Below are 72,089 nucleotides of genomic sequence, written 5' to 3'. Positions count from 1 at the left end.
AATAAGAGGTTGGTCTTCCCAACAGGTGAAAAGTCACTCATTTTAATAGCTTGTTATTGATTCTAAATAGTCAGGTTTGACATTACAGATTATACTATTTGCATTCTCCCCATTTACTAATTTTACTTATATATTATTTTAAAAAGATCATTGAACATTCTGCACTTACATTTATCCTTCTACCTTATGATATTCTAAAAATAGCATAAACTCTATTTATTAGAAAATTAGATAAAACCCACAAATTGTTTGATAAAAATGTTGAATTTATAATTTTGAAATATTATTTTTATTACTTTAAATGTTTAATTTAGTTTTAACATTTTTACTGATTTTATAAGTAAATTTATTCCATCCCTTTCTGTATTGTGATTTCTTTCCAGCGAGCTGCCTAGTTTATGCCACTATCTCAGCCCCCAAATAATACAGAAGATGCTATATTAATTATAAAAGTGTTGGCCATTTGCTATGGTTTCTTATTGGCTAGCTGTGACTTAATTATTAACCCATAATTACCAATATATATTTTTATAATATCTTATCTTACTGAGGACACAACCTCATGGGTCTTTTGTTCCCAGGATCACATGGTGACTCCTCTCTTGACTACATTACCCAGAATCCTCCTCTACTTTTAGCCCCATCTATCTTACTTCCCTATTGGCCAACACTGCTTTATTTATCAACCAATAAGACAACATATATACAGAAGGACTTCCCTCATCACCTTTCTTTTTGTGACTATGGATAAAGTGATTATAAACTTATCCTTCAAATTTATATTACTTGTAGTAGAATGTATTAAATAAACTTGCTGTAACAATTGAAAAAAATTTAACATATGAATTCAAATACAGAGAGTTTAAAGTCAAGAACTTTATTATTTTACATCTTGCAAGCTTCTACAGTGCTTTTCTGTATTGATAAATACAGTCAAATGTTTACCCCATCATTTGGCAATATGAGCAACAAAAGAAGCCATAATAAACTTTCAAATCAGGGAAATTCTGTATCAAATTTTCAGTCATATATTTAATATGGTTAAATCAAAGAATAATTTGTTTTTAGAACTGATTAGATTCTTCAATAAGTAAAACTATTTGAAGTAAAATCTAATGACATCATTTCATTTCCTAGAACTGATTTAGGTCAGCAGGAGGGAAGAACTCAACCCACACACATAAATTGTGGCCCTCACACCCTTACAAGCACCATACCTTACAAAAACACACAGACACAGTAACACTTTATTTTTTAAACAAATTGTGTTAATTAGTCTAAGTATTATATTCATATAAGTGGTGACATGAAATGCTTCAAATTTTTCAGTAATGCATTCAATATTACAATATATATATATTTGACAGAATAAGACCTAAATTTGCATATCAACATTCTCAAAGCCTAAGTCCTAGGTTATTTATGAAAACACCTGTAAAAGTCCATGGATTCATTATTTCCTATTCTGTGACAGTAGCTTCAGAATTCAGCCTTTTCACCTGCCTGGCAATAGAATAAACAGAGACTTACATGATCACAAGAATTCTGTCATCCAAAACACACTACTCAAGCTTTCCGAACAGAATGGGAAATATATATTAGATTTGAAAGAGAATACATATACCTTAATAAGTAGAAATATGAAGGTAGTGAGGCAAGAGAGAGCCATATGGTGTGTGCACACAAGGAGAAACCAAGGAAACAGGGAAGGTTTGAAGAGGAAAGGGTAAAAAGAGGTCAGACCTAATACACACTAATTTTTTTACTCTTTTTGTGTACAGTTACACAGTTTATTTTCTCATGAATCATTCATGACACAATTCTAATACAAAAATAGGTTGTGAAATAGAGTGAAACAGACTATGAGGAATAATTAAAACCTAACTTTTAAAAAATATGAATATAATACTGTTTAAGAAGAATATTCCTATCTTTTTTCTCTTTGGAGGGGTTTTGGAAAGGCTGAGGTTGTTATTACAAACAATGAACAAATCTTTCTTAACCTCACATTTTATAGAGTTTTAGTAAATGGTCATTTAGGTCAATGGTTTTAATACTCTCAGATAAATTTAAAGATATTTCAGTTATCAATAGAAATGAACATAATTACATATTACCTGCAGTTTATACATAAGTTACATTTCTGTGCAAATGAAAGATTGTTGTAGCATTTTGAAATCTATGTACTTTTAAGAAGTTAGAGTACTGTCAGATACTTTCATCAAGTCTAATACTGGGTCTAATTTAAATGACTTCATTGTCCTCCTCCCCATGGGAGGGAAAAATAAATGAGTCACCTTGTTTTAAAATGTGAAGAAGTGTCAGCTCTGATATTATTAGTCTCCATATTGTGATAGGGAAGCTGATTTTATGTGCTGGAGCAAAACCCATGGCTCATAAACTCAACAGAGGTGAGTGAGTTATGATAGTCTGGAAACACATTAATGAAATTCTGCAAACATCAGTATGGTACATTAGTCTTCATCACATCTAGCTTTATTAAACACACAGATAGATGAGTGCCTGTCATGTATGTCAATTGTTTTCCATTTTCAAAATCACCTAAGGAATTGCAAAGGCATTGTGGCTTTTTAATCTATTTTAACATGATGTGTAAATGATAGTATTTAATATCTTGATGATATAAAGAATATTTAGGGTATGTCATCATGGAAATTTAACATTCAACAAGGACCAATAAAATACTAGGTACCAGAACTATAAAGAGACACAGCCAAACAACTTCTCTTCCCTTAATTTATGTTTGCTTACTTACCTTAAACTTGGAGAAATTACATGGCCTTTTCCTTGTATACATTTGTGCTTGTGTTAGTCATTTGTTTTGAGATGTGTTCTCATTATGTAGCACTGGCTATCCTGTATCTCACTTTGTAGACCAGGCTGGCCTCAAACTTACAAAGTTCCCACTGCCCATGTTTCCTATGTGTTGGAATTAATGGTAGGTGCCACCACAGCAAGATGAATATGTTGTGAGCACAGAATTGTCTATCAGATTCTGTGGTATGCTGCAAAGGTTCTTCCCCAGCCAGCTCATGCCAACCTTCTCAGCCCCAAAGAAACACACAGATGCTATATTCATTATAAATCTGTTGTCTGGTGGCTTGGGCTTCTTATTGGCTAACTGTGTCTTAATTATTAGCCCATTTTCTATTGATCTATGTATTTCCACATGGTATTGGTTTACCAGAGAAGGGTCTGGCCCTGCTACTCCATTAATAGGTTACCTGGTGACTTCATCTACTTACATTTCCCAGAATTCTCCTTTTCTCCTAGTACTACCTATCTCCCTGCTTCTATTGGCCATAGTGCTTTATTCATCAACCAATAAGAGAAACAAATATACAGAAGAACATCAGCCATCAGTGGTATTTATGACTTCTGGAATTAAAAAGTTGAGGTTTTTCTTGTATGACAAAATATGTGTCAAACCCTTGTGTATTGCAGGCATGTTCTTGTACTATTTCTTAGGAATATAAAAGTTTTTTGTGGATGAGGCACAGATGAAGAAAACTTTAAAAGTGATAGCTAGTTTTCTATAGCAATCTCCCTGTCTGGTTCCGGTCAAAACAATTCCTGTTATCAGGCTAGCCCATTCCCTCCCCATCATGAGGGTCCAATTCCTCTGAACTGTCACACTGTATCTTATATTTCCTTGTGGCCATTACATTGTGTGATATATATTGGGCTCACTTTCAAAATTATAGTAATAACTAATAGTTGGAGTTAATATTTTGTTAAAATTCTAAGCTCCTAGTCCCTTATGGGAGAGAAGTAATAACTGTGTAGATACATTATTTATGATTTAATAAATCCACTGGTGATGGAGAATGCTCTTCTTGTACATGTTTATCTTATTGATTTATGTATAAAACACTGATTAGCCAAGCAGGATGGTAGTTAGAAATAGGAGATAAAGAGGATTCTGGGAAATGTAGTCAGAGAGGAGTAGTCATGTAATCCCAGAAAGTGACTTATCTGGACAGAAACTGCCACTAGCTAACCATAGAGGTCTGGAGGACTGTACAGACAGGCAGGGACAAACATCAAATGTCTCTCTTCTCTGTGTAGACACTGAGCAGTTATCATGTAGCAGGCACAGGATTTGATGGTCTGGCATTCCCTGGTAAGATAAGACCACATGGAAATACACAGATTAGTAGCTATGGATTAAAAATTAAGACAGAGCTAGCCAATAGAAGATATAACAAGCAGTCAACAGTTCATAATTGAAATAGTGCCTGTGTGTTTGTTTGGGGCAGAGAAGAGTGCTGGAACCATTCCAGGCAATTTGCCTACTACACACTGGAGACCAGAACGCAAAGGGAAGGCAGTGATGGCATACACTTTTAATTCCAGGGCACAGGAGACAGAGGCAGATGGATCTCTGCGAGTTCAAGGCCAACTAGGATGACATGAGAGTGAATTAGTCTTGAAGAGAAACAGAGAAAATGCCTATAATCCCAGAACTAGAGAGGAATGTAAGAAATGATGCAGTATCTCACACAGGCAAATAGTCTCCAGCCATGCATAGTGAAACAGAAGAGTGCTCACAATGAGTTTGGAGAGCAGTACAGTTTGGAGGTGCAATCAAAAGACACCCTCACCCTTTTCTTCTGATCATTGCTACAATTGAGAACTCTCTAGTGACTGGCCACTTTGTTCTCTGGTCTTCAGGTTTAACCCCAATATCTGTCTCTGGATTTTTATTATTCATGCTACAACAGTGAAAGTATCTTCTTGAATGTTGTTGGAATATGAAGCCGATACTTGTCCACATCTCAGCAGAATAGATGCAGGGTGTTCAAAGTGTTAATACAGTCTGGACAATCTTCAGAAGCCTTCCCACTGAGACTCACTTTACCAGTCAGTCTCTGAATCCTAAGGACTCATAAAACTTCCAAAACAGCTCTACTAGGTAGAGCTAGGGGTTTAAAAATAAGAGCTAATAAGAGCTTTTTCACTTCCTGCTTGATTTCATTCATACAAGATTAGTTTCCTTTCCTGAGGCTGGCCAGTTCCATAGGTAATATTTCATTCTACCAAAGTGTTTTGTCAGTGACCTGGGCTAACAGACCATTTCAGAGGAATCATATTTCTAGAGTGGCTACCTCACACTACAATGAACTTAAATATTGCTATGAAGAGGTGAGGGCACATACTGAAAGAGCTAGCATGAGAATTACATATTAAGCATAAAGACTATTCCTGTTACTATATACAGAGAAGCTAAAACTCTTTATAAAATGCTTTCATGACTTCAGAGCACATAAAACATTATTTCTAGATAGTTAATGAAAAGTTAAAACTTACAATAAAAACTATGAAACATTTTGACAAGAAGTAAGGAAGATAATTTGATCAAAGAAGTTATTAGTTTAAAAATAAATTGAAAGTTAAAATGGGTAATAAAGGCATAAAACTAAAAGTTCAATAGAACTTCATCATCTTTTGACTGAAAGATTCAATAAAATGAGTGAGGCTCTCACATCCTAGAAAACAACCATGAGTCTTATGAATGTCATAAAGTCATAGCAATAAATGGTACATGGCAATGTGAAAAAGAATGAAACAAAGCACAGTAAAACATTAAGAAGCATGGGAAAAGCATCAATGAATTGAAAGCATGTATATGTATAATTATCATGGGGTAAATATGGAATTAGTTTAAATTATATCAAATTATATATATGTAAATTAACATTATAGAGTTGGTAATGAATAGAATCAAGAAAATACAAATAACTGGAAAGAAAACAAAATCCTTCAGTTATAACAAAAAGACAATGCTAGAGGGATTACAATTCTAGATATTAAGATATATTACCGACCTACAATATTAAAAACAATATAGTGTTACATACAACAAATATGCAGAGCAATGAAAGAAAATTGAAGTCCCAAACATGAGTATACCAAACTTCAGTCACTTAATAAAGATTCAAATTTTCTGGAAAAATGGGGCTGGGCAAACTTGCTGCCCATACACACAGGAACAAGATTAGACCTGTACCTACTACCTTGCATAAACAAACAAGTGTAGTGAGAAACCTTTTCCTTTGTATCTGTTTACTCAGACACAATACCCCAGTCTCAGCCTGAATACTGCAACAGAACACCAGTTGAATTTTTCTCTTACCCCTGCTGACTTTTTCTGTAGATCCCATAAAGAATCCCTTCCTAGCCTTCCTTACCCCATTTGTGACTATATTATAGACCCCAACCAAGGCAGACATTCCCTGCTAGCCTAAGGAATGCTCCTTCCAGGGGAATAAGTAGACTGACAGCAGACACAAACCTTTTCTACTGCTCCTGAGACAAGTAGGATATCATAAAACTAAGAAGATTCTGAACAACTAAAGAAGTGATCAGGTAAAGAGAAAGTACCCAGAAAAGGAATGAATGTTTGAAAGCTTATACCAAATAGATAAGTAATATCCAGTATATATAAAAACACATGAAAAGCCTACAGTAAAATGACCCCTTCTATGCATGGACCTGAGATCTGAATAAAAGTCTAAAGTTAAATAAAACTGGCAAAAGGATATTTCAAAAGCTGTTCATTGTCACCACTCGCTATGGGAATACAAATCAAAAGAAATTTGGGATCTCATTGCACTGCAGTCATAATGGCAAAGTTACACACAATAATAGTGACCATGTGAAGAGAATAAAATATCTTCAGTTTATGAAGAGGCCTAGGGAATCTATTGAGCCTTGGGCAGCAGATCAGTACCCATCCCAAGTATACACACGGACTTTGGACTCCAATAGAACAATGTGAGGAGCACTCTCACCCAGAACTCTTGGGAAAGGGTCTAGGCCCTGCCCTATATGAAATGACACACTATGGACACCCCCATGGAGGGCCTCACCCTCCCTGGAGAAATGAGAGGATAACGGGGGGGAGGGGAGGGCACGGGAGGAAGGGAGGGATTGGGAGAGGGACCTGGAACTGACTTGTGAAGCAACCTTGATTCTTATCTAAATTTAAACTGGAAAATAAAATTAAAAAAAAAAAGAATCCTCCAAAAGCTAAGAATGATTTAAGGGCATACGATCCAGCTATGCCATTTTACGTAGTATATACATACACCATAAAATGTAAGTGATATTTTCCAATCTAGACATATCTAATAGATTCCCTAAGAGACACAGACTAAGAAAAACTCTACCAACATGCATAAGAATCCCACTTATGAATTGTTTGTTGTCTAAGAGACCAAAATCTTTACAGGTTATTGTGAATCCCTTTGATGCCCCTATCACACAAGCCGAAAGATAAGTTCACATTATTGAACACACAATGCACTTCAGGACAGGATGTAGGTTGCCCATGTTTTTTTTGACCTGAGTGCCTCTTCCATGAGAACTTACTTTCATGGTATGAGAAGGCTCTGTTCAGGCTTCCAATAGATAAAACTTGCCAATAGTTCTTCTCTGTTATGATCCGTGTAATGCACCCCAAGAGCTATCATGTTATCATAACAATAATGATGCAATAGAACTTTTAATATGGTGGCAATCAAAGCCTTTCTAATTTAACTAAAAGCCCTCTGTTGTGTTTTGAATGACCTTGGCCTCATAGGCCCAAAAGAGAGGCACTACTTGTAGATGTGATTTTGTTGGAGTTTGTCCTTGAAGGATGTGTCTCTTGTGGTTGGATTTGAGGTTTCAGATGCTCAAGTGAGACTCAGTGTCATGCTTTGTTCCTGTTGACAACCAATCCACATATAGACTTCTCAGTTACTTCTCAAGCACTATGTCTTCCCACATGGCACCATTATAACCACTGTACTAATAATTAACTAAATTCTGAAGTGTAAGGCAGTCCCAATTAATTGTTTTCCTTTAAAAGAGTTGCATGGTCATGGTGTCCCAGTAACCCTACCTAAGAGAGAGGTTGATACTAGAGACTGAGGTATTACTGTGAGAGACCAAACCTTGCTTTTATTTGGAAGAATATGGAATACTTTGGGACTTTAGATAAGAAATACAGTTGATCATTAGAAGCCAAATATAATGGGCCATATCAGTAGGACTATTGATGATAATGATGCTGACTGTAAAGTGAACTGTGGTAGCCTAGCTCAAGAGGTTTCAGTGGAGAAGAATATTACTGTATTTTTATGTGACCTAGAGATAATTTTTGTGATATTTTGATAAAGAGTGTATTTGCATTTTGTCCTTGTCCAAAAGTCTATCTGAGGCTAAATTGAAGAATTTTGGACTAATTGTGTTGGCAAATGAGATTTAAAAGCAACCTAGTGTTGACTGTCTTGTGGTGAATAGTATCCATTCTGAAGTAGACCTATAATGAATAGAAGCCACCTGAACAAGGAAAAAGTATACATTGTACATTTTAAGAAAAAAGCAGCACAAGGAAGTATTAGAAGAAAAGTCTGATGCTTAGTGTAATAAAAGGAGTGGTAAACTCAGAGAAAGAACCTACCAAGCAAAGCTTCCAATTTGTGAACAAGAATTAAATAAAAATGGACAAAAAACAAGCTTAGTAATGGGCTTGGTGGCACACACCTTTTATCATAGAACTCTGGAGAAAAAGGCAGGATGATCTCTGAGTTTGAGGCCAGCCTGGTCTACAGAGAAATTTCCAGGACATCCATGCTTAGGAGGTAAAGGAAACTATTGAATATAAAAACCTGGTGAAAATGAATGTGAACATGGGAGCCATGATCCAATCCCAGTAAACAGCAGAACTTTGCAGTTTTGTTCATATGGTTCTGGTTTTAGAGTCAATGATTCATAAAAAGGTTTATAGAATCTCACTCCACAGCTAAGGGAAGCTGCCAAAGCCAGGAGATAGCAGGGGTGTACCTGAGTAGAAGCCAAGAGAGGTCATTGAATGAGGCTGTAAAGGTGAAGCCTAGATTGCCTTGGAGAACCCAAAATCTTGGAGATGACACAGCTCTGGGACAATGAGCAGTACTTATAGGCATGGACTCAACCTTAAGATCTGAACAACATTTTGAGAGCAGACATGGAGATGAAGAGTTCTAGAGTTTGTCCAGCTGATTTTCAGTTTTGCTTTGGTCTAGTATTTCCTCAGTATATTACATTTCATCCCTTTGGAATGGTTATGTATATCTTGTGCCATTATATGTGGGAAGAATGTGACCTTTTTATTTTTATCCTATAGGGGACTACAATTAGAAGTCAGAAGAGACTTTGAACTTTGGATATTCAAACAGTGCTGATGCTGTGATTGACTATGGGGAATTTTTGAAATTCTAACTGATACATCTTGAACATGACTTCTGCAGCCTAACCTCAGGGATCATTGCAAAAGAAGGGGTATGAAGATTTCATCTGCCATATGAACAGAGAGTTTACTGTGAGAATCGTGATTCTTAAAGTATAGGAGTGCTATAGCCATAAAGTTTTACCATCATGTATATACAAGGTATGGAATTGACGACAGGAAATAGGCGGTGGATTTTTGTGATTGAAGGAATGGTCAGTTCATTGGAGGAATGAAAGGAAGAAGAAAAATGGGAAAATTATGCAATGAATTATATGCAAAAATTTTAAGAAAACTATAAAATTATTCAACTATCTATAGCACTTCTTTTTTAAAGAATTTTTTATTTAAATTAGAAACATGCATGCTTTACTGTAAAAAATAATGATCATAAGCACACTTACAAAAATTTTTTTAAGTACTGAAGCAATTGTACCTAGATTATTTCAAACACAGATTCCAAAATTTGTTTACCGTTATCTCTCTTTCTAACAAAGGCCTTTCTTGTATGTTCTAGTAAGCTGTATATGCTGTTCAAGAAAAAAATAGATGTTAAGATTGAAATAAACACAAGGAAATTATCTCTATTTATATTCTATTTTAAACAATTTGATTACATACCAATGTAAAATTATGAATATGGTAAGGTCCTTAACGTCCTGATTATGAAAATTGATTCTCCCAAATAATTAGATTTGATTCCAAGAGTTATAGTCAACTAAAAAGTAAGTAATTTAAAATTTAATTTAAGCTGTCAACAAAAGCATAAATTATACAGGAAGATGTCTAATGTACATTTAGCTTCAAACCTCAAAGATGACGTTAAGAGTAAATGGAGACATTAAGCATATACTTAAGTAGTAAAAGCAATATTACACAGATAAGGACTAATTTAAAATAGTTTATAAATTATTTAATGTATATTCAAGTGTACTTAAATCATTTAAGAGTAGTTATGAGTGACTGTAAATGGCATTGGCATATATTCAATCATGGGTAAAAGGACAAATAAAAATGAAAAGAATGCTGTGATGTATGTCTGTTTTACATTTATTGTAATATGAATATGAGGAAACAAATCAGTGTATTAAGTAAGGTGGTCTCAACTCATGTAAAGGATAAGAAAACATGTGTAGCAAAGTTGGGCTGCTGGTTCAATTGCTTTAAACTTGAGCAAAATGTTAGGTTCATAGTCCATAGTTTAGGATTTAAGCAAGAATATTATACAACAGGCATGGAAAAAATTCATTGGAATACATATGTCCATTATATATAACCGTAAGTACATATTTAGGTATATAATGAGAGCAAAGAATTTACTAATCAAGCAATTTACTGCTGATGGCATATATTTCCTACTACTTGATATAAATTTTATTTTTCTATCTTTCACTAAAATGAACACATGTGGCAGAATCCTGAATCAGCCTTTAAATATTTCAAAGTCAGAACACTGAGACACAGTGTTTACTTTAGCATTAGATATAGACACATGAAAACCTTTAAATATTAGTTTGTTTCTTTATCGCCCCATTCAGAAATAACCTCATTTAAAAGCTTGCATTTGGTAAATGGAATTATTACAGTATATCTATACACATGCCATACAGCATATGTCTGTAAAAGTTTTGTGTGCTTCTGCTTATGAATTAGACCTTGAAATAGTTTTATATTCACATTTCTTTCTGAATCAGGTTCTGTGAAAGTCAAGTTGTTAAAAAGAGATTGAAGCTGTCTTTGAGAAAAATACATTAGTTTTCTTAGAGATTTTGATTTTTGGAAAAACAGAATGATGAATTACCAGCAAAGGAATCTGAATCCTGACTTGGACATGTACTGGGAATATTATGCATATATGTGTATATGTATTCTACCCCCCTTTCTTTTGTTCCATTTATCATGGAAACCATATTTAAATATTTCACATTCCTAGATTTGCTAAATTCATACAAATAATACATACAGACTCCATTCATTCAATAAATGTTGCTTTGAATACCTTTTCTGAGATAGATTCATATCTGCATGATAGAAGCACTGTTATACTGTGAGGGAAGAGAAATTGAGGGTTTGTGCAGGTAATATAGTTTTGCTTCATACCACCAAGAAAAAAACTTTCAGTAGATGCCACATAATAAGCTTTAAAAGTAGAATAGCAGTTAAAGTTGGTAAGGTTTGATAAAGTTAAGGAAGTTTCTGGTTGAAGAACTCAAAAGAGTGACTGAAAATGTTGTGAGTGAAATGAAAGATGGAGTGTATTATTGGCCAAGACAAAATTCAGTTTAACTTTACTTTACCACTTCTGTTCCTGCACTGATTTCAGTTCTACTTTTCCCACATCATCAGAAATCCATGTTTATGGTGATGGATGTTTATTCTTACAGGATAAAAACAGAATTACTAATAATATAGCTGTGCAAGATGAATTACTTTTTCCAGGAGAATAGGGAGCAATTTTTATCAGTTTCTGAGATATTTACCACTAGTATTTGGTAAGAAGGACAACAGAAACATAAAATTTTGAGTAAGGAAAGAAAAATATGTTATTTTCCTAACAAAAATGATTTGACAGGGGTAACATCAATTCTGAGGAAGCAGGGAATAAATAGTAATAGGAGTTTATTGAACTGGAAGAATGTAATTTTCACTGAATACTTCAAGTTTACAGTATCAATGTTGCCTATCAAATGTTTTAAATACTTGAACACTTGACCACATGTGTGGATTCTATATTCATATATTTGTCAATCTAATATGATTTGCTTTATTGCTTTCATTTGATGTCAAAAGTCACTATTGAGGGACAAGTCATATCTTTTATAAAGACCTCTGACCCTTAAAATTACCAGCACCTTAGCCATCAGAGAACACTTAAAACAAGAATACTCCTCTATGACTGTGACACAATAAAATATTATTAAGTCTAATAATCCAAAGTTCTTGATTGTAGTGACCAGCTTTTCAGCATTTGTATTGGTAACAGAGGTTAATGCAATACTAGAAACAACCACAAAACACTTAGATGCATGTTAAATATATTTAAGTAGTTTGACATGAAAGTCAAACAGACCAAATAGAAAACTGGTAATCCAACAAATAAGTTCAGAAAGGGTACTTCTTTCACTGTAGTGGGGTCAGGGAACATTATATTTGCAACTCGGGCATAGTCTTATGCCCGAATACAGAATACATTCATTCACTTTAGCTTAATTGAAGTTACTTTGCACTGTTCAACAAAACTCTTGAGAAAAAAATTGGTTAGTCCAAAAAACGAACAAGAAAAAAGCAAAATTGACCCTTTCACAATTATTTCTCTCAGAAAAATGAGTTAAATTCCACTCTGCTTTTGCATAATTAAGACATTATTATAAAATGGAATACTTGAATCAACTCATAATTTGAAAAATATATGTACTTAAATTGTGAACAGTTGGAATTTAGAAAAGACAAAATTGTCAGAAATCAGCATGGTTTAATTAGGAAATTTTTTACATTGATTCAATTAATTACCAATCATCTAGTCATTTGACTTACAGATGTTTATTCAAAAATTCTTTTCTTAATAGTAAAAATACTACTCAAATTAATTTTTATTTAATAAATAATAATACTGGTAAAATAATCCTATAAAACCATTTATTACAATAAGGGAAACAGAATAGCTATATTAGGAATTAAATAGCAATATCTTATTGGTATCCTAATATTTTTCACCAAAATATACCAGAACAGTAATTCTCTTAACTTGTAAAACTATATTTTACTTTTCACAGTAAAAGGTATTTAGGAAGCCAGATATAATATTCTGTGCCTGTAGTGCCAGCACTTTTGAGGCAGAGATAGAAGTACTATGAATACAGGAGAGTAGGTATATAGGATTACCAAATCTTCCAAAACAGAAATAAAATATTTTAATCCTTTGGAAATTATATAGTTACTCTAATTATTTGTAGACAGGTTTGAGGTTGTGGTCATAAAAGGAAAATGACAATGGAATAAATTTTAAATATTTCAGGTGGGAAGAATTATGGAATCCAAATTTAATAGTTTGGAAGGTAAAAATGAAATGAGTAAAATCTACATTAAGTAATTGGTGACCTGTTTCCTACAGATGAAACTCAAATCTCCCCAAAATCCAAGTGATCAAGAAAGTGTTCTTCCCAGGGAATGAAAAAAAATAAGGCAGCTCCCAGATACTTTCATCTTAGTCAAGTCCAGCTTATTTGCTGCTTGTGGCCTACACAACTACAGGGAAATTTTATGTGGCTTTACATCAGCAACCCTGTGACAAATTGTTAAGGCTGCAATAGAATCCTCAAACACACTGAAAAAACCAAATGAAACAAACTTTTTGAATAGAAAGTTCCGTGTTTTGGGAAAAACACAATTTTCAGTCAGCTAACAAAGGCATTTCTTATTGAAAACACTGATCTTAATCAAGTATCTTAAAATATAAGAAAACAACCCTCATAATTTGAAGAGACATGCCGATTAATGAGACAGACAAATGTGAAAACTCCTGGTACAGGGTAATTGGCATATTCGATGATTTGAAAGCAAATAAGAATGTGACAAAAGCCACAGGTGTAAAAATGAGGAAATATTTGGAAAATATATTTCAGATTAGAAAATTCAAACTAGATTATGGTTTTGTTTTTGTTGTTGTTGATCTATGGTGAACTGACACTTAATAAATATGTATTTCTTTTTTCCCCTCAATATATGTTTTTATTTAAATTAGAAACATGAATGTTTCACATACCAATCCCAGCTCCCTCTCCCACCCCTCCTCCCTCCACCAGCCTCCCCAGTCCCGCACCCCATCCCCACAACATTGCCCAGGGAGGGTGAGGCCCTCCATGGGGGGATCTCCAAAGTCTGTCATTTCATCCATGGCAGGACCTAGGCCCTTCCCCATGTGTCCAGGCTGAAAGAGCATCCCTCTATTTGGAATGGGCTCCCAAAGATCATTCATACACCATGGTAAACACTGATCTACTACCCAAGGCCCCAGTGATTTATGTGGCCTCCTCACTGGCACTACATTCATGGAGTCTGGATCAGTCCCCAGTTGGCCTCTCAGCCATCAGTCTGGGATTCGAGAGCTCTCACTTATCCGGTCAGCTGTCTTTGTGGGTTTCACCCTCATGGTCTTGACTCCTTTGCTCATCACTCCTCCATCTCTGTCACTAGGTTCCAGGAGTTCAGTTCAGTGTTTAGCTGTGTGTATTTGTCTTAGCTTCCATCAGTCACTGGATGAAAGTTCTAGTATAGCATATAGGGTAGTCATCAACCTTATCATTAAGCAGGGTTTATTAATGTAATCTCTCCACTATTGCTTAGTTTGCCAGTTGGTGTTATCCTTGTAGATCTCTGGATATCTCACTAGTGTCAGCTCTCTTCTCAAGCCTATAATGACTCCATTAATTATGGTAACTCTCATCCTGCTCTCCTCTATTCTTCCCCTGACTCATCCTCCCTGCTCCCCCATTCCTTCTTCTCCCTTACTCTTATCCTCCTCTGTTTTTCCTATTTCTCTCTCGCCTCCCCCGATATTCCCAATCTGCTAGGGAGATCTTGCCTCATTCCACTTCTGTGGAGTATCATTCATCTCTCTTGGGTCACTCCCTGTTTCCCAGACTCACTGGCATAGAAATTGAGGGCAGATCCATATCTAAAATCCATATATGAGTGAGCACATAACATGTTTGTCTTTTTGTGTCTGGGTTACCTTATTCAGGATGGTTTCCTCTAGTGCCTTCCATTTGCCTGCAAATTTCAAGATTCCATTGTTTTATTCCACTGAGTAGTAATACATTGTATAAATTTACCACATTTTCTGTATCCACTCTTCAGTTGTGGGGCATCTAGGTTGCTTTCAGTTTCTGGCTATTAGAAATAATGCTGGTATGAAAATACTGGAACAGACATCCTTGTTGTGTGAATGGACATCTATGGGTATATGCCTAAGAGTGGAATTGCTGGGTCTTGTGGTAGACTGAGTCCCATTTTCCTGAGGAATCTCCATACTGATTTCCATAGTGGTTGTACGAGTTGGCACTCCCATCAACAGTGGAGGAATGTTCCCCTTTCTCCACATCCTCTCCAACACAAACTGGCATTGGTGTTTTTGATTTTAGCCATTCTGACAGGAGCAAGATGATATCTCAGAGGTGTTTTGATTTGCATTTCCCAAAGGGCTAATGATGTTGGGCTAATGATGTTGGGCACTTTCTTAAGTGTCTCTCAGCCATTTTATACTCCTATATTGAGAAATGAATATGTATTTCCAAAGAAAAAGAAATATACTTCCTTTGTTCATATTATGTGTTTTACTTAATATGACATTCTAGGACTTGTTGATTTCCAGTAGAATTAGGCACTCAAAGCAAAAGGATAAAGCCTGGAGTTAGAATATGATTTGATACAGTATGTACAACTAATGGATTTGCTATATGTGTCTGAGAGTTGAGTCATCAGTTTAAACTGTGTTTAAAAGCCCAGAGCAACATACGGGACTTGTAGAGTGATGGCGAGTGGACTTGAAATGAAATGTAACCAATTTTGCTTCAAATAAAAATTACACAAGTAAAGGAAAAGGCAAAGTGACTATAATGCAATGACAACAGTAAGCTATAGGTTGGGAATCTACTGAGGGACGTAATCATAAGCAGGAAGTTATACCATTTCAAATACAGGACATATCAAGCACTGAACACTAATAAATATAATTTTCAATATAGATATTCAGATTGTTTGGAAGGAATTCTATGAAAAATCCTTATCAGAGTGGTTAAAATCAAAATGAGAAACACATTGGCACTTGCACTATAGCTCATGGAATTTATGTGTCTCCTACACCATATTGCTTTGTTCTATCGGTGTAGTAGGCACTCAATTGTTCTCATTGATAAGTAAACTTAATGCATACACAAACACTTGTCACATCTGTTAATCACAAAAAGGAGTAAAATAGGTCACTGCTCTCATTACTTAATGGTCACGTACCAAACAACTGAGGTCAGAGATCATTCAATAGAACTAGAAGGAAAAGTGTCATTTAAGTTACTTAATCCATACTGAAACATGAAGCCTAATTAAACACTATCTTGGAATATGTTAAGAGGGTGTTTCCTCAGTTTCAAGTTGTTTCTATGATACCCTTAGGAGAAAGATCATTTGTGGGCCTGAACAATATTTTTTCTGCTTTTGTACTTGCAAGTAACAAAGTTGTGTGTTTTATGGATCTGGGTATCATTAATATCACAGTATTGCATCCTGTCAAAAGAATCTTTAAATTTCATAAAGTACTTATCTTTTGAGAAACTTTGTTATTGAAAAAGGAACTGGGACGATAGAAAAATTTCATCAATACTAGTTTTCTTCACTGTTTATTAAATTTGGCAAAGACTGTACTATATCTAGCCTAATAGGCACAATTTAATGAAGGAAGCATTCCTTGTTGAGATAAAGCTGAGACGGATGCAGGGCCAATGTACATTTATAATCCATCCAAACTGCTTGATAGATGGGAGAGCAAAAGCTAGAAAAATCCAATAAAATTGTTACATCTAGAGTCAAAGCAAAAAATAAATCCTTGGTGGCAATAATATTAAGTTTATGCCACAATTTCAATGCATATATACTCCCAGGAGAACACACTTGACCAAAACAGAGTGAAAACTTCAAAACACTAATGTGTTACGCTATGGATCAAGGAGTTTCCTCTAGAGTGCAAAAACTTGGCTTCCTTTCAGTACCAAAAAAAAAAAAGCTGAGCTCTGCATTTCTCCATGGAAATTAACCAATTTAAACAAACAAAACCAATGGAATGTGATTCACTCACTGACAATTAAGGCTAGCTCAGTATGTTCAGCATCAGCACAACATTTTTCCGTTGGACTACCATTTTCCTGAGAGAATTCAGAAGCAGTATAAGGGTCAGGCGTATTCAATTATTAAATATCCTGCTGGGATCTTGCTGTAATTCCTGAGTAGAATTATAGCAATGAGGAATGTGTGAATGTTTGATATTGTGTATGTTTGCAGCTTACCCATTTTTAAAACACTTAAGTAATGCATCCTATATTCATTCATTGCAAATTTTTCTTTACTTCATTGCAGCAAGTTTAAATAACCAAACTCAAATTTTTATTATGCATACTGCTAATACATGTGTTATTTGGTGTTGATCTGATAAATTTTCTTTGAATTCTCTCAACTCCAAGCCATGAATGTCTTATTGCTTTCCTTAGTTAGTGTAGAAATTAATGAAAATTATTCATGATAAATATTTGCAACATTTAAAAGAGCCTCCCATAAAACATCAAATTGTCCCAATGCTCTACTTACATTGTAGGAGTCGTGAACAATAAAAGTGTGTTCCCAACTGCCGCTACCGGAGCTTTGGTCCCACACCCACGAGGAGAGGCCCTTGACCAGTACTTATCTCCCCACTTTGCCTGCTTCTCCCACGCCCCCAACTAAATCCCTAGGGATCTGGAGATAGCCCCAATCATCCAGCACTGCATCTGCCTCCATCCAATCCTTGGACTCAGAAGCAGAGATTCACAGCGGAGCACCGAACCGAACTCTTAGAATCCAGTTGTAGACAGAGAGGAGTGATGAGTAAAGTGGTCTTGCCCTTGATGGACTCATTGAGACTATGAATCCTCTATCACTCTCTTTTTGACTTCAGAGTTGAAATAAGAGAGTGTCTGTCCCAAATGTAGTTATGTGAGAGTATGCTTGCTTAATTATGTTTTCCATTGGGATACATTTTTCCCAGAAATCCTTACATAATAAGTAACGACTTCCAATCCATTTAATAATAGTTTAAGAAGTTTCACAAAGTTTTATATATTTCATTTTAACTTTTGTGAAAACAGTAAGGGATAAAACTACACAACCTACTAAAATACATATACATGTTTGTATTGCATTGTTATAGTAACTTTATCAGGGTTTTTATATATTACCATTGATGTCCCTGTTAGATTAAAATAACTGAATGTGAATCCCTCTTCTCCTGGAGTAGTTATTATTCCCAATAAACCTCTGAAATCATAATTCTTAAATGAAAACTAATTTGGACTCTCAAACTTGGAGAACTTATTTACGGTGGTGAATGATGCCTGTGATCCTATCTTTAGATCCTTAAAAGAGGCAAATAAGCAAACTTGTAATCAACTGATTATGATCAACATTTTACATAGGAAAGACATTATTTGCTGCATCATCTTTATTAGTATACAAAATATATTATACATATCTCATCATATAAATTTCTTAAACTTCTTTCATTTTTATATTACTTAGCTTCTTGACAAAATCTCATCATAGTGCTACTATATCTTTCATATGAAAAATTTTATGTTTGAATTCATATGCATCTAAGATCAAATTGGTGAAAACCTGACAAACAGTCCTTATATTTATGTGAACATGACAGAATTTAAATTTCCAGTAATGTGACATAAATATTCACAGGCAGGTTTAGACGTGTGTTGTAAACACTTATTTCTGTTGTTTTATTGTGAATCAAGAAAATGTTGTGAAAAATTGTATTTCTGCCAGGTATTAAGTGATGATCTGAAAACATGCATATATCAGTATACGGGTTATCTGAGGTGGACATGTAGATATGCAGATAGCAGTTGGATATCATCTGAGGTGTGGTTTATGAACACCAAAGTCTTTAAAGAGCCACTTATAAATAATGTATATATGTAAACAGTTGGAGTGGTTTTGTTTATGTGCAAGTGGAATGTGTTTAGACATATCCTGTTTCTGCAACCTAGTTAATTCACTTTGATTTACAACTCTTTGGCACATTTACTGTTACTAACCTGTCCAGGTCTACTTCCCCATAACCAGATTGAAATAGTTCTTTTCTTTATATAAAGAATATATATGAAGGTAAAGATCAGAATTTTTTTCCTAAGAAACTTTCACGAATGAACCCAAATTTTTATTCATCATTTTATTGTTTTATGACAGTGTTTTCTCACAATACATATCAATCCCAGTTCCCACTTCCTCCCCACTCCTGCTTTGCCCACCTCATCCCCATCCACTCCTCATAGAGGAGTTGATTTATAATTCTTACATCTTATTTGAGTATAAGAAAAGCTTTAATTCTCCCAGAATTCCTTATGTAAACATGGTTGTAGTCACAGTTTCAAACGAATGAGTTGTCAGGCAATGAAAAAATGTGAATGATAGAAAAGTTGACTAACAAGTGTCATAGACTATTTAGGGCTCATTTGCTTCCCAGAAGATATGACAAGTCCGTTCACCTGTGAGCTTTTGGTCAGAATTTGCAGTGATTTATTTCTAGAGCAGTGAGCTGGAGAAGAAAAGAACTAATAAGTCCCATAAATTTTGAGTCAAAATGGCAAATGCTGGGGCACAGTGTAACACATATTTTTGAATATAAAAGTAAGCTTTAAGTAGTCGTTCCCTATAGGAATGAAACATGACTGTGAACTATAAGTATGGCACAGACACCTGATTTGTCTTCCATGCATAGTGAACATGAGTGGGTTGAGACAGGTAAAACCACACAGAACATGTGTGACAAATATTTAAGGAGCATGATGACTACATTTAGGATTTCTTTAATTTTCATAGTTTTTTTTTTAGATAACCAGTTTTTCTGATTGTATTGGGTGGTAACTTTGAACATTTTCTCTTTATCTTACAACATGGCTAGACTTTAGAATTGTAATTTGATTTAAACATCAATAATGAGGAAAATAAGACTTTTTAAAATATCAAACTATCAAATATAAAGCCTGAAAAGACTATATCAAATCCTTGGAATGTTTTAGGAAAATTGAAAATATACCCATAGGGCTTGGCTGAGCAAAGGTCAGCACTTGCCATTTTAGATAACCAGTTTTTCCGATTGTATTGGGTGGTAGGTAACTTTGAACATTTTCTCTTTATCTTACAACATGGCTTATGTCTATAGCATCAGTTCTTAAACTGTGGGTTGAGATCCTTTGGGGGTCACAGATCAGATATCCTGCATATCAGATATTTACATTACAATTCATAACAGTAGCAAAATTACAATTATGAAGTAGCAACAAAAATAATTCTATGTTTGGTGGTCACCACAACATGAGGAACTGTATTAAAAGGTTGCAACATTAGAAAGGTTGAGTACCACTGTTCTAAAACAATAAGACAATTGCAGAGACAATGGGAAACTTTGCATCTTTTATAATTGAGGAATAGTAAAGCAAAATTTTTCTCACTTAAATAATATCATATGAAAATAGAATTTAACTCAAAGTTATGGTTATAAAGAAAGATGAAGCTAGGGAAGAAATTTTCAATATATCCAACAGGAAGGAAAACACTATTTTTAATAGAGTAAAACTGAAGTCTCTCTGCATTATGAGACTATAAATATATAATCTTTTTTCCTTATCTTTAGTCAATTTTAAGTAGGCTCCCAAGACATATTAACCCACACAGACTTTATTGTTATGATAGCTTCAGAGAGAACCAGGCTAAAAACCAAATGAACAAAAATTCTCTGTTGTCAATTCAAACCTTAATTCTCACATAAAAAAGAAAATCTAGTATTTGGGGAAAGCAAATATTTCCTCCACTTCCTGAAGTTCAGGAGAGTAAATGCTTGCCCTACCAGTACATGTATATTTTACGTGAAAATCTGCCCAGTGCCTTGTGAACTGATTATAGCTAGAATGTTTGAGTTTATAATCCTAGACAATGGGTTCACAAATATCTAGTCTTTTAACTGCCATGCCATCAGTGGGTGGCATCTTTGCTTTTGCAGTTGAGGACGGTTGTCTTACTGCTAAAAATCACAGTTTTCAGTTGATGGAACATAGACCTCTCAACATTTCTATCTTCACAGCATTCCCTGGGTGTCTTTTTTTTGTTTTTTTTTTATTTTTTTTAAATTTTATTTTCCAGTTTAAATTTAGATAAGAATCAAGGTTGCTTCACAAGTCAGTTCCAGGTCCCTCTCCCATTCCCTCCCTTCCTCCCGTGCCCTCCCCCCCCGTTATCCCCTCATTTCTCCAGGGAGGGTGAGGCCCTCCATGAGGGTGTCCATAGTGTGTCATTTCATATAGGGCAGGGCCTAGACCCTTTTTATTTAACTTTTTTACACATGTCACTCTCAGTTCCCTCCCTCTCCCCTCTTCCCCCACCTCCCAAATCTCTCAACCCCTCACCCCCAATGCATCCCCTCTCCAGGCCCCAGGGAGGGCAAGGGCATACATGAGGGATTTTCAGAGTCTGTCACATCATCCCAGGAAGGGTCTAAGTCCTCCCCCATGTGACCAGGCTGAGAGAGCATCCGTCCATGTGGTATGGATACCCAGAGCACATCTGTATGACAGCAATAAATACTGGTCTACTGTAAAAGGTCCCACGGATTGCCAAGACCTCTTCTCTGACACCCAGGTTCAGTGGGGGGGGTGTCTGGATCAGTCCCATGCTTGCCCCTCAATCATCTGTCTCGGGTCCATGTGTTACCCCTTGATTAGGTCAGATGCCTCTGTGGGTTTCACCAGCCCGATCTTGATTCCTTTGGTCATCACTCCTCTTTGCAACTGGGTTCCAGGAGTTCAATTCGGTTCACAACTCTGGATGTCTGCCTCTACCTCCATTAGCCATTGGATGAGAGTTCTAGAATGGAATATAAGGTAGTCATCATTATCATTATCATGCAAGGGCATTTAAGGTAGGCTTAGTGCCAGTTAGTGTCATTCTTGTACATCTGTGAAGATCTCACTAGTGCCAAATCTCTCCTCCAACTTATAATGGCTCCCTCTTTTATGGTATCTCCCATCCTTCTCTCCTCTATTATTATCCTGGTTCAACCTTCCTGCTCTCCCATGTCCTCCTCTCCCCTCCTCTTTTCCCTCTCTCTATCGCCCATCTCCTTCTGCCCTCCGTTTCTCCCCCAACATCCAAATAGGATATCTGGTCCCATATCCCTTCTCCAGGTTACAATGCATATCTCTCTTATGGTCCTCCCTGCACCCCAGACTCTCTGTCGGTGGGATTGTAGGCTGGCAATGCCCTGCCCCATGTCTAAAATCCATATATGAGTGAGTACATACAACTTTTTCGATTTTTTAGACTGGGTTATCTCACTCAGGATGGTTTCTTCTAGTGCTACCCATCTGCCTGCAAATTTCAAGATTCCTTTATTTTTTTAACTGAGTCGTACTCCATTGTGTAAATGTACCACATTTTCTCTATACACTCTTCAGTTGAGGCATATCTAGGTTACTTCCAGATTCTGGCTATTAGAAATAATGCTGCTAGGATCCTAATTAAACAGATGTCCTTATTGTATGAGGGTACAACTTTTGCGTATATGTCTAAGAGGGTAATTGCTGGATCTTGTGGTAGACTGATTTCCATTTTCCTGCGGAATCTCCATACTGATCTCCAAAGTGGTTGCACAAGTTGGCATTCCCAAAAGCAGTGGAGGAGTGTTCCCCTTTCTCCACATCCTCTCCAGTATAAACTGTCATTGGTCTTTTTGATTTTAGCCATTCTGACTGGAGTGTGATGGTGTCTTAGAATCGTTTTGATTTGCATTTCCAGGATGACTAAGGATGTTGAGCACTTTCTCAAGTGTCTGTTGGCCATTCTGTACACCTCTACTAAAAATTCTTTATTTAGTTCTGTACCACAATATTTAATTAAACACTTTGGTGTTCTGGAGACTTGCTTCTTGAATTCTTTATAAAGTTTGGAGATCAGCCCTCAGTCAGATATGGGGTTTGTGAATATCTTTTCCCATTCTGTGGGCTGCCGTTTTGTCTTGTTGACTGTGTCCTCTGCCCTGCAGAAACTTCTCAGTTTCAAGAGGTCCCATTTATTAATTGTTGATCTCAGGGTCTGTGCTACTGGTGTTATGTTCAGGAAGTTGTCTTCTGTATCAATTTGTTCAAGGGTGCTTCCCACTTCCTCTTCTAAGAAGTTCAGTGTGGCTGGATTTATGTTGAGGTCTTTAATCCATTTGGACTTAAGTTTTGTGCATGGTGACAGATATGGATCTACCTGTTGTCTTTTACATGCCAGCATCCAGTTACTCCAGTATCATTTGCTGAAGATGCTTTCTTTTTTGCAGTTTGAGTTTCTTTGTCAAAGATCAGGTGTTCAAAGGTGTGAGGGTTGATATCAGGGTCTTTGATTTGATTTCATTGTTCTACCTGTCTGTTTTTGTGCCTATACCAAGCTGTTTTCAGGACTATAGTTCTATAATAGAGCTTCATATCAAGGATGGTGATACCTCCTGAAGTGCCTTTATTGTACAGTGTTGCCTTGGCTATCCTGGGTCTTTTATTTTTCCATATAAAGTTGAAGATTATCCTTTTGAGGTTGGTGAACAATTATTCTGGCATTTTGATAGGGATTGCATTGAGTCTGTAGATTGCTTTTGGTAAGATTGCCAATTTTTTAAGTTGGGAAAATTTTCTTCTATGCTTTTGTTGAATATGTTGTCTGTCCCTTCAAGTTGGGTTTCTTCACCTTCTTCTATATCTATTATTCTTAGATTTAATCTTTTCACAGTGTCCTATATTACCTGGATGTTTTGTGTTAGAGATTTGTTGATCTTAAGATTTTCTTTGGTTGATGAATCTATTTCTTCTAGTGTGTCTTCAGCACCTGAGATTCTCCCTTCCATCTCTTGTACTCTGTTGGTTATGCTTGCATCTCTAGTACTTGACAATTTCCCAAGTTTTTCTATTTCCAGCATTACTTCAGACAGTTTTTTTTCTCCATGTCAGCTCTCAACCCTTGCAGTGTTTGAATTGTTTCTTGTTATTTTTGATTCATGTTTTCCTCCCTTAATTGCGTTTGTTGGAATTTTTATTGTTTTTTCTTCCGTTTCTTTAAGGGATGTTTCTCATATCCACTTTGAGGGCCTCTATTATTTCCATTAAGGTGTTTTTATAGTCACTCCCTTCTGCTTCATCTGCATTAGGCTGTTCAGGTGTTTCTGGTCTAGAACTTCCATCCAGTGACAGACAGAAGCAGAGGCAGACCCACAGCTAAACACGGAACTGAACTCCTGGAACACAGTGACAGAGAGGGAGGAGTGATGAGCGAAGGGGTCAAGACTGGACTGGTGAATCCCAGAGAAACAGCTGACCTGAACAAGGGGGATCTCTTGGACCCCAGCCTGATGGCTTGGTGGCCATCATGAGACTGATCCAGACCCCCTGAATGTGGGTGTCAGTGAGGAGACTCAGGAAATCCATGGGGTTTTTGGGTAGTAGATCAATATTTATCCCTGGAACACAAATGGACTTTGGGGACCCATCCAAAAATGAGGAATGCTTTCTCAATTTGGACACTCCCCAGAATAAAATTACAGACTCCAGAGATCCCACATGGATGCCCTTACCCTCCCTGGGGAATGGAGTATGAATTGGGTGGGGACTGGGGGGCAGGGGGAGAGAATGGGCATGGAGTGGAGGGAGAGGGAGCTGGGACTGACATGGAAAGAAAGTTAATTTCTAATTTAAATATATAATAAAAAGTGTAAAAAAAGATTGTCATTTTTACTATGTTGATCCTACTCATCTAAGAGCACTGGAGATCTTTCCATTTTCTGGTATCTTCTTTAATTTATTTCTTTACAGACTCAAAGTTCTTGTTACAAAGGTCTTTCACCTGTTTGGTTAGAGTTACCCCAAGATATTTTATGGATTTTGTGGCTATTGTAAAGGGTGATCTTTCTCTGATTTCTTACTCATCCCCTTTATTATATATATATATATATATATATATATATACATATATATAGTAGAGCTACTGATTTTTTGAGTTAATTTTGTATCCTGACACTTTACTGAACGTGTTTATCAGTTGTAGGAGTTCCCTAGTAGACTTCTTTGGGTCGCTTACATAGAGTATCATATCATCTGCATATAGTGAAAGTTTCACATCTTCCTTTCCTATTTGTATCCCCTTGATCTCCTTTTTTTGTCTTATTGCTTTAGCGAGAACTTCAAGTATAAAATTGAAGAGATATGGAGAGAGTGGACATCCTTGTCTTGTTCCTGATTTTAGAAAAATTGACTTGAATTTCTCTACATTCAGTTTGATGCTAGCTGTTTGTTTGCTGTAAATAGCTTTTATTATGTTTAGGTATGTTCCTGTTATCCTTGATTTCTCCAAGACCTTTATCACCAAGGGGTGTTGGATTTGATTTTGTAAAAGGCTTTTTCAACATCTAGTGAGATGATCATGTGGTTTTCTTTTTCAGATTGTTTATGTGGTGTATTACATGGATGGATTTTCATATGTTGAACCATCCCTGCATCCCTAGGATGAAGCCTACTTGATCATGGTGTATTATTTTTCTGATGTGTTCTTGGATTTGATTTGCTAGTATTTTATTGAGTATTTTTGCATCAATGTTCTTGAGGAACCCCCAGGCTCCACCTCCCACCCAATCCACACTCCATTCCCCAGGGAGGGTAAGGGCCTCCATGGGGGATCTCTAGTGTCTGTCATTTTGTTCTGGGGAGGGCCCAGGCCCTCCCCAATGTGTCCAAATTGAGAAAGCATTCCTCATATTTGGATGGGATCCAAATCTTGGTTGTGTCTTTGTGTGATTTGGGTACTAAGATAATTTAAGCCTGATAAAAAGAAGTTGGCAATGATCCTTCAGCTTTTATTTTGTGAAACAATTTGAAGAGTATTAGTATAAGCTCTTCCTTGAATTTTTGGTAGAATTCCTCACTGAAGCCATATGGCCCTGCACTCTTTTTGGTTGGAAGACTTTTAATGGCTGCTTCTATTTCTTTAGGGGTTATGTTATCTTTAAATTGTTTATTTGTTCTTGATTTGATTTTGGTAAGTGGTATCTATCCAGAAAATCATCCAATTCCTTTAGTTTTTCCTATATAGTTGAGTACAGATTTTCAAAATATAACCTGATGATTCTTTGGATTTACCCAATGTCTGTTATTATATCCCCTTTTTCATTTCTAATTTTGTTAGTTAGCATGTTCTCTCTCTGTCTTTTGGTTTTGGTTTGATAAAGGTTTGTCTATATTGTTGATTTTCTCAAGGAACCAACTCTTTGTTTCATTGATATTCTTTGTATTGCTTTCTTTGTTTCTATTTTATTGATTTCAGCTCTCAATTTGATTATTCCATGGCATCTACTCCTCCTGGATGAGTCTGGTTCTTTTTGTTCTAGATCTTTCAGGTGTTCTGTTAATTCTCTAGTGTGGCAATTCTCCAGTTTCATCATGTGTGCACTTAGTGCTATGGATTTTCCTCTTAAAACTGCTTTCTAAGTACCCCAAAGGTTTGGGTATGTTGTGCCTGCATTTTCATTGAATTCTGGGAAGTGTTTTCTTTCTTTCTTTCTTTCTTTCTTTCTTTCTTCCTTTATTTGTTTCTTTCTTCCTTTACCCAGGGGTGATGCAAGTGAACATTGTTCAATTTCCATGAGTTTGTGAGGGTTCTGCAATTTGTGTTGATGTTGAAATCTAATTTTAAGCCATGGTAGTCTGCCAAGATACAGGGTTTTATTCCATCTGTTTTGTATTTGTTGAGGTTTGCTTTATTGCCAAGTATGTGCCTGATTTTAGAGAAGGTTCCGTGTGGTGCTGAGAAGAAGGTATATTCTTTTTTGCTTGGGTGGAATGTTCTATAGATGTCTGTTAAACCCAATTGGGTGATAACTTATGTTAGTTCCATTGTTTCTTTGTTAAATTTCTGACTGGTGTACCTGTCCAGTGGTGAGAGTGGGGTGTTGAAGTCTCCCACGATAAGTGTTTGGGGTTCCATGTGTGATTTGAGTTCTAGTAATATTTGGGGCATATGTGCTCAGAATTGAGACTTCTTCCTGATTAATTTTCCTATGATGTATATAAAATGACCATCTTCATTCTTTTGATTAATTTTAGTTGACAGTCTATTTTGTTAGATATTAGGATAGCTACACCTGCTTGCTTCTTGCATCCATTTGATTGGAAATTCTTTTCCAGACCCTTAACCTTGAGGTAGTGCCTGTTTTGGAAATTGAGATGTTTTTTTATGCAGAAGAAGGATGGATTCTGTCTTGATATTCATTCTATTAGCCTATGTCTTTTATAGGTGAATTAAGACCATTGATATTCAGGAATATTAATGACCATTAATTATTGATTCTTGTTTGCTTTGGATCTGCTTTTGTTGGTGGTTTTGTGTCTGAGTTTTCCCCCGATTTCTGATTTCTGGTAAAGTAAGATTATCTATTGCCCATGTTATTTTGAGTGTAGTTAGATTCCTTGGTTTGGAGTTTTCCTTCTAGAACTTTCTGTAGGGCTGGCTTTGTGGATATATATTGCATAAATCTGATTTTGTCATGGAATATCTTGTTTTCTTCATCTATAGTGATTGAGAGTTCTGCAGGAATAACAGTCTGGGCTGAAACCTGTGGTTTCTTATTTTTTGTAGAACATCTATCCAGGACCTTCTGGCTTTCATAGTTTCCATAGAGAAGTCGGATGTAATTCTGATAAGATTGCCTTTATATGTTACTTTGGCCTTTCCCCTAGCTGCTCATAATCTTCTTTCTTTATTCTGTATGTTTGTTTTTTTTATTATTATGTGTCAAGGGGACTTTCTTTTGGTCCAGTCTATTTTGTGTTCGGGAAACTTCTTGGACTTTCATAGGCATCTCCTGCTTCAGTTTGGAAAGTTTTCTTCTATGATTTTGTTGAATATGTTTCTGCCCCTTTGAGCCAGGCTTCTTCTTATTCTATACCTATTATTCTTAGATATTGTCTTTTCATGCTGTCCCTTATTTCCTGGATGTTTTGTGATAAGGATGTGTTGGATTTAAGACTTTCTTTTGTTGATGAATCTATTTCCTCTAGTTTATCTTCAGTGCACGAGATTCTGTCTTCCATCTCTTGTATTATGTTAGTTTTGCTTGCATCTGTAGTTCCTGATTGTTCATTCAGCCTTTCAATTTCAGCATTACCTCAGTTTGAGTGGGGGGGGATGTTTTTTTTTTATTGTATCCATTTCAGGTCTTGATCAGTTTGAATTGTTTCCTTCATCTGTTTGTTTGTTTTGTTCTTGGCTTTTCTTGCTTTCTTTAAGAGATTTGTTGATTTATTGCATTTTTTGGTTTGTATTTTCTTCTTTTTCTTTAAGGGATTTTCTCATATCCTCTTTGAGGACCTCTATCACTTTCAGGAGGTTGTTTTGAAGGTCATTCTTTTATGTTTCATCTGTATTTTTATGTTCAGTTCTTGCTGGTGTAGACTTTCTAGACTCTGGTGGTGTCATACTGGTTCTACTGCTGTTTGCTCTGTTTTTATTTTGCCATCTTCCTATCTCTTATTTTAGTGGCAGTTCATGGGGTCTCTTCCTCTGCTGGTGGGTTTGGGTCTAAAGATCCCTTCCACTGCTTTCAAGCAGGTCCAATACTCAAATGGGAGCAGGTGGGTCAGAGACACTCTCAACCACAGGGCTGAAGACTCAAGCCCAGGGCTGGGGCTCAAGATCAGGGCAGGGTCCAGAGAGCACTGAGGAATGAGGTGTGGCCAGATTCAGTGTGATCCTTCCAGTAGTGGCAAGTCTTTTCTAGGTGCAAAAAATGCCCAGGAAGACTGAAGCAGGGTGATTTCTGTAGGTGGGGCTCAGAGCAGGGCTCCCACTCACCTCAAGAAGGGAGCTGAAGACTCTACATTTAGGATTTCACCAACTAGCAATACAAAAAATATCCACATCTGATAAATTATGTAAGATCAACTGCAGAAAAATGTAGGTGTGCATATGAATATCTTGTGCTGGGCCACAATAAAGTTTTGAAAATATTTTCCTCATTAGAATTACAGGGAAAGCTATGCTACATGCTTAACCTGAAGTGTTTATCTGGAAAAGCAGAATATTTAAATCGTTTGAATTATGAAAACTTCTATAATGTAAGCTTCTGTGTAAAGCTGTTACAGAGAACAGGATGAGTTTAAGTGTTTTCCCTCTATGAATGACTATAATTTAAAAAGACACCCTGTAATGGTCTATCCTTGTCCACATTCTGTTTTTAAGGAAAGCTATCAACTGCCGGACCCCTGACCCACAAATACTGTTTGAGATTGGAACACAGTTAATCTGGATATTTTGTCAAACTTCATAGTCACAATTGAATTTAAGAATTATCTTTTCTACTTTCTTGAGAAATGTGTATATGTGCAGTTATATATTATATTATTTATCTCTCTTTTCCCCCACCTCCAACTCTCTCTGTGTTCCCCAAAGTAAGACCTCCCCCAATCTTTATGGTTTATTTATGTTCAATAAAGGCTGCCCATTCGTGGATTAGTATTGGGGCCTCCAGTAGAGCATAAGAAATTAATCAGTGGATATATCATTCAGAAGAAATGGTTCTCCCTTTCCCAACAGCTATCAACTCTCAGTAGTTCATAGTATATAGGGTCTGGAGAGCAATTTTCCCATCTATGGCAAAAATGTAGCTGGCTTGCTGATAATGTTTCTATTTTTGTCTGACTTATACAGGTCTAATGTTTTGTTATTGAGAGAGACAATTATGAACTATTTATAAAAGTAGGTGACCTTGAAAGCCTGTTCACTAGACTTCTGATTATTATACTTCAGACTTCATATGGAAATAAAATGCTGGAGATCAAAGATAGCTCAACATGCATAATGATGATAATAGGAACTGGGTCTTGCTTTGCAAGAAATAGAACCTGAGTTCATTTTATGGATAATCTTTTGAAGGTGTTTATATGGTGATGCATGTCTCCAACCCTCAAACTGGTGGTGGTGAGATAGGATTTGTAGAGGTACAGGTATGCCTTGTGCTCATTGACAACCCATCTAGCCAGTCATTGTTCTTTGGTATCAAAAACTAAGATAGAGAGCTATAGGGAAGAGATTCAACATTAGTCTTTGACTTCACTTTTACTCAAAACTGAAATGGAATTATTTGAGTCATAATTAACATGTGTCTGAGGATAGCAGAGCAGAAAATGTAAATCAATCACAAATCTGGCAATCTTTCATAAATCTCTCAGACATTTAGAAGTTCATTTTCTACCGACAGATTAGGTAGTTTTTTTAAAATCATGAATCAGCTCCCAAGTCACAGATAATTGCTCTTGTTCTAAGCAAATACAAAGGATAGCTTTACTTAGGATTTTCATGGTGACTTCAAAGGAGGAAGCCTTATGATATACTCTATTATTGTTTGTAGCGACTGATCTTCACAAATCACATCTGTGATATAATCGAAAAGGTAATTCCTAACTGTTCATATCCAAAACATCCCCTTTAGTTCTAATCAACCCTGGAGAAATGATCCATCACACATATCTGATTTCAAGTATTTTCAATCACTCTCTCCCAGCAGGCTTTCCCTTCCAAGCCTGATCATAATCAGGTTTTTAGCATTTTCATTATGCATCTGTCTTCCAGGCTTTTCTTAGCCAGTTCTCTGTACAAGGGATGTAAATGTAAATTTAAACTCAGTGTGTGTGTGTGTTTGTGTGTGTGTGTGTGTGTTTTCAAGTCATTAAAAGTTTGATTAATAAAATGAAATCAGAAGTCTTAAAGTGAGTGAAAACTTAAAGCACACAAGTAAACACCACTTCCAACCTCAGAATTTTCAGACACACTTCTGATTTGTGCTTCACAGGAGTCACAGAGAAGCATGCACCTCAGAATTCAAACTGGATTAATATAGAATAAGGAGAGAATTACTCTAGGGAGAACCAGAGCAAAAGTATATCTTCTTAGCATGACCTGATTACTGCAGTTCATGATCTTACATTAGTGTTGGCTACTTGCTTATATCAATACAGAAAATTTTGTATCTTGAAAGAAGAAAACTATCAGAAGAACTCACTCCTAAGAGGGTTGCAATGAAATTTCATGTTTGAAAGGTGAGTGAGTGTCAGGTTTTGTCAATAGCATCACTGCCGATGAATGAGCTACAGTGTACAGGAGGGCCACACATGCATGGCTATAAAGGGAACAGAGACAGGACTTGGTGATATGTTTAAAAAGAATAGACAGAAGAGTGGTTTATCCTAATGACAGAGAGGGAGGACTGATGAGCAAAGGGGTTAAGACTGAGCTGGTTTAACCCCCAGAAACAGCTGACCTGACAAGGGTTAGCTCTTGAATCCCAGATTGATACCTGGGAATCCAACATGGGACTGATCAAGACCCCCTGAATGTGGGTGTCAGGGAGGAGGCCTAGGTAATCTATGAGGCCTTGTGTAGTAGATCAATATTTATCCCTGGCATACAAATTGACTTTGAGGGATGCTCTTTCAGCCCTGCCCTGGATGAAATGACAGATTATGGATACCCCCATAGAGAGCCTCACCCTCTCTGGGGAAATGAGGGTCTAATGCGGGTGTTGGTGGGAGGGCATGGGAGGAAGGGAGGGAAAAGGAGAGGGACCTGGGACTGACATGTGAAAGCAACCTTGTTTCTAATTTAAATTTAAAAATAAAATAAGTGGAAAAAGAGTGATTTATCTGGAAGATTTATGGAAAAGACTGGGGGCAATTTTTTTTCAAAATATATTGTATGAAATGTTCAAAGAATTAATAAATGTATTATTTTATAAAACTATGCCATAGCTATTGTAATTTAAGAAAAGCACCACACAGGAGATGAATGTCACATTTCAGAGTTCAAGCACAGATGTTTTATAGGGGAAATGGACAGGAGCAACAGGAGAGAGGAAAGAGGAGCAGAGAGAGAAACAGACAGACAGAGGAAAAGAAAGAGAGAGATTGAGAGAGAACCCATAGTTAAAAGAATGGGGGGAAGAATGGAATCAGAAAAATTATGTCATACTTAATTTATTTATACATATATATTATATAATATATATTGACTCCTAAATTCTAAAATAAATTTGGTTTAAAGACACATCACACAGAAATAATAGTAACTGACAATTACCTGAAATATGCCATGATCCCTTAGAATTTTGTATTTCCCAATTATATGTAAATTGTACTAAGCAACTTTCATTACATACTCTAAGCAGAAAACATGGCATTTTGAAAGACAAGTTTTGAAATAATTGCAATAATGACATATATATTGTAAGTAAATTTTAAATCAAGTTAAAAGAGAGCATTTGTATTTTCACTTTCATATAAAGAACTGTTTTAGCTTTATGTTAATTCCTGAATATTTTTCCATTTCTTTTTTTTAATTTTATTTTTAAATAGCTTGTTTTATATGTCAATCCCAGTTCCCTCTCCCTCCCCTCCTCCTAACCCTCTCCCTCTACTCTTCCCAGAATCTCCCCCACCCCCCCATCCTCCCACCCTATGCCAATTCCTTCTGCATAGGGGATATCTAGAGTCTATCATTTCACTCAGGGCAGGGTCCAGGCACTTCCCTAAGATTCCAGGCAGAGAGAGCAACCCTCTTTGTGTTATGGCCACACCATGTCTGTTAGTATTCGAGGGATAAACACTGATCCACTGCTCAGGACCCCATAGGTAGCGCAGGCCTCCTCACTCACTCTTACATACAGGGGGTCTGGATCGGTCCCATGCTGGCCTCCCAGCTGTCGGTCTGGGGTCCAAGAGCTCTCCCCTTGTCGGATCAGCTGTCTCTTCTGGTTTTGCCAGCCCATTCTTTGCCAATTTTCTCATTGTTCCTCTCTCTCTGTCACTGGGTTCCTTGGGTTCTCTTCAGTATATCAAGAACTTTGAGTCTTTAAAGAAAGAAATCAAAGAGGATACCAGAAAATGGTAAGATCTCCCATGCTCTTGGATTGGTAGGATCAACATAATAAAAATGGGATTATTGCCAAAAGCAGTCTACAGATTCAATGCAATCCCTATCAAAATTCCAGTACAATTCTTCACAGACATGGAAAGAACATTAATCAACTTTATATGGAAAAACAAAAGGCCCAGGATAGGCAAAACAACCCTATACAATAAAGGAACTTTAGGAGGCATCACCATACCTGACTTCAAGCTCTATTATAGAGCTATACTCCTGAAAACAGCTTGGGATTGGCACAAAAATAGGCAGGTAGACCAAAGGAACCGAACTGAAAACCCTGATTTTAAGCCACACACAGCTATGAACACTTGATTTTTGACAAAGAAGCTAAAACTATACAATGGAAAAAAGAAAGCATCCTCAACAAATGGTGCTGGCATAACTGGGTACTGGTATGCAGAAGACTGCAGATAGATCCATGTTTATCACCTAGTACAAAACTTAAGTCCAGATGGATCAAAGATCTCAACATAAATCCAGCCACACTGAAACTTTTAGACGAAAAGTGGGAGATACTCTTCAACCAGTTGGTACAGGAGACCACTTCCTGAACGTAATACCAGTGGCACAGACACTGAAATCGACAATTAACCAATGGGACCTCATGAAACTAAAAAGCTTCTGTAAGGCAAAGGACACAGTCAACAAGACAGAAAGGCAGTCCACAGAATGGGAAAAGATATTCACTGACCCCACATCTGACAGAGGGCTAATCTCCAAAATTTACAAAGAACACAAGAAGCGAGTCTGCAAAACACCAAAGGATCCATTTAAAAGGTGGGGTACAGAACTAAACAGAGAATTCTCAATAGAGGAGGCTAAAATGGTCAAGAGACACTTAAGGAAGTGCTCAACGTCCTTAGCCATCAGGGAAATGCAAATCAAAACAACTTTGAGATACCATCTTACTCCTGTCAGAATGGCTAAAATCAAAAACACCTAACAGAATTTATGCTGGAGAGGATGTGGAGAGAGGGGAACACTCCTCCACTGCTGGTGGGAGTGCCAACTGGTACAGCCACTTTGGAAAGCAGTATGGAGATTCCTCAGGAAAATGGGAATCAATCTACCACAAGACCCAGCAATTCCACTCGTAGGCATATATCCAAATGAGGCAAATTCATACAACAAGGGCATCTGCTCCACTATGTTCATAGCAGCCTTATTTGTAATAGCCAGAACTTGGAAGCAACCTAGATGCCCCTCAACTGAACAGCGGACAGAGAAAATGTGGTACATTTACACAATGGAGTATTACTCAGCAGAAATAAACAATGTAATCTTGAAATTCGCAGGTAAATGGGTAGCACTGGAAGAAACCAACCTGAGTGAGGTAACCCAGTTACAAAAAGACAAACATGGTATGTACTCACTCATATATGGATTTTAGACATGGATCAGGAGTGTGCCAGTCTGCACTTCCACTGACAGTGAGCCTGGGAAACAGCAAAGGACCTAAAAGATATGCATGGTATCCAAGAGAAGATTAATGAGGCAAGATCCTCTGAACAGATGGGGAACATGGCGAGGGGTGGGGGAGAAGGGGGCCTGGGAAATAGAGAGGGGGAGAAGTGGAAGAGAGAGTAGGTCATGGAGGAACAGGAAGTTTCACTGGGGGGATAGGATAGGGGAAAGAGGAAATCATAGGTTAGAAGACAGATCAGGCACCATTGTTACCTCTAGTGATCTAAAGGGATGACACCAACTGGCAAGCTAAGCAATAGTGTAGAGACCACCTCGAATGACCATTCCTGATAGTGAACTTGATGTCTATAACCATCCTGGAGCCTTCATCCAGTTACTGATGGAAGCAGTGGCAAACACCCACAATTACTGGATAATTTTAAATGTATGTTTTGTTACTAAATTGACCAACGAAATCCTGCTGCTTTCTAAGACTGGTTTTCTGCATTTAGTCTGTTGCAGAAGTTAGCTGTACTAGAACTCTCCACAGGTAAAGTGATGTCCAGATAAGAAACCATCACTATTCTTAGCTAGATGAGAGATGGTAAAAAAAATCGGGTTCCTCTTGGAAGGTCTAATGGATGTCCTATGCAGGCAAATAGAATTTTCTCGGAAGTTAGATCTCAGGCATTATTGAGTCTCTGCTGTTTCTCACCTTGAAAATACTCACTATGAACCTTCTTTATATTTAAGTTTTGTACTGCTAGTGTTGCCCATGCTTCCCTGAAACCATGTCTCAGAAGTGGTGGAGTTTCTGAGCATCATCTTGTATATTTTATATTGAAAAATCTTATATTCCATAAAATGGAAGCATTTAATTGGAATTCTGGGTACAGCGCTGTATTATAGAAGCCGTTACTAAAGCAACTAGGATGATTTACCTTCCACTGGATTAAAAGATGATGACAGAAAATGAAGCAACAAATCCTCTGAAGTCTAGTATATTCTATGCAATTGCAGAGGGATGCACAACTATTAGAAATGGGAAAATGTAGGTAGAGGATAACAGTGAGTAGCATCTCTCCTAACTATTGGTCAAGAACACAACTATATTTTTACTTTTGAGAGAAATCATCCAGTTTTCTATTTTTCACAGATTTATATAAATAATCTCTTCAGCTCATTCATTGCTTTCAAGTTTAACAATAGCCATTGTTTTTGTTTTTCTTCAATTTTGAGAGTTTCATACATGTTTGCCAAAACATGTCATCACACATATCCTTTTTTCTTTCTCCAGCTTCAGGTTGTTTTGATAGTACACTAAGTCAGTTATGGACATCATCCTGTGCATGGTTGTGAAGCCATCTACTGGAGAATGGGAAGAAGATCATTGGCTATATGCTTAAAAATAGATAATTCTCTTTCTTCCAGTGATTATAAACCGATATTAGTTCCTCAGGGAGTGGTGGCAACTGGAGATCCTGGATTCTATCATCATGAATTAACAGCAACTGTCGCTACTTTCACAAGAACCAGCTAGTGTCTCTTGGTAAATATTGTAAAGAAGAAGAAATTAATAATAATTATAATAAACACTGGGTTGAAATGAATGTAATAGGAACAAACAAGGAAAAACCTACAGGGTCAAAGCAACGAAAAACTGATTCTCTAAAAAATTAATAATCTGTGGGGCCCTGGGTAGTATTTATCCCTGGCATACAGATAGATATTGAGTACCCATCCCACAAGGAGGAATGCTCTCTCAGCCTGGACTCTTGTGAGAAGACCTAGGCCCTACCCTGGATGAAATGACAGACTCTGTAGATCCTCCATGGAGGGCCTCACCCTCCCTGGGGATTGAAGTGTAGATTGGGTGAGGGACTGGGGCGTCTGGTGGGGATGGTGGGGAGAGAAAGGGAGGGAGAGGGAGCTGGGATTGACATGTGAAATAAGCTTGTTTTTAACTTAAATTAAAAAAAGGAAGAGAAAAAATAATATAATGAACAAACCTTTACTCGATTAACCAAAAGAAAGGGGAAATGTAAATCAATAAATTTAAATACAAAAATACTCATATTTCAACTGATACTGAGATTCTAAAGTACAAAGTCAAAGAGTCATAACAGCATAATTTAAACATTTATATTCCATTATACAGGAAAATCTAAAAAAATAATTTGATGAATTTTCACAAATACATAATCTACTGTCCTGATCTTTTTCCTGTTGACACAAACTGGCTTTCACTAGGAAGATGGAACTCAGTTGAGAAAATTTTTCCTTCTAATTGCATGTAAGTATCCAGTAATGGTATTTCTTGATTACTTATTGATATGGGTGGGGCCATACCACAAGTCAAATTTTCAGGGAGTCTCTGTTTATATAACAGTTCAGGGTCTTTTTAAATATTTATGTGTAAAAAATAATTTAAAAACAAAAGCACACACGTACTGAACTGCTTATATGTTTATTGTGAGTGCTCTACAGACAGTGAGTCAGAATTATGAATAGATACTTTTTGTTTTGATTTTGTTGTTGCTCTTGTTGTTTTGGATTTCTGAGACAGGGTTTCTCTGTGGAGCTTTGGAGCCTATCTTGGAACTAACCTGTCTCACACACCAGGTTGGTCTGGAACTCACAAAGATCCACCTGCCTCTTCCTCCCAACTGCTGAAATTAAAGGCATGCACCACCACCACCTGGCAAATTATTTACTTTCATGTCTGCATTGGGTACATGCATATACCTGTCAGTTTGGAAGTGAGGCAATGGTAATATACATGACCATACCATCTCATGTAGTGGTTGCAGTTATAGGTGTTTGTGAGGCACCAGACAGGAACTGGGAATCAACTCAGGTCTTCAGCAAGGTGATAGACACTTATCCTCTGAGCTTCTCCATAGCCTCTAGATGTGGACATTTTCCTAGCAATTGGTAAATACTTCCTTTTGTTCCTGATTATAGCATTTGTTAGTATGACTTTCACAGACATATATATGACAAAATACTCATTCATATACAATACAGTGTTAAAGTTTTGCTTATGTTTTTTCGGTGTTATGCAAAATAAAATTCTTGACACTTTATGATTTTCACATCACTGTAAATTCTTTTTTGTTTTTATTTTTTGAAACTGGGTTTCTGTGTATAGCTCTGAGTATCCTGGAACTAGCTCTGTAGGCCAGGCTGGCCTCACTTAGATCTACCTGCTTCTGCCTCTGGAATGCTAGGATTGAAGGTGTGCATGACTAAGCACAGCTGTAAAACTCTTTTTGCACTTTTTTGCATTTTTTATACACTCACTACTTAGCATGGAGGCACACTGCTATTGACACCGACGTTGAAAGGGTGATTAAGTTTTCAGGACATCCGGACATACTTAGAATTTAAAATAATAGAAACATGTTTGTCCTGAGGTTCAGGGATCGAGATCGATCGGTAGAGTGTTCAATTGGCATCCATAAATCACTGAGTTGGATCCCACAGACTGCATAAACCAGAGATGCATGCCTTGATCAGGACACAGTGGAAGGCAGGATCAAGAGGAACATGAGTTCAAGTCCATCCTCAGCTGCAAATTGAATCATGGAATGTCTTGAGACTATCCCTCAAATCTGAGAGCAAGGGTTTCTTTCATTCTCCACACTTGTGGTGCACCTTTTAGATGCAGAATTCCTATATGTGATTCCATTTTATCAGAACTGTTTTCAAACTAATTCAGACAATTTTCCCATTGCACTTTAATATGTTTTCAGAGGAGTGATACAGAATCAAGGATCCGTCACTCAGCAACGTGTAAGTGCGTGCATTTCAGCTTCGTTCATGTCTAGTCAGTCTGTTTCCCGGTCTTCCCCTTTCTGTCTCCCTCTTTCTCTCTCCAGTCCATCCTTTCCTTCTCTCTCTCTCCCCCCTCCATCTGGCTCCTCCACCTCCCTCTCTCTTCTCTGCCCTGAGCTTGTCTTCCTCCCTTTCTTTCTCTCCTACCGTTATTTTGCATTTTCTGCATTCAGGCTGCTTGTAAGGTAGTCCCCATTTTAAATGTCTTTCGCGGTGTGTCCTATGAAAGTCTCCCCTATTGCCCGAAACACTGTCAAGTCGGTGAGATACAAAGAGTAAACATTAAAGTGAATGAAGTTCTTTGCAGGTTTTCACTTATTTTTTCAAAAGTATTTTCACATATTTTGTATGTACTCATTACCTACTAATTTCATATTATGAATCTTTGTCAATAGAAAATACATCCTGCTGTTTCAAAGACCACTTTTGGATTTTTTAAAAAAAAATATGACATGACTAAACATTTGTTCCTATAGCTGGTTAGATAAATGCTAGGGAAATGAATGGCTTGGATGTGTTTGAACTGCTGCCAACCCTGACAGTGCCTTGAAGGCTCTAGAACTGCAGAATATAAAACTGCTGCAAATTTATAACTCAAATTTTATTTCCAAAACAATGCTTCTATGTCATTTATACTTACCTTGCAGACACACAGATCGTTTGACCAATAGTTTATTTTAAATTGGAGGCCAAAAGACTCTGAGACATGGGATTGACTAAAGAGAATTATACTGACTAGACTTGGGAGGAAAAACTGAGCTGAGTATAATTGTGCTTAAGCACAGAGAGTTAGACCTGGAAATTTTTAGCAAAGATGTAGTATGGGATTTAAGAGAGAGAAAATATTTATGACAAATAAGACATTAGCTGCATGGGATATACTAGTCATTTCAACCTAGCAAAACTCTGGCATAGGACAGGCCAAGGCAATCAGACATTTTTAGAAGGATAGAAGGGAAGAATTGGATTACAATGTGAAATCTGTTTAGACATTAAAGGTGGAGGACTCTCAGTAAAGTTACTTAGAGTAATATTTGTGAAAACATGAATTCATTTTGAAGGAATTATTCATTTTAACAGGTAAATAAAACCAAAGTTGTCCATTTTACAACATTGGATACTATGAGGTTTCTTATAAGTATCCATTCATATTAGGTTGAATTTCTCTGTCTCTTCCAATATTTGTTACTTCTTCACTATGTAGCCATTAAAGTGATTTCTTGAAGCTTTCTGAAATGTTAAATAAGGTACTATAAATCTGAATGCATCGAGGTATTGCACAATGGGTAAATGTAAAAACTGACTAAAGTTAGAACATACAACAATCATATGTCTTCATCTGAGCACTATTTGTTTAAGGGAATTCTGTTATGTAATGAATTGTCACTAACCAGTAATCAACTGCTTTTTCTCCTATTTCCTAGTCTAAAAGCCTACATTAAATTACAGACTATAAGTTAACTAAAAGAAAATTAAATCACTTATGAATGAGATATAAGAGACTTTATGGGTTAGCAAGTGTATGAAACTGGCATACTTGACTAGACTTGTATTTGTTTCCTTTATGGATAACATTTCATTACATTGTCTGCCTTTAACTCTTTTGTATTAAATTCCCTCTGCAAGTGTAATTTATAGAGTGAAGAACATTTTTAATAAATCTTGATATTATTTGCAGTTGGTTACTTCTGAATATCTATAAGATGATCTAGCTAGGTTGGTATTGAATTTCTAGATACAATATATTAGTTTTAATGCCTTAGTGCATCTCAGCAAAATGACCACATGATGGAGCTCTAACACTGCAGAAAAAAAAAAAAAAACAAACAAACAAGTGGCCTGGTAAGCAAGACTGTGTGCTCACCTGTGAATACCTATGTATATTTCCTGTTTTTCACAGTAAAATTTAAGCAGAAGTTTAGTAATTTTTATATTACAGCCATTGCATCTTTCTTGTGCCCTCCGGGAGTCTGTTTGCCCAATGATTATATGAGTCACATTCAAAGTAATTTCGAGCAAGATATTTTTTTCTCTTGCCAACTAATGAGCACTGCATTCTATATTAGCATGAAATTGCATTTCAATGACAAGAGATTTTACTTCAAAGAAACTGTATTTAATGAAAATGACTGTGAATTCAAGTGGCAGTTATCACACACTGCAGTGAAGATGAAAGTTATAGCTCTCAAACTCCATGAAGATGAAAGTAGCTCAAAGCGTTGGCAAATCCTTAACAATGCACAGCTAATTGCCTTGGCAAGAATTACAATTTCTACCTCTGACCTCATGAATTTCTTTTCATTATTTCCTGCCTGATTAGTACTTTACCTGAAAAAGATTACTTATTTTTATTTGCCTTATTACAAAATAAGTGACAAGTGGAACCATCATTGTATACTGAAATAAGCATTTGCCATACATAAAGAATATTTCAGGTGATTTTGAGATTATAACGTAATTACATGTTTCCTTTTTCATTTTTTCCCTTTAGACACTTTTATATATCCTCTGTGATCTCTCTTTCAAATGACATTATTAATGAACTGTTTTATTATACTAACTAAATAGTTCTAAATAATTTCAGCAACAAGAAAGATAAAATATTATTTCTAATTTTTATTGAAAAATGATTATTTTCTCAAAACATATCTTGATCATGCTGGCCACTCCCTCTACTCCTTCCAGATCTTCTCCACCTCGCTTCCCATCTGGATATGTTCCCTTACTGTGTCTCATTAGAAAAGAACAGCCAGCAAAGACATAATAAGAAAATGAAGCACGTTAATACATAGCAAGATAAAAGAAAACCTATCACAATAAATTTGGCAAGATAAGCCAACTAAAAAAATTGATCTCAAGATCAGTTACAGAAATATTCTATTTTAGGATAGCCCCATGGAAAATCATATAGATTCTTCTTTAATAAAATCAACCAAACTACAAATAATCAGTAATTATATAACCAGGGAATGAGTTTATGGTATTTGACGTTTTTTTTCTAAAACCATCCAGCAAATATGGCAATATCTATTATAATCAAATATAATAAATACTACCAAGACTGTTGAAAACCTATGGTGAGTGGGTCCTAGATAATCCCTTCAACCAACATCAAAATGATTGAAGATCTTACTAGGCTGCAAACTTGGGCCCTGACTTTCTACTGAAAGAAGCCACTAAGAAAACCAAACTCACTCATCAAAACATTAGGCTTCAGTTTTCAATAACCAATACCAGGTAAACACAAGAAATCATAGGATTTAGAATAGAGTACCAAAAAGATAAGCTTAGAAGAACAGAGACAACAATTACAGGGATAGAAACCAATCAACCACGAAGATAAGGGAATCAGTTTCAACTGATTCAGTGCAATTTTCAACAACAGAAGAAACAGTTTGTTCAAAAAAGGGAGCAACGGTGCTGGTGCTAAGGACATTACTTATATGGTATGTGCTTGGAAAAATATCATTTAGAACACTATTATAAATAAAGTCAGACAACAAAATAAACCCAGACATAAATTATTACAGAAATTTATTGAAACAATCTCTTAGAAAAGACAAAATATTAATGTAGATAATTTACTTTGGAAACATGTAATATTTATAATTGAATAGTAGTACTTGTAATGATTTAAATGAAAAGAGACAATGAAATCTTTGACTGAGGTTATGCAACCTGAATAGTGCAGACAAAGGAAGGAGGACAATCAGATTATCAGAGAAGTGAAAAGTCTTCATCATAACAGCATATGACTATAAAAATATCTAGAAGGAAACAATAGGTGAAAACCATGTATTTTTGAAAAATTCTTGAATACATTCAGTATGAAAATATGATTATCATCTATTAGGTGTAATGAATGATGGATCAGAAAAACCCTTCAGATCTCATTAAAGATTAAAATGTTCAAAGGCAAACACAGAATATCTTCATAGCAGCAAAGGAAAGAATGACTTGGCATATAAGGAAAAGTAAGGTTAGACAGTAACCTCTTTGGAAAATGCAGTCCTGCAGATACTGATATGATATGATCAAGGAGCTGAAATGGAAGGAATAAAAAGTAAATATTATCAACCCTTCAAAGGTATTATATTTAAGCATTGACATTTCCAGACATGCACCCTATGGGAAATTTCCATTGCAGATTGATCCTACAAAAAAAATAGGACAGGCACATCTGATGATAATACATCAAATAATTGAGGAGCACAGTGTGTCTACACACAATATCTATTACTATTCTTGATGCTGCGACTAAAATATTGGATGTGAACTACTTAAGTGTGAAATACTTACTATGCTTCCATTTTCTTATGTTTCAGTCCATGTTCCCTGTTCTTAAGGAGGCTAGACTTTATGATGAGCCTGATCAACTAGTGGGAGACAGGGAGAATAGCAACAATTTTCTGGAAACCAAACACTGAAACTTCTCTGAATTATCACTCTCATCAAATAATCAAACACAGAAAACATGAGCTAATAGGGATGATTTCAGGTTCAAACAGTAAAATCTTACCCAGAATATGCCTCCATCAGTCTCTGAATGAAGGTTTTATAAGGACAACCAGGGTAATCACCAATCCAGTTACAGGGGATGGTCAGCTCAGGCTATGCATCCACTGCTGTCCAGAGTCTTACATGGGTCCATTCTTGTAGACTCATGGAAATTTCTCTTGTATCTGAATTCTAACCAAATCCATAAAGTTCCCCTTTCCAATCATCGTCTCAGTGGTATCTTCCACCAACTAACCCACAACTGATCCCTCAAGCTCCCATGCCCATCTGCCCCTTGTCCAACAAGATCTCTATTTTTCTCTTTGTAGGGAGATCCATGCATTCTGTCTTTATCCCTCCTTGGTACATAGCCTCTCTGGGGCTGTGGATTGTAGCATGGTTATCCTTTTCTTTACAGTTCATAACCACTTATGTGTGAGTAGCCACCATGTTTGTGTTTCTGGGCCAAGGTAACCTCACTCAGGATGATCTGAACATATGGAATTCTGCTGAGGAGAGGGAGGAATGATCATAGAAAGCAAAGGCATCAGGGGACATTGGAAGAAAACCCACAGGCTAGCCTGGCTCATGGCAACTCCCAGAATCTGAACCAATAACCAGGGAGCCTGTATGGGGCCTGACCTAGACTTTCTGCATATATGTAACAGCTGAGTTAAAAAGATTAAGATCATTTCCAAAAATTCATGTCCATCTTATAGTGACAATGAATTCAATGATTCTTCAAGAATCCGTATAGGTGTAACAGTTTTTGATTTGCTCAGACTCTAAACATGCAGAGTAACCTGGCATCTAAGTCAAGCTTTAGCTGAAAGTCCTTACGAATGTTAAAAACATGATATATGCTCTGAAGGTATCATTACAGGGCGTAAATGGTGGGATTGGAGATTATTATGAAACAACCACTATATCAGCAACACTTAAATCCCCAAAATTCATCCTGTAGTCAAACGACAAGACTCCAGAATATGAGATGCAATAATATGAGCTCCAAGGATCTTGAGCAGTCTCCTGTTATAAACTTGATCATTTACAACAAACACAGTCTGCCCCTCTAATGAGAATTATTCTGTCACTGCTTTTGGCTTTACTTTAGTCTTAGGGCATTTAAGTATTTTTAGTTACATACAACATATCCAGAATAAGAAAATGTACAAAAATGCAGTTGACAATTTACTTAAAAGCAGGGGAAATAGAAAATGGAAAGTGGTTACTATTTGGTGAGTGGGCATTTTTAAAATAAACTTTTGTTTTCTTTTTGGTCTTTTTTTATTGAAAATATATTTTGTACTCTGTATTATGACTACATTTTCCTTCACTTTATTTCTTTGACACCATCTCCACCTCTGCTCCTATGTGAATTCACACCTTTCCTGTCTCTTGATATAAAATAAACAGGCTTCCAAAGTATAATATTGAAATAATCTAAGGCAAAACAAAAACAAAAATTTTTTATTTGTAAAGTGATCAATAGTTATATTTTGAAATAAAAGGTTTTTTATTTTTCCTATATATTATATGTGTGAATTGAAGTTCATATATGAAAAACCAACATGAACTTGCCTATCAAAACAAAGATAACAGTCTTATTCATAAATAATTTTCAACATAAAGTCAGAATTTTTACAACACTTTAAAAAAACTAATATTACATTTGGAACAAAAATAATACAGCTATTTTCATCATAGCCATTGCTACTTCTAAGCATGGCTGCCATTGTGTGTCCCCTTGCTTCTTTAACTTTCCAACAGCACCTGACACTGAAAGAATTCCACAAGCATTTTCTGGACTATTTATTGCTTCTTGATGCAAACCCTTGACATGCTTTTCACAGATACACCTGCTAGCTATTTTTGCAGTCCTATCTAAGTTCTCAGGTGTCTAACCTTTCAAATTCACTGCTTCAGGCTGCTAGACAGTTAGGACCAATACAAAAATTGACATTTTGAATCTTTCTACATGTAATAATGGGACTTTATATTTTGGAATTTTTCCAATGACTCAGTACCAGAAATAATGAGACCATTTTAATATGAAAATATTTGAAAGCATCATTTTGGAAAAGCAAAATAATTAAGTTAAGATAAAAGTAATAATAGATGATCAAAAATAAAAATGAAGTTCACTGTAATGCTTACAGTACAGTAGTTATTTTACATTTCATCACTATATGGATTACTCAAAAAATGTTGTTAGTTTTAAGGAATTTATTTTATGTGTCTCATTATAAATTGTTAAATTCTGCAATAAAATTCCACTTTTATAATGTATTTCTAAAGTTTGATTTCTTCTGTATATGTTCAGATCATACTGATACATTCATAGAATCTACATGAAAAATGAAATTTCCAGTCTGAATTTTATGCAGTAATGTCATAACCCTCTGCTCTTTGTGTAATTTACATTGAAACATACAAAACTCATGAAGCATGTCTAATTATACTTAATGAAAATACTGCTATCAAAAAATGTGGTGACCCTCATAAACACATGAGAATTCCACCTATTTCATTTGTAATTAACCAATATAAACCGCAAAAAGCAAACATTAGTCATGATGGTCACGATGGTGCACGCCTATAATGTGAGCTGTCTTGATCTAGGAGAAGGAACATCGGAGTTAGATGTCATCTTTGGGTGCATCCAAAATTCAGGAGTTCTCAGAGATGCACAAGATTTTCTCTCTCTCAAATGAACTAAATGAATATGGACAGTACACATAAAAATAAAACTCAGGGTATAGAATCATTTACTTTCTAATAACATATCTCACAGTAAAAGAAATTACTCTTTCTAGGTACCCCTTAAATGTTGGAAACACTTAGGTTAGAATACAGTTTCAATCATATGTACATTGATTGAATATATTAAATTAACAAAAAGAACCAGAATATCTATCATGAATTATTTTTACAGACAGTAGTCACTTAAAATGTGGGATATATTTTAAGCATCTTAAGGAATGTAATTTTTATTTATTTATTTATTTTGATTTTTTAAAATTTAAATTAGAAACAGTCTTTCATTACATGTTAATCCCAGCTCCCTCTCCCTCGCGTCCTCCCAATCTCCCCAAACCCCCACCCAATCCCAACTCCACTCTCCACTCTCCAAGGAGGTTGAGACCCTTCATGGGGGATCTCCAAAGTCTGTCATATCATCCACTGCAGAGTTTAGGCCCTCCCCCATGTGTCATGGCTGACAGGGCATCCCTCCATGTGGAATGGGCTGTCAAAATCCACATGTATGCCAGGGATAAATACCAATCTTTTGTTCAAGGCTGCAAAGATTGCCAAGGCCACCTCACTGACACCCACGTTCAGGGGATCTGGATCAGTTCCATGCTGACCTCCCAGCTATCAGTCTAGGGAACATAATTTTTTAAGTAATGTGGTATTGTTGACTGTGTCCTTTGCCTTACAGAAGCTTCTCAGTTTCAGGAGGTCCCTTTTATTTATTGTTGATCTCAGTGTCTGTGCTACAGGTGTTATGTTCAGGAAGCAGTCCCCTGTACCAATTTGTTCAACGGTACATCCCTCTTTCTCTTTGGTGAGGCTCAGTGTGATTGGATTTGTGTTGATGTCTTTGATCCATTTGGACATAAGTTTTGTACATGGTGATAGATATGGATCTGCATGCAGTTTTCTACATGACTTCATCTAGTTATGCCACAACCATTTGTTGAAGATGTTTTCTTTATGCCATTGCTGTTGAGAGTGAAAACTTGTACAACTGCTTTGGAAATCAGTGGAGTGGTTATTCGTAAAAATGGGAATCAGTCTACCTTAACATCCATCAATTCCTCTCTTGTGCTTATACCCAAAGAAGGCACATTCTTACAAGGACATATGTTCACTATGTTCATAGCAGCATTGTCTGTAATAGTCAGAACCTGAAAACAACCTAGATACCCCTCAACCAAAAAAGGATAGAGAAAAAAATGTGGTACATTTACATGATGGAGTATTACTCAGTGGAAAAAATATGAAATCTTGAAATTCGCAGGCAAATGGATGGAACTGGAAGAAAACATCCAGAGTGAGGTAACCCAATCACAGAAAGACAAGAATGGTATGTACTCACTCATTTATCGATACTAGACATAGAGCAAAGGACTATCACCCTACAATCCACACTATCAGAAAAACTAGGAAATAAGGAGGACCAAAAGAGAAGAATGCATAGTTCCTGAAGAAGGGGAGGGGGAAGAGAATCCCTGAGAATTTGGGAGCATGGTGAGAGAGAGGAGGGAGAAGAAGGGGGCAGGGGAGAACAGAATAACTGAGATGGGGAGGAATAGAGAAGGGCAAGAAAGGAGACGTTTTGATACTGGGAAGCAGTATAGGATTGGAGAGATGTCTGGCTCAAGGGAAAAGTTGGGGGATCCACAGAGATAATATCAAAAGAATCTAGGCAGTGGTGGAGAGACTGCCTTTTATGCCCTTCCCCATAATGATATTGATGACTACCTTGGTTGACATTCCTAGAGCCTCCATTCAGTAGCTGATTGAAGCAGAAACAGGCACCCACTGCTAAACACTGAGCCATACTCCTGGAATCCAGTTGCAGCGAAGGAAGAGGGATGAACAAAGTAGCCAAGACTGTTCTGGAGAAACCTGCAGAAACAGTTGATCTGATTTAATGAGAGCACTGACATTGTAGTATCCTGTATCCGAGAATGTGTGGAGAGTGTCGGGATTGATAACACAGAGACCAGTCGGTGGTGCGAAGAAAACTTTAAGCTGGCCCCAAGAAGGCTCAATAAAACTTCCCAAGAAAGGCTTCCCTCAAGAAAAGCTTCTGCTCCCTTTCTTATCCCTGGCTGGTTATATGCACTGACACCAGAGGAGGCTGTGGGGGGGGGGTCAGGAAGAGGCGGTTAGTCTTTGGAAAAGGTGGAGGTCAGGGTGTTCCTGTGGGTGGGTGAGCCCTTATCAGGAACTTATTCTCTGGGGCACCATATTGTTTTTAGTAAACATGTTATTAGTTATATGCTGCCTGCTCCCGGGCTGATAGGGGAATGGGCCTCCGGCCAAGGTCTGTTGTTCCGACACTGGGGAACCAGAATTGGTCCAAACCAACACCTCTGAATGTGGATGTCAGCTAGGCAGCCAGGGTAGTCCATGGGACCTGTAACAGTGGACCCAGTGTTTAGCTCTAGAGCACAAATGGACTTTGGGAGCCTACTCCCTATGGAGGGATACTATTGTAGCCCAGATGCAAGAGGGATGGCTTAGGCCCTCCACCAAATGATGTGATGGATTTTACTGGTTCCCCCATGGAGGATCTCACTATCCTTGTGGAGTGGGAGGGAGGGGCTGGGGGGTAGGTGCAGAGCATGATATGATGGGAGTGTGAGGGAAGGGAGATTGATATGTAAATACGAGTCCTTCTAAAATAAAGAAAAAGAAATGTGGTATTTGTCCATTTTCTAGTATATCCAGCTAGATAGTATAGATGTGTGAAGGCTTATAGTTTCAATAAGAAAAATAAGTATTTTTAACTTAATTTAAATTAGAAAAAAGTTTGCCTCACATGTCAATCCCAGGTTTTATTCCCTCCTCTCCTCTCTGAACCCCTTTCAACCCACCCCCAACCCCTCCTCCAATCCCCACTCCACTCTCCAAGGAGAGTGAGGCCCTCATGGGGGAATCTTGAAAGTCTGTCATGTGATCTGATGCAGGGCCTAGGCCCTCCTCCATGTGTCCAGGCAGAGACAGCATCCTTCCATGTGGAATGGGCTCCCTGGATGACAGGGATAAATGCTGATATACTGCCTGAGGCCCCAAGGGATGTTGAGGTCTCCTCACTGACACCCAGGTTCAGGGGGACTGGATCAGTCCCATGCTGCCCTCTCAGCTATCAGTCTGGTGTCTATGAGCTTCCCCTTATTCAAGTCAACCAAGTCAAGTCATAACCCTTTTGCTCATCACGACTCCCTCTCTGCTGCTGGATTTCAGGAGTTCAGTTCACTGTTTAGCTGTGGGTGTCTGCCATCCTAGAGCCTTCGTCCAGTGGCTGAAAAAGAAGTATTTTTAACAACTATGTTTTTAAATTAGTTTTGGTTGAAGCAACATCAATTAGTCATTTGGAAAACAAATACACTAAAAGGTGAATGCCTAAAAACAAGGGATTGATGAACTATTTAAGAATCAACTTAGTTATAATATAGGTAATTATAGGACTAATGTGAAATTATTTATGAGAAACATGTGTTTGGAACATTTCTATGATATGCACATTAAAAATGAAACTTCTATGTTTTTTCCTGAGATGTACACATATATCTCCCACCTATTTCTGTACTCAGCATAAGAACTACTCTATTACATTTTGCTTCATGAAATTAAACTATAGTTCATGAAGAGTGGTTTTCTGTAGTTACCACCATCCCTATTCTCATGTGAGACTATTGAACACAAGCTTTGCCAAGGTTCATAATGCATCAAAGAAACATTTTCCTATAGCATTTTGTGAGTCACAGACGCCCACTCCCACAATGACAGAAAATCACTGAGACAAAAATGCTTACTATGCTGCAATAGCTGTAGAAAAAATGCATTTACTCTGGACCAATGCATCCTTTGAAATACATCTGGTAACCTAGGAATGTAAAGGAGAAACGAATTGAGATGGAAGCACTCCTTAGGCTAACTTGCTACCTCACTTTCCAACTGAGGTGGCATCAGTGATGTCAGAACAGGACAAAAATGAGATTTTATATTTGTTTTTCATATTTACAAATATGATGTCTTAAAATCTTTATTTGCAAGTATAAGAAACAACTTAGCATGGCCACCATGATCTACAGAGGGAGTTCCAGGACAGTCAGAACTGTTATATAGAGAAACCTTGTCTCCAAAATTTAAAAAAGATATCATGAATTTACAGATAAATGAATGGAAGTAGAAAAATCATCCTGAAAGAGGTAACCTAGACCCAGAAATACAATCATGGTATGTATTTACTTATAAGTAGATATTAGCTGTTAAGTAGATATTAATCATTCTGCAATCTAAAGATCGACAGAACCTAAGTAAGCCAGAGGACTCTAAGTGGCATACAAGGATCTTCCTGGGAAGGTACGTGGAATAGATTTAGTGAGTGAATTGTGGGTAATGGGAACAGGAGAGAACAGATGGAGAGATGGGATGGAAGGAAAGACTATCCATAGAAGTGACTGGAGTTGAAGGGCAGATGGGGAGTAGTGTAGAAACACAGTGCATTGATAACTCCTTGGTATCTACAAAGGTGACCCAGCCAAGAAATTCTAGTTATGGAGAGTACAGAGACTGAACCACCAACAACAGGAGGTGGGATGGCTTAGAGACCTATGATGGAAACCTAATAATTGAATTGATTCTTAATGATATTCTGCTATGCAAATAGTTCAGGGCAAAATTCAATCATCTTCAGAGAGGCTTATGCTGGCAATGAGCATATTAATTTCCTATGGAAAAGTTAATGTACAGAGGATTCAAAATTCAGAAGCTCAGCCATCCACTTCTTGGCTGTTCAGTTTAGTGGCAATCCTGCGCGTATTGCCATTCTTAATGTGGTTCTATTTATTGGTTCTACAATGGCCTTCCATTCTGAAATCTTTTTTCTCTTTTTTATCACTTCAATTTTAAATAGCTTGCTTCATATGTCAATCCCAGTTCCCTCTCCCTCCAGGACTTCCCCTAAGAGTCCAGGCTGAGAGAGCATCCCTCTTTGTGTTATGGACACGTGACGTCCATTTGTATGACAAGGATAAATACTATTCTACTGGCCAGTGCCCCAAAGTTTGCCCAGACCTCCTCACTGACTCTCACAATCAGGAGGTCTGGATCAGTCTCATGCTTGCTCCCAGCAGTCGGTCTGGGGTCTGAGAGCTGTCCCTCTTGTTCAGATTAGTTGTTTCTGCTGGTTTTGCCAGCCCATTCTTTGCCTATTTGCTTCTCTCTGTCACTGGATTCCATGGGTTCAGTTCAGAGTTTAGCTGTAGGTACATCGCTCTGCTCCCATCAGTCACTGGATGAAGGTTCTAGAATTGCATATAAGGTAGTCATCAAGTTCACTATCAGGAATGGGCATTTAAGACAGTTTCTCCACTATTGCTTAGCTTGCCATTCTGAAATCTTAAACCTTTCAGACATTTACATCACACTCTCAAGGTTCACAAAATGCAGGCCAGAGAAAAAAATTCCAGGATTCTTCTTCCAAGAAATTCTCAGCCACCTAGCTGTCATTTCCTGTCTACATACAACACTGCGTTTAGTGTGAATAACTGAAACTCAACTACACTCTCATACCATGATGTGCATGTTTCCAGTTATTTGAACTTCATCTTCTCTACTTTGTAAGTTTCCAAAGTTTACTCAACAACTGAGAGCAGTCATCTGTCTTTGTTTGCTATCTGTCTTATTCTATCAACCATTTTTGTTTTAACAAAATCAAGAAATAAATCAAAATGTTTGGCTTTGTTAGTTGATGCAAAGAATGAAATCATAGTCTAAGAATTTATATCACACATGAATGATTGACTACTATATTTCTCATAAAGTAGAATTGTTACTCTAAATAACAGTAACAGGTGGCCTTAGGCACTCTTTCCTACACTTCTCCAGGCATGAAGTTGTAAGAGAAAACTTTCACATTTTTCTTCTTATAAAATGAAATACTGTGTTCTAGGATTTTCACCACCATTCAAAATTCTATCAACCTATTCTTTCTTACAAACTATACATTACTCAGCAGAAAGTTTTGCCTCAATGAAAAGTGACTGATTTTTTAAAAATATTCCTCAATGAAAAGTGACTGATTTTTTAAAAATATTTTTAATTATAATGAACTTGATGTCTATAACCATCCGGGAGCCTTCATCCTGTGACTGATGGAAGCAGAGGCAAACACACAACTAATCACTGAACTGAACCCAAGGAACCCAGTGACAGAGAGGAGTGATGAGCAAATTGGCAAAGAATGGGCTGGCAAAACCAGCAGAGACAGCTGATCTGAACAGGGGAGTGCTCTTGGACCCCAGACCAACAGTGGGGAGGCCAGCATGGGACTGATCTGGACCCCCCCAAATGTGAGTGTCAGTGAGAAGGCCTGGGCAACCTATGGGGCCCTGAGCTGTGGATCAGTGTCTATCCCTGGTATACAAACTGTCTTCATGTGCCTATAGCACAAAGAGAGATGCTCTCTCAGCCTCGACTCTTAGGGGAGTGCCTTGACCCTACCAAGAGTAAAATGACAGACTCTAGATAACCCCTATGTGGAAGGATTTGGCAATAGGGTGGGAGGGAGGGGGGAAGGGGATTGCGGGAAGAGGGGAGGGAGAGGGAACTGGGATTGACATGTAAAACAAGCTATTTAAAATTAAAATAAAAAATGAAAAAAATATTTTTAATTAATTAGAAATAAGCTTGCTTCACATGTAAATTTCAGCTCCCTCTCACTCCCCACATCTGGCCCCACCACCACCCAGTCCCCCTACACAATCCTCACTCCTTTCCCCAGAGTAGGGGATGCCCTCCATGGAGGATCTCCAGAGTCTGTCATTTCATTCAGGGCAGGGCCTAGGAACTCCCCCCAAGAGTCCAGTCTGAGAAGATCCCTCAGAGTAGGATGGGCACCCAAAGTCTTTTTGTATGCCAGGGTTAAATGCTGTTCTACTACCCAAGGCCTCAAAGTTTGCCTAGGTCTCTCCACTAAAACCCACATCAGGGCATCTGTACTAGTCCCATGCTGACCTCTCAGCCAGAAGTCTATTTCTGTGGGTCTCAACAGCCCAGTCTTGACCACTTTGTTCATTTCTCCTTGTTCTCTGTCACTGGGTTCCAGGAGTTCAGTTCAGTATTTAGCTGTGGGTGTCTGCCTCTGTTTCCATCAGTCACTGGATGAAGGTACTAGGATGGCATATAACGTAGTCTTCAAACCCATTATCAGGGAGGGGCATTTAAGTTATTCTCTACACTACTGCTTACTTTGCCAGTTGATGTCATCCTTGTAGATCTTTAGAAATCTCACTAGTGCCAGATCTCTCCTCAAAACTGTCTCATCCTGCTCTCCTATATTCTTCCCCTGATTCAAACTTCCTGCTCCCCCACACCCCCCTTTCTTCCTCTTCTCCCAATCTCTTTTTCCCAGCTCCCTCTCCCATCCCACCATGCTCTCAGTCTGCTCAGGGGATCTTGCCTTATCACCCTACTCTGGAGTAACATGCATATCTCTCTTAGGGTTCTTCAGGTATCCCAGGCTTTCTGGCAGTGGGATTGTAGGCTGGCACTCACCTGAAATCCATATATGTCCAAAATACATATATGAGTGAGTACATACTATGTTTGTCTTTTTGTGACTGGGTTGCCTCACTCAGGTTGGTTTCTTCTAGTGCCATCCATTTGCCTGCAAATTTCAAGATTCCATTTTTTTCCACTAAGTAGTACTCCATTACATAGATATACCACAATTTTTCTATCTACTCTTCAGTTGAGTGGCATCTATGTTACTTCCAGGTTCTGGCTACTACAAAGAATGCTGCTATGAACATAGTGGGGCAGACACCACTGTTGCCAGAAAGCACATCTTTTAGGTATATGCCTAAGAGAGGAATCGCTGGGTCTTTTGGTGGACTGATTGCAATTTTTCTGAGGAATCTCCATAATAATTTCCAAAGGGGCTATATGAGTTGGCACTCCCACCAGCAGTGGAGGAGTGTTCCCCTTCTCTACATGCTTTCCAGCATAAACTGTCATTGGAGTTTTTGATTTTAGCCATTCTGACAGGAGTAAGATGGTATCTTACTTGTTTTGATATGCATTTACCAGATGGCTAAGGATGTTTAACACTTTCTCAAGTGCCTCTCAGCCATTTTAGGATCCTCTATTGAGAATTCTCTATTTACTTCTGTAGCCCACTTTTTAATTGGATCCTTTGGTGTTTTGGAGACTTGCTTCTTGAGTTCTTTGTAAATTTTGGAGATCAGCCCTCTGTCAGATGTGGGGTTAGTGAATATCTTTTCCCATTCTGTGGACTGCCTTTTTGTCTTGCTGACTGTGTACTTTGCCTTACATAAGTTTCTCAGTTTCAGGAGGTCCCATTTATTAATTGTTGATCTCACTGTCTGTGCTACTGGTGTTATGTTCAGGAAGCTGCTTCCTGTACCAATTCGTTCAAGGGTACCACCCACTTTCTCTTCTAAGTGGTTCAGTATGGCTGGATTTATGTTGAAGACTTTGGTACATTTGGACTTAAGTTTTGTGCATGGTGATAGACATGGATCTATCCACATTCTTCTACATGCCAGCATCCAGTTATGCCAGTACCATTTTTAAAGATGCTTTCTTTTTTCCATTGTATATTTTTAGCTTCTTTGACAAAGATCAGATGTTCATACATGTATGGGTTAATATCAGGGTGTTCAATTTGATTTCATTGGTCTACCTGTCTATTTTTGTGCCAATACCAAACTGTCTTCAGGACTACAGCTCTATAATAGAGCTTGAGGTCTGGGATGGTGATGCCTCTAGACATTGCATTTTTGAGTAAGGTTGTTTTGCCTGTCCTGGGTCTTTTGTTTTTCTATACAAAATTGATTCTTATTCTTTCAAGTTCTGTGAAGAATTGTGCTGGGGATTGCATTTAATCTGTAGATTGCTTTTGGCAGGAGTGCCATTTTTACTACATTGATCCTACCTATCCAAGAGCATGGGAGATCTTTCCAATTTCTGAGGGCTTCTTTAATGTCTTTCTTTAAGGATTCAAAGTTCTTGCAATATAGGTCTTTCACTTGTTTGGTTAACATTACCCGAAAGTATTTTATGTTGTTTCTGGCAGTTGTAAAGTGTGATGTTTCTCTGATTTCTTTCTCAGCTCTTTTTATCATCTGTATATAGTAGGGCTTCTGAGTTTCTTGAGTTGATCTTGTATCCTGCCACATTGCTGAAAGTGTTAATTAGCTGTAAGAGTTCCCTGGTATAGTTCTATAGGTCATTTATGTAAACTATCATATCATTTGCAAATAGTGAAGGTGTGACCTCTTCCTTTCCATTTTGTAGCCCCTTGATCTCCATTTGTTGTCATATGACTCTGGCTAGAACATCAAGTACAATATTGAAAAGGTAGGGAGAGAATGGAGAGCCTTGTCTTGTTCCTGATTTTAGAGGAATTGCATTGAGTATATGTCCATATAGTTTTATGTTGGCTGTTGGTTTGCTGTATATAGGTTTTATTATGTTTAGGTATGTTCCTGTTATCCCAGATCTCCACAAGACCTTGAATTCTAATTTTAACGCATGGTGGTCTGATAAGATGCATGGAGTTATTCCAATTTTTTGTAGCTGCTGAAGTTTGACATGTTGCCAAGTATGTGGTTGATTTTTGAGAATGTTCCATGTAGTGGTGAGAAGAATCTATATTATTTTTTATGTGGATGGAATGTTCTATAGATGTCTGTTAATGAAAATTGGGTAATAACTTCTATTAGACCCTGTGATTCTTTGTTATGTTTCTGTATGGTATTCCATATATAATGCTGAGTGTGGGGTTTGAAATCTCCCACTACAAGTATATGGGGCTTTATATGTGATTTAAGTTTTAGTAATGTTTCTTTTATGGACATGGATTCCTTTGTATTTGGGGCATAGATGTTCAGAATTGAAATTTCATCTTGGTGAATTTCACCTGAGATGAGGATGTAATGACCTCCTTCATCTCTTTTGATTGATTTTATCTTAAAATCTAATTTGTTAGATATTAGGATTGCTACCCCTGCTTGTTTCTTGGGTCCATTTGATTGGAAAAATCTTTTCCCAATCTTTAACTCTCAGGTAGTGTCAGTCTTTGAGGGTGAGATGTGTTTCTTGTATGCAGCAGAAGGATGGGTTCTGTCTTCAAATCCATTCTGTTAGCCTGTGTCTTTTTTGGGTGAGTGTTATGTCCATTAATATTGAGGGATATTAATGACCATTCATTGCTCATTCTTCTTTGATTTAAATGGTTGTTGTTGTTGTTGGAATTATGTGTGGAATTCCTCCCCTTTTTTCTTTTGGCTGTTCATAAAGTGGGATTCTCTAATGCCTATGTTTTTCTGGTTGTAGGTGACTTCCTTGGGTTAGAGTTTTTGTTCCAGAACTTTCTGTAGTTCTGGGTTAGTGGACATGTATGTCTTGAATCTAGTATTGTCATGGAATATCTTGTTTTCTCCATCTATAGTGATTGAGAACTTTGCCAGGTATAGTAGTCTGGGCTGACATCCATGGTCTCTTAGTGTTGGCTTTCAGAGTTTCCATGGAGAAGTCAGGTGTAGTTCTGATAGCTTTGCCTTTATATGTTACTTGGCCTTTTTCCTTAGCTGCTCTTAATATTCTTTCCTTATTCTGTATATTTGGGTCTTGATTATTCTGTTACGAGGCGAAATTTTTTTGCCATCCACTCTATTTGGTGTTCTGTAAGCTTCTTCCTTCATTGACATGCCTTTCTTTAGGTTGCAAAAGTTTTTTTCTACGATTTTTTTAAATATGTTTTCTGCCCCTTTGAGGTGGTTTTCTTCAACTTCTTCTATACCTATTATTCTTAGGTTTGGTCTTTTCATGGTGTCCCATATTGCCTGGATGTTTTTTGTTAGGGATTTGTTGGACATAAGATTTTCTTTGGTTGGTGTGTCCATTTCTCCTAGTGTATCTTCAAAACCTGAGATTATCTCTTTCATTTCTTGTAATCTGTTGGTAATGCTTGTGTCTGTAGTACCTGACCATTTGCCCAGCTTTTCTATTTCCAGCCTTTCTTCAGATTATGTTTTTTTAATTGTCTCTGTGTTAGTTTTCATCCCTTGCAGTGTTTGAATTTTCTCTTGCATTTTTTGGTTTATCTTTTCCTCCAATTTTGCATTTTATGAATTTTTTGGTTCGTTTTTCCTTCCAATTTTTGCATTTTATGGTTTGTTTTCTCTTCCATTTCTTGCATTTTTTGGTTTCTTTTTTCTTCCATTTCTTGTATTTTTGATTTGTTTATTCATCCATTTCTTTGAGGGATTTTCCTCTATCCGCTTTTAGTGCCTCTATCATTTTCATGAAGTTGTTTTAATATCATTCTCTTCTGCTTCATTTGCATTTGTAATGTTGAAGTCTTGTTAGTGTGGGGTCTCTATAATCTGATGGTGTCCTATTTGTTTTTTTCTTTTGCTGAGTGTGTTTTTGTTTTTTCTCTTTCCCATCTCTTCTTCTAGTGGGTCCAGAAAGAGCCTCTTACTGTTTTCGTGGTTAGGAGACCAGAGTTCCCTTTCAGTAGGGGTAAGCGAGTCCAATACTCTGGTAGTTCTACTATTCCTCCTCCTTGTTCTGATCCCATGGGTGGAGAAGAAGCCCAGGAATCTGGGGTGCATAGTCTCCCATCTGGTCCCCTGGTCTCTTTGGTGGACGAGAAGGCCTGGGATCTGGGGTGCTTGGTTCCTGCTGGGTTGGGAAGCTCTGTGGCAGTCTCCAGGCAATCCCCAGGGACTGGGATGCAGGCCGGGATGCAGGGCATGTTTTACCTGGTCCTGCTGCTGGGCCCGCTGGGTCCCTGGTCTTGTTGGTTCAAGAGAAAACTTGGTATCTGGGTTGCTTGGCTCCCACCGGGATGAGAAGCTCTGTTGCATAAAGTAATTTTAATGCCATTTTTCTCTTTCTTCTGCTTAGGGATATTCAGGTCTTCCTGTTGTAGGATTACTAGGTTCTTGTATAGCCTTAGTGCTTTTTATTGTTGTGGAATGTTCTCTTGCATTGAAGTCTACCCATATCTTCTTCCAGTTGGTGCAAGCAGTATCCTTACCTCTTGATCTGATCCTTTTAGACAATGCGTAGATGATCCTCAACAGAGTATTAGATTAGGAAAATATCGTACATTTACACTATGGAGTATTACTCAACAGTAAAAAAAATGATAAACTCATGGAATTTGTAGACAAACAGAGAGAAATACAAAAAACATCCTGAGTGAGGTAACCCATTCTCAGAAAGATAGACAATGTATGTACTCACTTGCAAGCATATTTTAGATGTAAAGCAAATAATAACTTTACTACAATCCATAGCTCCTGAGAAGCTAGAGAACAAGGAGGACCTTAAGTGAAATGCAAGGATTGACCTTGGGAGGGAAATTAGATGAAATCGACTTGGCAGGGCCGTGTGGTAAGGAGAAGGGGAAGCAGGGTGAGAATATGAGAGAACAAGATGATCAAGGAGGAGAGGGATGTAACGGAAGAGCAATGAATGAGTTATCTTAATAGAGTCACTATGAGATTAGAGAGAAACCTGGTTATAGAATAACTCCCAAGAATCCACAATGAGGACTTTAGCTTACACTCCTAAGAATAGTGGAAAGAATGCCAGAACTGGCCCACAATTGTCATCAGATTGGTGAGTACACTAACTATCATCTTACAGACTTCATTGAGTAATTGATGGGCCAGGTGAAAGATTGACTTCCAAGAACCTGGTAGAGCTCCAGGAATCCAGTCCAAGAGAGAAAGGATGAAATATATGAAAAAGGCAGGTCAAGACCATGACAGAGAAATCTACAGACAGGGGAACCAAGCTTGTGGAAACTTATGAAGTCTAACATTGAGAGCTGTGGAGACTCCAGGTGACCAAGCGAGGCCCTCCATATGTGGGAGACAGTTGTGAAGTTTGGATTATCCGAGACAGCCTTGGCAGTAGGAACAGAATTCAACCCTGGCACACAAGCTATCTTGTTGGAATCTATTCCCTGTGGTGTGATGCCATGTTTAGCCTTTATGCATAGGAGACAGACTTGGCTTTGCCCCAAACTGTTATGTCAAACTTCATTGATTCCCCATGGGAGCCATTACCATTGAAGAGGAGTGGCCTGTGGGTGGGCTTTGAGGGAGGTGAGAAGGTGTAGAAGGAGGAGTGAGAGGAAGATTTGTGGTTGGGATGTAAAGTGAAATTTAAAAAAAAATGAATCACACTTGTGCCTGGGTACTGTCATTGAGTCTCCCATCCTGGCTTGAGCTAATGCACCCCAGAATACTGGTCTCCTTCTCCACCCATGGGACAAATTCTCCTCAAAGTATTTCATGCATTAGAAGCATAAGGGTCTATGATAAACTCTTTTGACGAGGCTTCAATAACCTTGATACCGAAGCCACATAAAGATACAATTAAGAAAGAGAACTTCAAACCAATATCCTCATGAACATTGATGCAAAAATACTCAATAAAAAACTGGCAAATCAGATCCAGGAACACATCAAAAAGCTCATCCACCATGATTAAGTAGGCTTCATTCCAGGGATGCAGAGATGCTTCAACATATGCAAATCCATCAATGTAGTCCAACATATAAACAAGCTGAGAAACAAAAATCACATGAACATCTCACTAGATGCTGAAAATGCCTTTGACAAAATCCATCAACCCTTCATGATAAAGGTCTTGGAAAGATCCAAGATAACAGGAACATACCGAAACATAGTAAAAGCTATATACAGCAAACCAACAGCCAACATTAAAATACATTCAGAGAAATGCAACACAATTTCCTCTAAAATCAGGAACAAGTAAAGGCTATTCACTCTTTCCTACCTTGTTGGGGAAGTCCTGTGCATTTGTAAATAAAGTACTGTCTGACCAATAGGGAATCTAGATAGGAGGGACTAGGAGTCCAGGAGGACTCTGGGTAGGAGAAACATGAAGAGTTCGACATGTAACGCCATGGGGTAGGAAGCCTGGAACTATTCTCTGTTAAGAGACATACTTAGATTAACAATTATGGGTTAATTACTTAAAGCAGAGCTAGCCAGTAAGAGACAAGCAAGGCCAACAGCTTCATAATTAACACAGCCTCCTGTGTGTTTATTTGGGACTGATGAGGCTCTAGAACCAGGCTGGCGGGAACATTCCTCACAAAGAAAAACCTTCTCTTAACAAAATGGTGATCAGGAGTGGGATCATGAATTTCCACGCAGAATGACAAAGCTTTAAAGGAATTTTAGAAACAGAAGAATGGAAAGAAGCACAGATTTTTGGTAGCAGCATTTTTCTCAGGTGTGCTCTGTTTTGCTAGCAACAAGCCGAGATTCACGTGGCTCGCTTACGGGAGTCTTCCTGACTCGGCATAAAAAGAAAAAAAAACAGCAAGGTTGTTTTAAGAGACTGGAAGTGGCAGCTTTTGCTGGATGTCAGCATGGACTGAGGCTGCAAGCTGGAGTCACGCTTACGCCCGCCATCTTGAAGAAAAGGCAGTTTAAAACAGCTGCGGTTTTACAGATAAGACACGTGGCCAGAAAAACATAAAGATTTACAGTAACGTCAGACGTAAATGAAGAAAAACCTCTAAAGGTTTACAGTGTGTTTAAAAATATACGTGAGATTGAGAGAGAAAATGAAACAACAAAGTGGTAAATAAATAGAAAAGCCAACATTGTGGTGGCGCATGCCAGTAGGATTTACTCCAGAGGCAGAGGCAGGCAGATTTCCAAAGAGAAACCCTGTCTCAGAGAAAAATAAATAAAAGTAAAATAAATAAAGTAGTAATAGATAAATAAATAAGCCACACAAAGATGGAAAATACACAGAGAGTCTGGATCCTGTACGCTATTGTGTTTTTCAGTTTTTTCATTGCTAAGGAAGGAACAAATGCTAAAGTACACTTGATTATAAATGCTGCTGAATTAATTCAACTTATATCTTTTGAAAATGCCTTGACTTCAAAATTTAAGTATAACAATATGTTACTCGGAAAAGGAGTTTTAGTTTATGTTTCCACAGAAAATGAAAAGCTGAGGATTCCTTCCAGGCTTCTGTGTTTTGATGAACCAAGACCCCCGGAAGCAGTTGGCCAGGCGTTTCAACAATTGAGACAGCTAAGATGATGGAGCTTTACAGACCACAAAAATAAGGACTTATACAGGTTTCTGAGTTTTGTCATGATCCCCATGGTGTGAACAGCGCCCCCTTCCAGCAGGAAGCAGCTTGGAATGAACGACTTCCTAATTCCCATCTTGTTTATAAATCTTTGTTTTCATTTAAATGGGTTTGTTTATAATTGGTTAATGATCACAACCAATCTCTTTTTAATGGTAAAAAGGGGAATTATGGTATGGGTATGGTTTTTCATTTATTGATACAAATTCAAGGTCAATTTTGTGACATGTATACTTCTACTCTTGATTAAGTATTGTGCTTATACTGATCTTTTAAAATGTAATGCATAATTGAATACAAACTATAGATAGTTATTGATAATAGAATTTATAGTTAGGTAAGTTAGGTTTTTTAGATATACAGAAATATATTTGAGATAGATAAACAGTCTTCAAACCTCTCAAAGACCTTCAGAAAATGACATTTAAAATGGTTTAGGGTTTTTCTTGACAATGAGAAATGTCTGCTCCTGGCAGCACCAATTACGTCTGAGAGGAAGATGGGCATTGAAGAAACTTGTTATGGAGAGTTTGCTTTCAACATGGCAAGATTAGCCATTTGGGCAAGAAACTGTTCTTCCCTGTACTGCTTGACTGTTGTTGTATAAACTGGACATGCAGGACCCACAGGAATGTGACTGCTGAACTCAGTCTTACAGGGTTCCTGCTTCATGGAGGAGTCTACAAGACTTAATGCAGAACAAAGAAAAATGACTGACAGACTGCCAACGCAGATGGACAGTTTGAAATTTCCTGCTTTGCTGAGAAGTGTTCCAGACACATTGTGGCCTATGGGCTGAAGATAGATGCCCCAACATTACAGAGGAACTTTGGGTGACTGTCCAGGCAGTAAGATATCTCTGTCAATCCTAGTGTTTATATATTATCCTTCTGTGGTCTTTGATAGAGTTGAAGGCAGATAGTTATAGTTATAGTTTTCCTTAGTTATGATAAAAGATAAACTACATATAGAACTTTGAACTCACAAGGATGGGATGGGTGATATTTTCTTTAAATCTTGCTAAAATATTGTAACTAAGTTCTTATTTGATAACTGTTCTGTTATAAATAATTTGACTATGCTAAAGTTAAGACCTTTCTTTTTGTTTAAACAGAAAAGAGGAGATGTTGGGGAAGTCCTGTGCATTTGTAAATAAAGTACTGTCTGGCCATTAGGGAATCTAGATAGGAGGGACTAGGAGTCCAGGAGGACTCTGGGTAGGAGAAACACGAAGAGTTCAACATGTAACGCCATGGGGTAGGAAGCCCGGAACTATTCTCTGTTAAGAGACATACTTAGATTAACAATTATGGGGTAATTACTTAAAGCAGAGCTAGCCAGTAAGAGACAAGCAAGGCCAACAGCTTCATAATTAATACAGTGTCTTGTGTGTTATTTGGGGACTACAACGCGGCAGAGCCCATGCGACTGGCAGGTGATAAACCAAAGCAGCTAGCAAGATAAAGCTTCTCTTATCACTACCTCTTAAATATTGTACTTGAAGTTCTAGCTAGAGCAATAAGACAACGAAAAGAGATCAAGGGGATTCAAATTGGAAAGGAAGAAGACAAACTTTCAATATTTGCAGATGAAAAATACCTTCAGCAAAGTGGCAGGATACAAGATCAACCCAAGACAATCAGTAACCCTAGTATGTACAGATGATAACAGGCCAGTGAAAGAAATCAGAGAAACACCACCCTTTGCAATTGTAACAAGCAACATAAAATAGCTTGGGTAACTCTAACCAAAAAAATGAAAAACCTGTATGGATTTTTAAAAAGAGAAATTAAAGAAGACACCAGAAAATGAAAACATAGCCCTTATTCTTGGATAAGTAGGATCAACATAGTAAAAATGGCAATCTTGCCAAAAGCAATCTATACATTCAATACAATCCCCATTAAAATACCAGCACAAATCTTGAAAGACCTTAAAGGAATAATTCTCAACTTTACATGGAAAAACAAAAGACTCAGGATATCCAAAACAACTCTGTTGAAAAAAGCAGTGTCTGGAGGCATCACTTTCCCTGACTTCAAGCTCTATTATAGAGCTTTACTCCTGAAAACAGCTTGGTATTGGGACAAAAATAGACAAGTAGTCCAAAGGAATCAAATTGTACATCTCGATATTAACCCATACATGTACGAAAACACCTGTTCTTTAACAAAGAAGCTAATATTATACAATGGAAAAAAGAAATGATGCTGGCATAACTGGATGCTGGCATGTAGAAGACAACAGATAGATACATGTCTATCACCATGTACAAAACTTAAGTCCAAATGGATCAAAGTCTTCAACATGAATCCAGACACACTGAACCTCCTAGAAGAGAAAGTGGGCAGTACCCTTGAACAAATTGGTACAGGAGACAACTTCCTGAACATAACACCAGTAGCACAGACACTGAGATTCATACAAACTCATGGAAATTGATAATACACAACTGCACCAAACCAGGGTCAAGGAAGAAATAAAGAAAGAAATTAAAGACTTCTTAGAATTCAACATACCCCAATTTATGGGACACTTTGAAAGCAGTACTAAGAGGAAAATTCATAGCACTAATTGCTCATATGAAGATTGGAGAATAGTCATACTAGAGAATTAACTTCACAACTGAAAGTTGGAGAACAAAAAGAAGCAAACTCAATCTGGAGTAGTAGACTACAAGAAATAATCAAATTGAGGGCTGAAATCATCAAAGTCCAAAGAAAATAAACAAAGATCAATGTAACAAAGTATTGGTTCTTTCAGAAACTCAACAAGATAGACAAACCTTTATCCAAACTAACTTAAAGGCATAGAGAATATGCAAATAGTATAAACAAACTGCAAAAGAAAAAACAAATGATGAACTCATTGATGCCAATAAAGACTGTGACAAAATCCAACATACCTTCATCTCAAATGTCCTGGAGAGAACAGTGACAACAAAAACATATCTGAACATAATAAAAGCACCATACAGTAAACCAATAGCCAACAACAAACGAAATAGAGAGAAACTCAATGCAATTTTTCTAAAATAAGAACAAGACAAGGTTTTTTACTTTCTCCATATCTCTTCAATATTGTAATTGAAGTTCTAGCCAGAGCAATAAGATAACAAAAGAAAATCAAGGGGATACAAATTGGAAAGGAAGAAGTCAAATTTTCCCTATTTTCAAATGAAATGTAAGTTTACATTAGTGACCCAACAAACTCTACTTTGTTATTCTTACAGCAGATTAACATCTTCTGCAAAGTGGCAGAATACAAGATTAAATCAATAAAATCAGTAGTCCTGTTATACACAGATGATAGATGGGCTGAGAAAGAAATCAGAGATATAACACATTTTGCAATATCCAAAAACACCATAAAATGTCTGAGAATTCTGACTCTTTAAAGAAAGAAATTAAAGAAGATACAAGAAAATGGAAAGATCTCCCATGCTCTAGAAAAGGTATGATCAACATAGTAAAAACGGGAATCTTGCCGAAAACAATATAAAGATTTAAATTATTTAAAATCCCAGAACAATTCTTTACAGAACTTGAAAGAAAAATTCTCAATTTTATAAGGAAAAACAAAAGACCAAGGACAAACAAAACAACATCTGGAGGCATCAACATCCCAGACTTCAAGCTGTATTATAGAGCTATAGTCCTGCAAACAGCTTGGTATTGGGACAAAAATTGATAGATAGAACAATGGAATTGAATTGAAAACCCCAATATCAACCCATAAACACATGAACCCCTGATCTTTGACAAAGAAGCTAAAATTATACAATGGAAAAAAGAAAGCATCTTCAACAAATGGTGCTGATATAACTGAATGCTGGCATGTAGAAGATTGCAGATAGATCCATATCTATCACCATGCAGAAAACTTAAGTCCAAATGGATCAAAGACCTCAACATAAATTCAGCCACATTGAGCCTCTTAGAAGTGAAAGTAGGGGTACCCTTGAATGAATTGGTACAGGAGATAGCTTCCTGAACATAACTCCAGTACCATAGACACTGAGAGCAACATTAATTAATGGGACCTCATGAAACTGAGAGTATTCTGTAAGGCAAAGGACACAGTCAGCAAGACAAAAAGGCAGTCCACAGAAAGAGAAAATATATTCACTAACCCCACATCTGAAAGTAGGCTGATCTCCAAAATTTACAAAGAACTGAAGAAGGAAGCCTCAAAAATACCAAAGGATCCAATTAAAAAGTTGGCTACATAAATAAATAGAGAATTCTCAGTAGAAGAGTCTAAAATGGCTGAGAGACTCTTAAGAAAATGCTCAGCATCCCTAACCATCAGGGAAATGAAAACCAAACAATTCTGAGATACCATCTCTCTCTTCTCAGAATGGCTAAAATTAAAAATACCAATGACAGTTCATGCTGAATGGGATGTGGAGAAAGGGGAACACTTCTGCACTGCTGGAGGGAGTGCCAACTCATACAGCCACTTTGGAAATCATTATGGAGGTCCCTCAGGAAAATTGCAATCAGTCTATCACAATACCCAGCAATTACATTCTTAGGCATATACCCAAAAGATGTGCATTCAGGCAAATACAGCATCTATTCCACTATGTTTATAGCAACATAATTTGTAATATTCAGAACCTGGGAGAATCCTAGATTCCCCTCAACTGAAGATGGATCGAGAATGTATGGTAGATTTACACAATGGAATACTACTCAGCAGAAAAAAAAGAAACAATGAAATCTTGAAATTTGCAGACAAATGGATGGCACTAGAAGAAAGCATCTTGAGTGAGGTAACCCAGTCACAAAAAGACAAAAAAGGTATGTATTCACTCGTATATGAATTTTATAAATGAAGCAGGGGAGTGCCAGCCTACAATCCCACTATCAGAGATTCTGGGATGCAGGGAGCACCCTAAGAGAGATATGCATGTTAACCCCAGAAAAGGGAAAAGGAATAAAATCTCTTGAGTGGATTTTGAGCATGTTGGATGTGAGAGAAATCAGGGGTAAAGTGAGGGGGAGAAGAGAAGAGGAGAGGAGGAAATGGTAGAACAGGAAGATTGAGCCTTAGAAAGAATAGCGGAGAGGATGAAAGATACCATAATAGAGGGAGTCATTATAGGCTTAAGGAGACATCTGGCAATAGGTAGATTTCCAGAGATCTACAAGGATGACACCAAATGGCAATCTAAGCAATAGTGGAATGGCTACCGTAAATGCCCTTCCTGATAATGAGATTGACAACTACCTTGTGTGCCATCCCAGAATCTTCATCCTATGGATGATGGAAGCAGAGGCAGACACCCACAGTTAAACAATGAACTGAATTCATGGAAACCAGTTGCAGAGAGGGAGGAGTGATGAAAAAGGGGTCAAGACCAGGTGGGTGAAACCCACAGAAACAGCTGACCTGAACAAGTGGGAGATCATGGACCCCAGACTGATTGCTGAGAAATCAGCTTGGGACTGATTCACACCCACCGAACGTGGGTGTCAGTGAGCAGGCCTCGGCAATCTTTGGGGCCTCTGGTACTAGATCAGTATTTATCCCTGGCATAGAAATTGACTTTGGGAGCTGCTTTCTCAGCTTGGACACATGGGGGAAGGCCTAGGCCCTGCCCTAGATGATATGACAGACTTTGGTGATCCCTCATAAAGGGCCTCACCCTACCTGTAGAGTACAGTGGGAATGGGGTGGTGGTTTGGAGGATTGTTGGTCAATGGGGGAGGAGGGTAGGATAAGGGAGCTAGGATTTACATGTAAAGCAAGCTTGTTTTTGTTCTAAATTTTAAAATGTCAAAAATTATCTAATGCTGGAGATAAAGGTCTTTAAAGAAGAAATGAAATCATCTACTAGAGAATTGGATGAAAATACAAACAAGAAATTGGACAAAGTCATTAAATCCCTTAAAGAAAGCCAAGGAAAATACTATCAAACAAGTCTAAGATTTTAAAACTAAAGTAGAGCCAATAAAGAAAACACAAATTGGAAATGTATAATCTGCATAAATGAATAGAGCTACAGATGCAAGGATAAACAGAATGCAAGAGATGGAAGAGAGAATCTCAGTCATTGAAGATATGATAAATGCAATAGATTTGTTGTTCAACATTGAAGTAAACAAAGTCATAACACATAATATGCAGGGAATCTGGAACACCATTATTGATTTTTGTATGGTTCATTTCCATTCTCCATGGAAACTAAAAATCAGGTTCTTGATCAACTTATTTGTTAAGAATTTTATAAGTTCTCTCAACAACTCTTCTCATTCAAACAGTGTGAGTTTGTTTTCTTCCAGATAATCATTTTATTCATTATTTATTCATTAAAATATATTTCTATTGTATGGGATAAAGTTAATGGTTTATGACACCGAAGTTAAACTGGTAACCTTGTTCTTGTGTTTTAGGGGTCATAAATGACCCCAAGTTAGACAAGAGTGAAAAAGATGTCTAGTTGCAATCTGTTCTTATCTTTAATGTCTGTTTACAATTCTTGCAAATCATTTTTATTACTTTCATTTTAAATAGCTTGTTTTACATGTCAATCCCAGTTTCCTCTCCCTCCCCTCCTCCCTTGCTCTCCCAACATCCCCCCCCAGCCTCCCACCCTATCACCACATAGGGGATATCTAGAGTCTGTCATTTCACTCAGAGCAAGGTCCAGGCACTCCCCTAAGATTCCAGGCTGAGAGAGCATCCCTCTTTGTGTTATGGACACACAAAGTCTGTTTCTATGCCAGGGATAAACACCGATCCACTGCCCAGGGCCCCATAGGTTGCCCAGGCCTCCTCTCTGACTTTCACATTCAGGGTGTCTGGATCAGTCCCATGCTGGCCTCCCAGCCATCGGTCTGGGATCCAAAAGCTCTTCCCTGTTCAGATCACCTGTCTCTGCTGGTTTTGCCAGCCCATTCTTTGCCAATTTGCTCATCACTCCTCTCTTTCTGTCACTGGGTTCCATGGGTTCAGTTCAGTGTTTAACTGTGGGTGTTTGTCTCTGCTTCCCTCAGTCATTGGATGAAGGCTCCAGGATGCTTATGGACATCAAGTTCATTATTAGGAATGGGCATTCGAGGTGGTCTCTCCACTATTGCTTAGCTTGCCAGTTGGTGTCATCCCTTTAGATCACTAAAGGTGTCACTGGTGCCTTATCTGTCTTCTAACCTATGATTCCCTCTTCCCCCTATCTTACCCCTAACTCATCCTTCCTGTTCCCCCATGACGTACTCTCTATTCCTCTTCTACCCCCTCTTCTTCCCAGCTCCCACTCCCCCCACCCCTCGCCGTGTTCCCCATCTGTTCAGAGGATCTTGCCTCATTCCTCTTCTCTTGGGTACCATGTATATCTCTTAGGTTCTTTCCTGTTTCCCAGACTCTCTGTCAGTGGAAGCGCAGACTGGCACTCTCCTGATCCATGTCTAAAATCCATATATGAGTGAGTACATACCATGTTTGTCTTTTTGTGACTGGGTTACCTCACTCAGGATGGTTTTTTCTAGTGCCATCTATTTACCTGCGCATTTCAAGATTCCATTTTTTTTCTGCTGAGTAATACTCCATTGTGTAAATGTACCATATTTTCTCTATCCATTCTTCAGTTGAGAGGCATCTAGGTTGCTTCCAGGTTCTGGTTATTACAAATAATGCTGCTATGAGCATAGTGGAGCAGATGCCCTTGTTGTATGAATTTGTCTCTTTTGGATATATGCCTAAAAGTGGAATTGCTGGGTTTTGTGGTAGATTGATTTCCATTTTCCTGAGGAATCTCCATACTGATTTCCAAAGTGGCTGTACGAGTTGGCATTCCCACCAGCAGTGGAAGAGTGTTCCCCACTCTCCACATCCTCTCCAGAATAAATTGTCTTCGGTGTTTTTGACTTTAGCTATTCTGACAGGAGTAAAATGTTATCTCAAAAATGTTTTGATTTGCATTTCATTTTATGCATTCTCTTTCATGAGTAGGAAGTAAAATAAAATAAAGACCATGCATGTTGGCTGAGAGAGTCTTCCCCCATATGGAATGGGCTCCTAAAATCCATGCACTAGGGATAAATACTGGTTCCACTGCAAGAGGCCCCATAAACATCCCAGGCCTCTCAACCTACACCCATGTTCAGGGGGCCTGATTTGGTTCTTTCCCATTCCCCAGGGATCAGACTGGTGTCCATGAGCTCCCACTTTCTCAGATATACTGTTTCTGTATGTTTACCCAGCATGGTCTTGACCCTGTTGCTCATCACTCCTCCATTGCTACAAGTGGATTCAAGGAATTCAGTTCCATGCTTAGCTATGGATGTTTCTGCCTCTATCAACTTCTGGGTGTCAACTATGTTCATAGCAGCATTATTTGTAATAGTCAAAAATGTTCAAATGAAGAATGGATAAAGAAAGTATAGTATATTTATACAATGGAGTACTACTCAGTTGGGGGGAAAAGCCTATGAAATGTTGAAATCCACAGGCAAATGGATGGCATTAGAAGAAACCATTATGAGTGAGGTAACCCAGACACAGAAAGAAAATCATGGTATGCACTCACTCATAAGTGAGTATTAGACATAGAGCAAAGGATTATTAGCCTAGAATCCATGAGCTCACAGAAGATATGGAACAAACATGACCCTAAGATAGACATGTATGATCCCCCCTGGGAGAAGGGGAAAAGAGAAAGCTCTCCTTAGCAAATTGGGAGCATGGGGGGAAGGAGGATGAATGTACAAGGAAGGGGGAGAAGAGAACATTTGGGATCAGGAATATCGAGTCAAGGGAAAATAAAGGAGAGCAAGAAGAGAGATATGTTTAGAGATGGAGCCAATATAAGTTTAAAGTGAAATCTAGCACTAGGAAAATGTTCAGGGGTCCATAAGGATGACCCCAACAAAGGATCTAAGCAATAGTGGAAAGGCTGCCTTAAATGCCCTTCCCCTATAATGTAATTGATGACTACCTCACTGTAGCCTTATCTAACTTGACATAGTGTTTATTTGTTGCATTTGTGTAGAATATAAGAATACTTTTAAAATATAGAATCACAATTCCCAAAATGAAAGTAGAAATAAGTCTTGAACATTTAATTAAAAAGTATTCAAATGAATAATTTTATAATAGTGAAAAGAATGAATAGACACTAAAATTGTATTATGATGTCATTGAAATTATATAAATAGTAAATTTTAATTTCAGTTGTGTGTATACAATACAAAATATCAAAATTGTATTTTCTCTACACTTAGACTCTAATAAGGAACATACTGTTTAGGTTTTGATGTGTGGCTTTTATATTTTTTTCAAATATGGCTTGTCCCCTGTATTTTTTAAATACATTTTCATTAAATTAAAACAATCTTATTTTACAAACAAATCCTGGTTCCACCTCCCTCCTGCCCTCCCACGCCCCCCACTGACTTCCTATTCTACCCCCCATGCATTCCCCAGGGAGGATGTGGCCTCCCATGAGAGATCATCAAAGTCTGTCACATTATCTGGGGCAGGACCTAGGCCTTCTCTCCTGTATCTAGACTCAGAGAGGACCCCTCCATCAGGAAAATGAAAACCAAAACAACTCTGAGATACCTTCTTATTCCTGTCAGAATGGCTAAAATCAAAAACACCAAGGACAGTTTATGCTGAAGAGTATATGGAGAAGGGGTACACTCTTCCATTGCTGGTGGGAGTGAAAACTTGTATAGCCACTTTGGTGTGTGTCTTATAAATGAGTTTTGTATATGAGATAATGGTTTTGCTTAGGAATGCTCTTTTCTAGAACTATAATCAAGGGTATTTATGTTTTTAATGGGTGAAATGCTTTTAAGTGAAAATATTTGCGTTAATATTACTGTATAAATAATAAAATTTAGTTAATATTTTAAAAAGAATAATAAAAAGCTTAACTGCCTCACTATGAACTGTGAGTGGACATTGTTCTGAACAATCAGGTTCAGAGAGCATATTTACAATTCAAGAGTGGTTCAGGAAATGACTAGAGGGAACAGCCATGAATGCACTTCCAGGCTGTTAGACACATGCAGCCATGATTTAAGGGATGTTCCAAGATTCCTGCAAAATATTAAAATGCCCTGTTATTCACTCACAGGATCTCATTTATATCACCTTGAATGCTGTCACCAGAGGTCCACTGAAAAAGTCAGGAATGCACAGTAACCATGGAACAGCTTGGCTCCCTTGGCTCAGGGCCACTGTCCACTATCTCACCATTTAGTGCTTCTTCTAAGCCAATCCAAAGCCAAGCAGACACTTCATCAGGATTAATGTAAGGGGGATGTAACTGGAAATGCAACAACCACACTTGAAGACCCATGTTCAAAAAACTATATGCAGATACTTGAACAAACACACATGCACACATGTGCAAACAGAAACATCTACACACAAATTCAAATGAAAGTAGAAATAAGTCTTGAACATTTAATTAAAAAGTATTCAAATGAATAATTTTATAATAGTGAAAAGAATGAATAGACACTAAAATTGTGTCTATTTATTGACACATGCATACACATGCATACATTTAAATACAAGTACATGCACATTTATTCATAAACACACGGACCCTCATACATACACATAATCATACACATGCACACACTTCCACCAAATGAATGCACAAATAAACATATATAAAATTCTCCACACAGAGGCATACAAGACTCACATAAAAATGCACATACATACATACATACATACATACATACATACACACATACATACATACAAACACATGTGGACACAGGAATATTCATGCCTGCATTCGCATATAAGCATACACACAGGAAACACACATATATACACATGCACGTGAACACTAATATACAGTTGCATATTCACACACTCAGTTATACACTAAAATATAAACACACCTGCAACTCTACCCACATATACGCAAACACATATGGAAACACACACATTCACATACACAGATACACATATATGCACACACATGCACATGTGTGTTTGCATGCATACACCTACAGACACACAAAGTAAATATTAAAGTCCTCCTTCAACAAAAATTAACATTGGCAAGTTCAATAGATTTGGAAACTCCAAGTTAAAAAAAATGAATCAATGACAACAGCAACTAAGGTAATAGCTTAGAAGCACATGGAGGATTATGTGTAACACAAAAAATTAAAGACCCAGAGACAGATATATTAGGGTTCAAGATCAAAGTCAGATAAGCAAAGCATCTGGCCGCTAGCCCTTACCTCCACCTCAGACGCAATGGAGTGATCCTGTCTTCGTGAGATTTCCACCAAGCTTCACAGTGCTTCCTCTCATCAACATGACTGGAAACTAAATCTGAGAATGCAGGCTGAGACACCGGGCT

This window comes from Mesocricetus auratus, unplaced genomic scaffold (assembly GCF_017639785.1).
Source record: "Mesocricetus auratus isolate SY011 unplaced genomic scaffold, BCM_Maur_2.0 Super-Scaffold_2245, whole genome shotgun sequence".
NCBI classification, from domain to species: domain Eukaryota; kingdom Metazoa; phylum Chordata; class Mammalia; order Rodentia; family Cricetidae; genus Mesocricetus; species Mesocricetus auratus.
The sequence above is the reverse complement of the archived record's forward strand: the minus strand, read 5'-3'. Positions refer to the sequence as shown.